At 46.0% G+C, this 72,089-nt stretch overlaps 2 protein-coding genes across 2 annotated transcripts in view; both read right to left on the bottom strand.

Moving 5' to 3' along the window:
- Nucleotides 1–28,549: 28,549 nt before the first annotated feature.
- POMGNT2 (protein O-linked mannose N-acetylglucosaminyltransferase 2 (beta 1,4-)) lies at nucleotides 28,550–47,791 on the bottom strand. The gene is made up of 2 exons (XM_081246478.1): nucleotides 47,426–47,791; nucleotides 28,550–30,832 (listed from the first exon to the last, which is right to left on the bottom strand). Exon 2 carries the CDS (start codon nucleotides 30,725–30,727, stop codon nucleotides 28,985–28,987), a length of 1,743 nt encoding a protein of 580 aa, XP_081102604.1. The 5' UTR covers nucleotides 30,728–30,832; nucleotides 47,426–47,791; the 3' UTR covers nucleotides 28,550–28,984.
- A 22,969-nt stretch (nucleotides 47,792–70,760) lies between these two features.
- Nucleotides 70,761–72,089, bottom strand: part of GASK1A (golgi associated kinase 1A) — a 20,908-nt gene continuing 19,579 nt past the window's right edge. Inside the window, exons 3-4 of the mRNA XM_081247717.1 lie at nucleotides 72,040–72,089; nucleotides 70,761–71,427 (exon numbers count right to left, since the gene is read on the bottom strand). The exon at nucleotides 72,040–72,089 is cut by the window's right edge and continues 54 nt beyond it. Of these exons, the coding sequence (XP_081103843.1) occupies nucleotides 71,217–71,427; nucleotides 72,040–72,089 (261 nt within the window). The 3' untranslated portion in view covers nucleotides 70,761–71,216. The remainder of the gene's footprint in view (nucleotides 71,428–72,039) is intronic.

The following is a 72,089-nucleotide window of genomic DNA, read 5'->3' as shown; positions in this document are numbered from 1 at the left end:
GGAGAAATAGCTAGATTTCTTTCTGATTACAAGTAAAATGCATGCTAAATGCAAAAAAAAAATTAGGAAATGCGTGAACATAAAGAATCTTTCAAACAGTACACCTACAGGATAAAGAGCTATTCAACCATAAAAAAGACTGAGGACTTTTGTGATATCTCAGTATGGACAAGATTCATAATTACATGAGAAAAATAAGGTGCTGGACGGAATGAGAGCATTGTCCACTTGTGTCAAGTTCTCCCAAAGGATGCTCAGCCAACAGGTGACACGAGTTGCTGTCTAGAAGGAGAACTGGGTGGCTTGGAGGAGATTTTTCACTAGATAGTCTTCTAGAGCTTTTGATTTTTATGCCATGTGATTGTATTACTTTTTCAAAGATTAAATAAAAATTTGAAAAAGAATAGTTTATTATGCAGTACTCAGTGAAAATCACTCCCTCAATATATATCCTTCCAAATCTTATTTTCTGTACACACACACACACACATTTTGTTTATTTCTACGATATTGAGATCATGCTACAATGAATTATAATCTACTTTACGCCTCATTTACTATAGTGTGGATAACTTTCCATATTAGTATATATCAATCACATTGTTAATTTAAGCAGCTGCAGAGTAATTCATTATATACTTTTACCATATTTTTTAACTAATTCCCTATAATCTTTAACAGTTTTATTGACATTCACATACCATAAAATTCCTCCACTTGAAGTGTACAGTTCAGTGGGTTTTAGTATATATTCACAGAATTGTGCAAGCATCGCCACAATCTAATTTCAGAACATTTTCATCACCCCAAAAAGAAAACACATGCCCATCCTTCCCCTTCTCCCGACCCTAGGCAACCACACTAATCTACTTTCTGGCTCTATAGATTTGCCTATTCTAGACATTTCTTATAAATGGAATCATTTGTGTCTGGCTTCTTTTACTTACTAAACTGTTTTCTAGGTGCACCCATGTTGTAATATGAATCAGTATTTTATTCTTTTTGTTGATGAATAATATTCCGTTGTATGGGTATTTCACATTTTGTCCATTCATCAGTTGATGGAAATTTGGGTTTTTTCTCCTTTTTGGCTCTTATAAATAATGCTGCTATGAACATTCATGTGCAAGTTTTTTTTAAAAATAAATTTATTTATTTTATTTTATTTTTGGCTGCATTGGGTCTTCGTTGCTGCATGAGGGCTTTCTCTAGTTGTGGCGAGCAGGGGCTATTCTTCATCACGATGCGTGGGCTTCTCATTGCGGTGGCTTCTCTTGCTGCGGAGCACGGGCTCTATGTGTGTGGGCTTCAGTAGTTGTGGTACACGGGCTCAGTAGTTGTGTCTCACGGGCTCTAGACCACAGGCTCAGTAGTTGTGGCTCACGGGCTTAGTTGCTCCGCAGCATGTGGGATCTTCCTGGACCAGGGCTCGAACCTGTGTCTCCTGCATTGGCAGGCGGATTCTTAACCACTGCACCACCAGGGAAGCCCTCATGTGCAAGTTTTTTTGAACACGTTTTCAATTCTCCTAGAAGTGGAATGATTGGCCACATGATACAGCACATTTAACTTTTTGAGGAACTGCCAAACTGCTGTCCAAAAGGGCCCCTCCATTTTACACTCTCACCTGCAAGGTAAGAGGGTTTCAATTTCTCCATGTCTCCACCAACTCTTGCTATTTTCTGTGGCTTTGGTTATAGCCATCCTAAGGGATATGAAGTGGTATGTTGTTATGATTGACATTTCTCTAACGACTAAGACACCGAGCATCTTTTCATGTGCTTGATGGCCATTTGTATATCTTCTTTGGAGAAATGTCTATTCAGACATTTTAAAACTGGATTGTCTTTTTATGGCTGAGTTGTAAGAGTTCTTATATACTCAGGATACAAGTCCCTTATCAGATATATGATTGGAAAATATTTTCTCCCATTCTGTGGGTTGTCTTTTCCTTTTTTAGTGGTATCATTTGTAACAACAACAATAAAATGTTTTTATTTTAATGAGTCTAATGAATTGTGCTTTTTGTGTCATGTCTAAGAAACCACTGTTTGGTTAAATGTTTGGTATAATTCACCAGTGAATCCATATGGGCCTGGGTTTTTCTTTGAGGGAAGTTTTAACATTACTAATTCAATCTCTCTACTTATTGTAAGTCTGTTCACAATGTTTATTTCTTCTTGGGTTCGTCTTTATAGTTTGTGTCTTTCTAAGAATTTATTCATTTCATCTTTGTTATCTAATTTGATGGCATACAGTTATTCACAGCAGTCCCTTAAAAACCCTTTTGTTTTTGTAAAGTCAGTAGTGAAGCCCCACTTTCATTCCTGATTTCTGCTCTTCCTTTGTTCATGTTATAGCCCGTGTCCATTCCTCTCTCCTCTCCCCCTACCCCCAGTGTAGAGCCTGGACTCTGGAAGTTTCCACCTATTAATTGCCTTGTAAACCAATATGGTTAAGTGCCAATGGAAAACTGTCTTAGACCAACTCAGAAATGCAAAACCAAAACATCTTGGTGCAACCAAAATATTGCAGCTTCACCATCAGGGGTATCTCTGCTTTGTATGGTTGCTTGCACAGACCCAGTTTCCTGGGGTGGCATGGGTGACACTCTCATCCCAACAGGAATCAGTTTTTCTGTTTCCAAATGCACTTTAGAACCACTAATTCGGGACTTCCTTGGTGGTCCAGTGGGTAAGACTCCACGCTCCCAATGCAGGGGGCCCAGGTTCAATCCCTGGTTGGGGAACTAGATTTCATATGCATGCTGCAACTGAGTTCGCAAGCCACAACTAAGAAGTCCACATGCAGCAACTAAAAAAGATCCCACGTGCCACGATGAAGATCCCACGTGCTGCAACTAAGACCCGGTGCAGCCAAAATACATAAATAAATAAATATTTTTTAAAAGAAAGAAAGAAAGGATTCTCAACATCTCTAATCATGAGGAAAATACAAATCAAAACCACAATGAGATATCACCTCACACCCATTAGGATGGCCACTATCAAAAAAACAGAAAATAGGAATTCCAAAGCAGCCACACTATAAAAAAAAAGAAGAAAAGAACCACTAATTAGGGACTTCCCTGGTGGCACAGTGGTTAAGAATCTGCCTGCCAATGCAGGGAACACGGGTTCGATCTCTGGTCCAGGAAGATCCCACATGCTGTGGAGCAACTAAGCCCGTGTGCCACAACTACTGAGCCTGCGCTCTAGGGCCCGTGAGCCACAACTACTGAGCCTGCGTGCCACAACTACTGAAGCCCGTGCACCTAGAGCCCGTGCTCTGCAACAAGAGAAGCCACCCCAATGAGAAGCCCGTGCACCACAATGAAGAGTAGCCCCTGCTGGCCGCAACTAGAGAAAGCCCGCGCGCAGTAACGAAGACCCAATGAAGCCAATAATAAATAAATAAAATAAATTTATAAAAGAACCACTAATTATGTCCATCCTGCCCCAAGCTATTTGTTAACTTTTTCCTTCTCTAGACTGAGAGATTGGGGGGAGGCAGGGATAACTTGGATTGCCTAAGGGGCATAAGACAGCCTGCCGCAGCCTTGCCCCAACCCTGGATGCAACCCTCCATAGCTTTCTGGGGGCTGTCTCGCCTTGAGTCATTGCAGAGACAAAGTGCAGGAGGACACTGCCTTACCTGCTCAGTGTGAGGCTCCATCACAAGGTCCCATCACTCAGGCTGTCATCCTGGCTCTGCCCCTGGAGGAAGGGAGGACACCCTACAGCAGCCACCTTGCCTCTTGCAGAATCAGCTTGGTCAACAGGAAGATGAGGGCTAGGACCAGCTGGCCTGAAGTCCAGCCCAGCCACTTATGATCAGATTACCAGTGAACAATCTGAGCCTGGGGAAACTCACCTTCCCCCAGGCAGCATTCCCTGGTTTGGTCTTGAGAGTCAAGCTGCCTGGGCTGGAATCCCACCTTCATCTCCTACAGGCTTGCATGTGGCCTTGGGCGAATTATTCAATCTCTGTTTCCTCATTTTCTTCATCTGTAGAATGGAGGCAATACTAGTATGTAGCTCAGGTAGTTGCTGGAGTGGTTGTGAATGAGATGAAATATATAACATATATACATCTTTCCAACTGTGCCTGGTAGACAGTAAGCCCTCAAAATATGTTAGCATTAAAAACAAGTCTGTGGCTTCCCTGGTGGCGCAGTGGTTGAGAGTCCGCCTGCCGATGCAGGGGACACGGGTTCATGCCCCGGTCCAGGAAGATCCCACATGCCGCGGAGCGGCTAGGCCCGTGAGCCATGGCCGCTGAGCCTGCGCGTCCGGAGCCTGTGCTCCGCAACGGGAGAGACCACAACAGTGAGAGGCCCGCGTACCACAAAAAAACAAAAAACAAGTCTTCCCTAAACAGAGACACAGATGTAGAGAACAAACGTATGGACACCAATGGGGGAAAGTGGCAAGGGTGGGGTGAGGGGGTGGTGGGATGAACTGGGAGATTGGGACTAACATGTATAAAATGGATAACTAATAAGAACCTGCTGTATAAAAAAATAAAAATAAAATTTAAAAATTATAATAAACAAAACAAAAAAATAAGTCTGCCCTTTTCGAGTTTAGCCAGTGCTCCTAGGCCTGCCCTCTGTAGCCATCAGCTGTCCCAGCAGCAGGAAATCTGCTGGGCTGCCATACATGCCAAGCACTGTGGCAGGTTGCCCATTACCCAGGGTAGGATGAGGAGATGGGCTGGTGGAATCCCAAAGCGCTGCCCCTGAACGGTGTCAAGGTAGGGGAATTCAGACCTGATCGGAGTCAGGAAGACTGGCCTCGAGGCCCCACTCTGCGACCTGCTCTCCTTGAGACCTCCGTGAAGGCAAGTTCCCCAACCTCTGAATGTCGATCTGTTCATCTTTCAAATGGAAGTAACAGTACCTACCACTGTGTTGGGGGAAGATTCAACTGCTGATACCTAAGACCTGATAAACACACCGACTGGCACATACTAAGGACTCATTTCAGGTCATAAAAAGTTACCCTCCTGCTCTTACCTTTCCTCTTGTATTGTAAACAGCTCCCCTCCGCCCGCACCGGCCTGTTTCAAATAAAGAGCACACCGAAGTTTCTGTAAATTCGGTCCTGTTTGAAACCAAGCAGAGGTGACTTTGATGTGATGTGACAAAGGTTCAGACTGGGTTCTGTTTTACCCAAACTGCCTCCTCTCTGGCTGATATCGTGATCTTTATTCCCCTCACACCCCGGAGCTCGGGCTGCGAGTTAAAATCAGAACGAGCCTAAGGTTTCCGGTCAACTCAGCCTGCGATTCTTCCACTTGTGATGCTGTCAGGGGCCTGTGCGTCATGAGCTGGGGGACCAAGCCTCCTGTACGGTTGTGGTTGTGCTGATGCCCCTCTCTCCCCTCGGTGGCCCTGGGACCAGGGATGAGGGAGAGGGAGGAAGTGAGCCAGTGCTCAGAGGAGAGCCACCTACAGCCACACAGACAGGACCCCACAAGGACCACCACTTTTCCTCCACAAAGAACCGGGCATCTTCCTCAGTGTAACCGTTTCCGGAATGCAAAGCAGCCTCTGGAGAAGGCCAGGGGCTGTGCCTCTGTCAATTCTCCAAGCTGGTGCCGAGCATCTGGCAGGAGATGCAGCGAGCACAGCTGGCAGCCCCAAGGGGCACAGGGGCATTCTGTGCCATTTTTACAGAGTGACGTTTCCAACTTGACTGCAAGTAGAATCTTTAATAACATATACATTTTCAGGGACTGAAGCCTTGCTCTTGCCAAATCCTAGCATAAAGCATATTTTTACAGCTGGGATGATAAATCCCTGAAAGACGGCACTTACCATGGAAACGCTGACACAGCCTTTCGTCCCCTTCACAGTGATTAAAATCCTCATTTCAATTTGTTTTTCTTTATTTTGAGCTGGAGTCATTTGCAACCCCCAGAAACATATCTCCCTGCGGTAGAAAACTAAATGCTGCCCTCTGTCAGAAATAAGATGGAACTGTTCTTCGTTCACTGGAGTGCAGCAAATCTTGGCTTGGAGAATTAGGGCAACCCGGAAAAACAGGTCTTCTTACGAATAATCTTACCAGCAAAGACATTCCTGCAGGACTTAACCTTGTTTCCTAGGGAAAGTGAGGCAGGGAAGGAAAGGCAGCTGATAAAGGGTTTGTTATCAAACCAGAGGCCACTATGGGCAACTGGAGTTTCAGCCCACTGGGGAATTCTGGGAGCCAGTGTGGACTTTGCACCTCAGTCATCCTGCCGGCGATGCACACGAGCTTCTCATTGGTTGCAGGCTGCTGTCCATCAACTCTTAGGCACGTCTGGCCTCTCCAGGCAGAGATACAGATCTCGGTAGTTGGAGGGCCAGCCCTTGCCATGGTGAGGCTCCACTGGATACGGGCAGCCACTCTTCTTTTTGCTGCACCCACTTCCCATTGCTCCTTTTATTCTCCTTTGGACTGTTTCGTTTGCAGGGATATTTTATGCCCTTGGAACTCAGGGGCGTTTGTCTTCTGTTTATTCATGGCCTACAGTCTCTGCTGAGCCAAACGGCTCAGGGATCCTACCAACCAGATGCCTCCGAATGTCTTTCTCCTCTCCAGATCTCTTAATTGATAATAAAATCCATAATGGAGTTGGCCACCCTTCTTAATCCGCCGGTGAGACTGCAGCAGCGTCGCTGCTGTGAGAGCTGACACGGCCTCAAATCTCCCGAAATTCAGCCGTGCAGATCTCGCGAGAACGTGGCCTAACGGGACTGGGGCGTTACCCCGATTCTGCGCGCAGCCCGGGCTTTGGAAAAGGGTTTTCCAAAACGCGTCACAAGGACAATCAGTGGGCACAGATAGTCCTTACAAGAGGGGTTCAGAGGTCGGATACTGTCCGTAATACTGCTGGGTACAGCCCCCTGTTAAGGGTCAGACTACCCTCCAGCGTCTTAAAGGTTCTGAGAAGTACTGCAGGGAAGAAATCCAGTTAGCTTTAACTCAGTGTTTCCCAACTTATTTCATCACTAGACCTCTTCGTGATGGAGCATCCATTACCATCCTCTAGCACACTAGGTGTGCTACACGTAAAATGCCTTTATTTGTCCTTTCCCCCCCTTAATGAATTTTTAAAATATTTTTATTATACAAGCATTACATGTTCATTGCAGAAAAACTGGAAAAATGCAAATAAGCAAAAAGGAGAGAAGCAGGCACTGAGGCGTGATTACTGTGGTGGACATTTGGGTTCTCGTCCAGCAGCGTTCCTTTGTGGGAGAGGCATTTTGTAGCAAGAGTCAATCTGTGTTTCCTGGACTATGTTCAGTTTTATGACCCCTGATTCTAAGTAGCAGGTTTTATTTAAAAAAAAAACCAAAACACATATTTCAGCCAACAATGGCCAAAGAATCTTTTTGAACTAGTTCCAAAACCGCCAGTGGAGGAAAATTCCTTTACCATATGTTGCACCTTTCATGGGGAATGGCAGGCCAAGAAAATCGACAAATTGGCAGAAAGAAAAAAAAAAGGTATACAGTGATTTCTCAGCTATGTAAAAATATTTATGATAATAAACACCGGAATAAAATACACCCCAGAATTAGGAAGTTTATTTCTAGAATGTGGGCTCCACGGTGACTTTTACTTTCTTTGCTGTTGTAAAAGCAAAACTTTATAAGTATTTTTCAAAGTACCCCCCTGCACACACAAGGCCACTTTCAGGGAGGATTAAAGCAGAGCAGGGGATGCTGAGTCTGGTGGGGGACCCTCACCTGGGAGAGGCAATTCCTTGGGGTAGGGGCCCCTGGCGTCTCTCCCACCCGAGAATCAGCAGGCTTGCTCCGGGTGGCATCATGTCCTTTTTGAGTCATGTTTGAGGTTCATGGGTGGTGCAGGATAAAGCCAGAGATCTAGCTGGTTGCACTGACCCTCAGAGCAGCCCTAGGAGAGAAGTGCCTTTATTACCCCCTTTTCACAAATGCTCCCTGAACATGTGAGCTCATGTCTACCCTAGAACTTTGCACTGGCTGTTCCCTCAGCCTGGGATACTCATCTTTCAGGTCTGAGCTCAAAGAGGGTCTATAAGGAACCCAAAAGCGCACAGTACAGGGCTTGAGCCAACGTCTGCCTGACTACCAATCTCACAAGCCTGAGCTGAGCTCCAGAAGGGTTTTCAGATGGTTACAGTTCAGAAGAGAAAATCCCTGCCCTAAGTTTGACATAGGAGGCCAGGCGCTATCCGAAGCCATGGGAGGACATCTAGTATCTAACTCCAGATCTCCTTTTTAAAAGAATGGCTTGTCTGAAAGGCTGAGGACAAATCTGATTCCATCTTTTGGCGGTTGGAGGGCCATTCTGGGGGTACGAGTGCCGTGTGCACAGTCAGAAGCCACAGCCCCCTGGCTTACTGCCCATCTCCTTTGCCCTCTGAGAGCAAGAGCCAGACGGTCCTCTGGGCTCTGCAGCCACACTGCATATGGCATACGGCATATGCTGCCAGCCCAGAGGAAGCCCGCCAGGTAGAGCCGGCCATCCACCGGCGACAGCTACCTACCACCCAACGCTCGCTGAGTGCCAACCAGGTGCCACGTTGGGTCCACGGCTGATGCTGAAGCATAGTATCCCCCTGCCTCGGGAGAGGGGACTAGAGAACACGTGCTCGGGGAGGAAGTGCCTTCATCTGTCTCATGCTCTTTTGTCACCCCCCTCACGAGGCCCTCCCTGACCCCTGCCACTCTCAAAACCCTGGTCCCTGTTTCTTTTCTTCCTAGCATTTATCACGCCTCCTTCAGAGGCAGACATGTGAATCGTCTTGTTCCTCGTGATTCCCCAGCAAACAGAACACCACCTGACACAGACCAATGCTCTATAAAGACCCGTTGGTCGCATTTCTACCTGCCATTTCAGTAGGATGGGTGCGTATCGGAGCATTAGGAGTCCAGGTAGGTGCTCTGTGGGCACCATCACTCTGCCCCCCTCCGACATCACCCACGCTCTGCTTATGGACCAGTTCCTGGATTCCTGCTTTGTCTCAGCCTGGGAGACACACCTGACTATAGTAAGTCCTTTATGGGGTCAACAATGTATAATATATTCACAGTTTTAAAGCTCCTCCTGTAGGCGTTTACTACCCATCTTGGGTAGGTAATACCCAAGGCCCCCAAATCAGCATTTAAACACAGAAAGCTCTTCTTTTCCTCCCCTTTTCCTCCTGCCACCTTGGGGCTGCTGTTACCCACAATTGATAATCGTTTCAGAAGGAAGGCATAGTCTTACCTGGCCTGATGCAGCTCCAGCACTTTGGCACTTTTGAGGGAAGGTGGCCAGAAATAGAGTTGCATTTCACCCTCAGCATCCCATAGACTATGAAGATTTCATCTTACCTCCAAGACAAACCAGGCACTGCCTGAGGGTCAGAGACTTGGCTGTGTGGCTGGATTTCAAAGGAGAAAGGCTGTGTCCATGACTGAGAGTGGAGGAGACCTGTGGCCACTCAGAAGGGGAGAAGGACTTTCCGATCTCACCCTTCAGGACGTTGGCTTGGCTTCCTAAAAGGTGTGGAACTGAGCAGTGACACATCCTTCAGAAGTTTCTGTCCCATTCCTTCTCCCTGCGTCTCTTGACTCTAGAAGTATCTGAAGTTGGAGTCTTGCCCTGAGAGGTAAGGAAACAAGTCTCTATTTGTCCTTTAAATCTTCTTCTGGGGCTCAGATTCTTTACAATGCAACGAGCTTGGGGTGATAAGCTAGCCAAAATCACAAGGCTAATTGTGAACAAGTTTCCATAATATCTGTAGTTAAACTCTAAGGGTGCCTTCTTAGGGGCAGCCCGTTTCCCAGGTTTGCAGGTGATGATGGGCCATGGAGATCATCTGTGACTGTAGATGAGGAAGCTCAAGTCCACTAATGTGGCCTAAGACCCAGGATATGTCATATGCCCCCGGTGGGCCTCAGTTTCTTTATCTGTGAAATGTGGTGGCTGAACAAAATTACCCCTTCAGGCTCTGACACCCTCCCATTGGATGCCTGCCTCAGCCAACAGCTTATTCATCCTCTGAAGAATAGGCCTAGGGTGGCAGTGGTTGTAGTTCCACGGGCCGCCAGGAGAGGGCAGCAGGCAGTAAACGGCAGGTGTTCCCAGAATTTGGGTAAGGAGCACCCCAGACACAGAGAAGGATTTCCAGAGGAAAAAGGAGAGCTGTGAACACCACAACTGATTGCTTCTTGTCACAATGTGAGCTGGTGCATCTCCCACTGCTGCGTCCTCTGATACCTGATGGTCCCCTATCCTTGGAGATTCCAAGGTCCTTGCCTCCTGTAGAGTCACCTGGATCCCACGCCTCTTGCCTGTGTCAGCCTCTGAAGGCCGTGGGCCCCCTAACTGTCATCCCGCCTGCTCTGGTGCCTGCACTGGTGTTTATCCTCACACCCACGTCCTCCATCCCATCACCTCATACTCCGTTTCAGCTTTGCCCCCGCTACCCCAGGGAACAGGAACACGAATGAATACACCCCCCTAACTGAGAGTGACCAGTTGCAGTCACAGCTTCCAAGGAGGGCAGCTCAGGACTGGTGCTCAGCTGTTGACCGAGGGTCTCATTTCTGGAAGCTGGAAGGGACTTCATAGATAAACCCACAGAGCTCTGTGCTCCTCCCACACCTTGTGCTCTGGGGTTTCAGCAAACAGACCCTGGGGGTCCGTTTTATAAACGTTAAAATCTTTTCTCACACTGTGAGAAAGATTTTACTTTTTTTTTTGAATTTTCACATTGATTATTTATTTGTGTAATGGCTTTACATGTGGATATTAACCGTGTAAACAATACCACATATAACCATCAAGTACCGCGATTAGTTTACAGGACTAGAATGACAGATTCAGATGGTTTAATTACATTTAAAAAGTTTTCTGAAAAACTTTGCCAATAAAAAAAGTCCCATTAATAAGGTGGAAATGATTTTTTTAAATGATTTTTTGGTTATCTGCACATGAAGCAAAGTATACTCCACATAATTCTTTAGGCACAGTCTGGTAAAATAGCTGCCAGAAATAACAGAAAGAGTTGTCATTTATCTCTTGTGAGCACAATTTCCGAAAGCTGTATGAGGGCGTCTCTTTCTGGGGATGGTCGAAGTTCCTCACTTCCTAACTGAGCCGGGCTCTCCCTCACCTCCAGGTCTCCACACATGCTGCCCCTTCTCCCCGGAGGCCCCCTGCCCTCTGTCCCCTTGCCAGCTCCTTCTCGTGCTTTGGGGCTCAGCTTCCTAGGCCTACCCTCTTGGGGTGTTCTCCCATTCCTTCCTTGTTCGCCCAAGCCTGTGTTCAGATCCCGATTCGGTTAAAATAGCAGACACCCATGCTGACTGGCAGAAGCAAATGGAAAATTGTTGCAGGGACGTAAGAGGTCTCTGAGTGCAGACAGGACGCTGGAGAATCAGCTGTGGGAAAAGGGCTGCGGAAACAACCCGAGCATCCAGGCGAGATGTTGTCCCCAGAACAGGTGGGCTCCATCCATTGTCCCATGTCACACCTCCAAGCTGCAGAGGCCTGGGAAAAGTACAACTGGCATGTGACTGGCCCCGCGATAAGAGTGAACTGGGCCCCTGGGTTACAGCCCCTCTAAGACTGTACACCCCCAATACTGTCATGACAAAGGGAGGCAACTCCAGGGTGCTGATTGGAAGGAGGAATGCAGAGGCAGGAAGGCACACAATCTGCCACATGTCCTGCCTGTGTGTTCCTGTGGATCTGTGCCCACCCTGGTTGCAGCACTCACCGCACTGTGCTGTGGTGCACTGTGTACTGGCTCTCTCCTCCACTGGACTGTGAGTGCCCTGAGGACTCGGAGGCTGTCCTGCCCAACTTTTCAGCTTCAGTACCTGTGACTATGCCTGGCACATGGTTCATGCTCAGTAGGTCCTGCAATGAGTGGAGGAGCGGGCAGGCGTTGCCTTTAGAACGCGTGGTCTGCAGAATCCCACCACCTCCTTGCCACTCTCCGAGGGTTATAGGCCCCTTCTCAGACTCAGCACAGCTCCTGGGATTCTCCTGTACTTCTGGGCCCAGTGACACATCCTGCTTTTTCAATCTTTGGTAGCAGCCATCATTCCATTCCTTGGGGATGTATGAAGTCTCCTTCTGCATCAATGATCAGCTCAGCCTCTTCTCATCACTTCTATAGCCAAGTTGACATGAGAAGTAAAACAACAAACAGGGGGCCGTTACCGAGCTTAGGCAGGCATGGTTACTGAACCATCTATCTTTTATCCCTGTTTCCAAGGGCTGCCATAAAAAGGTACCACAAACCGTGTGGCTTAAAACAACAGAAATTTATTCTTTCAAAGTTCTGGAAGCTAGAATTCCAAAATCAAGGTATCAGTTCATTCCTTCTGAAGGGTCTGAGAGCAAGTCCATGCCTCCCTCCTGGTTTCTGGTGGTTACTGGCAATCCTAGGCATTCCTTGGCTTGTAGACGCATTACTCCAGTCTCTGCCTCCATCTTCACTTGGACTTCTCCCCTCTGTGTCTGTGTCTCTGTACCCAAATCCCTCTTTCTGTTCTCTTATAATACTAGTCTTTGGCCTAATTTTGTGGGTTGTGGTTCCAATGACCATTTAATATTTAGACACATTGTGGTACAATTTGGCCAGCTTGGTATATCCAAGTGCCATTGGGGGATTCCATTGATACTGTCTGAGGGGTCAAAGGAGTTTTCCCAGCCTCAGCCACCTGCTGCCTCTAGTTAGGGGAAGGGTGTCTCTGGCCTGCAGGGACAAAGATTGCTTTCTGGAACATATGTCTGGTTGTTCCACTTTTAGTAAGTGGATTCAGGTGTTATCAACCAATCTACATCTTATAAAGTTCCTTGCCAGCATTTCACCCAGTGGTTTCAGCATCCATTAATGATTGGTACCTAAGTACATCACTTTAAAAGGTTTACTAAATGTATCCTTCCATCTGCATCCATTAGCTGGAATTCTCTACAAAGAACTTTCATCAACTATTCGGTTACCCTGAACAACAGTTCATTCAGGAGAGACAGGACAAATGCTTTGATTCCTTCCCTTTCTTTGTTGGGATCCCTAGCAACATTCAAAGATTGACGAGTAAAATTTTCTTCTTGTAAGTATCATTATAAATTGATGGATTTTAATTCAGTCAACTGTAATTTCAGTCTATTGCATTAATTTCTTATGTAAAATTGTTCCATTTTTAGCCAGTGGGAGACCCTCAAGTTGACCCCTGGGTGCCTTTGTTATGATTCCATTAATATTTGACAGCTTCTTCCTTTTCCAGCATAACCATGTGTCCCGGCATCATCTGGCGCATTTTCTGCCTCTCGTGTGGAATCAACCATTTCTCAAGGAAATGGTTTGAGTGGGAAATGGCATTTGGAGACTACAATTCAGGCGTGAAGACCATTTATTGCTACTAGATCTCTTCAGCAAATAAAGCTAGGAAACACATACTTCTTTTTAGAAAGAAACAAAAGAAATGCTGTAATGAGTTACTGATATTTCCTATTTAAATTTAATATCACAGTGTCTTTCCATTATTTCTTTGATTGTATCTCTTTCTACTTATGTCCCACCCCCAGCTTTTTATGCCTCCTGATTTTGGTTGTATAGACCCAAGACCCAAACTCAAGTGGGTTCGGATCTATCCTGTACTCCCCTCATCTTACCTTTCCATCTGGGCACCTTCCAGTTCTGAAATGTAATGAGAAGTCTGATATTTCCCCCATTAAAGCTTAGGTAGAGGAAATAAGATGGATTTGAGGGGATGTAGTGAAAATCTTCCTACCAAGGACCAGCTCAAGGTCACTGAACCACTGGATTCCCTAACACCAACCATTCCCTGCAAACACTCCCAGCCTTCCCAGGAAATAGCTCCTGGCAGAAACGCTTCCCCAGGGAAATCACAAGCAAAAGTAATTAAATGAGAATGGTAGTTAAGAGCGTATCACGGGAGATCCCATTTCCGATAGTCCCCTGAGACAAAGCTGAGCGTTCTTCCATTCTTTCAAAAAAATCTGATCCAGGTTAAATTATGTTCCATGGCAACTTATGTCAATGGTGTTGTCATGGTTACAGGTGAACCTGCAAGTGAGCTGTGACAGCCTGGGCTCTGAGCTCTTAGAGCTGCATGTCTTAAAGAGACATCCGTTTGTTTTCTTGTCTAGGCTAGAAAGGTAATGAGAATGAGTACCATTTCTCAGCAAGGCGTAGCCTGTGGACCAATGCAGGCCAGGGAAAGGTGGAGCCAAGGGCTCTTCATAATAAACATTCTCCTCCAGCAGCCAGGGTGGTGTCCCAGGACATCATACAAATTCCCCACACCTTCATGTGCCCACACACGGGGAATGGGAGAATCACTGTGTGAGCAACTCTCCAGTGGAGAAAACACGAGCCCCTCCCAGGAATTCTCCTTAGATGAAAGCTAAGCAACAATATCTCCCTTCATCTTTGACAGCACTGTCCAATAGAAATAGAATGCAAGCCACCAATGTGGGCTACACATGTCATTTTACATTTTCTAGTAGCCACATTTTAAAAAAGTTAAAAGAAACAGGTAAACTTAATTTTTTTTTTTTTCTTTTTTTTTTTTTGCAGTATGCGGGCCTCTCACTGTTGTGGCCTCTCCCGTTGCGGAGCACAGGCTCCAGACACGCAGGCTCAGCGGCCATGGCTCACAGGCCCAGCCGCTCCGAGGCATGTGGGATCTTCCCGGACCGGGGCACGAACCCGTGTCCCCTGCATCGGCAGGCGGACTCTCAACCACTGCGCCACCAGGGAAGCCCGGTAAACTTAATTTTAATAATTTATATTTAACCCGAATATCCAAAATACCATTTCAACATGTAACTAATACAGAAATTAATGAGACATTTTATATTCTTTTTTTCATACTAAATCCTTGAATTCTGGTGTGTACTTTACCCTTAAAGTACTTCTCAATTCATATGCTAAATTCTCATCGGAAATACTTGATCTAGATTGTGATTTCGTAAAATTTACAGTTGAAATGGTCAAGTCACATACTCAAGTTAATCCAAGCATACTTTTAAAGTTTTTAAACAACAAACTGAGTATGTTTTACTACAATGAGGCACCACCTCACTGAGGTACCACGGTGAGAATGGCCATCATTAAAAAATCTACATATAACAAATGATAGAGAGGGTGTGGAGAAAAGGGAACCCTCCTACACTGTTGGTGGGAATGTAAATTGGTGCAGCCACTATGGAAAACAGTATGGAGGTTCCTCAAAAAACTAAAAATAGAGTTGCCATATGATCCAGCAATCCCAATCCTGGGCATATATCCAGATAAAACTATAATGCAAAAGGATACAGGGCTTCCCTGGTGGCGCAGTGGTTGGGAGTCCGCCTGCCGGTGCAGGGGACATGGGTTCGTGCCCCGGTCCAGGAGGATCCCACATGCCGCGGAGCGGCTGGGCCCGTGAGCCATGGCCGCTGAGCCTGCACGTCCGGAGCCTGTGCTCCGCAACGGGAGAGGCCACAACAGTGAGAGGCCCGCGTACCGCAAAAAAAAAAAAAAAAAAAAAGGATACATGCACCCTTATGTTCACAGCAGCACTATTCACAATAGCCAAGACATGGAAACAACCTAAATGCCCATCGACAGATGAATGGATAAAGAAGATGTGGTACATATATACAATGGAATATTACTCAGCCATAAAGAAGAATGAAATAATGCCATTTGCAGCAACATGGATGCGACTAGAGATAATCATACTAAGTGAAGTAAGTCAGAAAGAGAAAGACAAATACCATGATATCACTTATATGTGGAAAGCTAAAACATGACACAAATGAACTTATGTACAAAACAGAAAGAGACTCACAGACATGGACAACAGACTTGTGGTTGCCAAGGGGGAAGCAAGGTGGGGAAGGGATGGATTGGGAGTTTGGGATTAGCAGAGGCAAACTATTACATATAGAAGGGATAAACAACAAGGTCCTACTGTATAGCACAGGGAATTATATTCAATATCCTAGGATAAACCATAATGGAAAAGAATGTGAAATAGAATATATATATATATATATATAGAACTGAATCACTCTGCAGTACAGCAGAAATTAACACAACATTGTAAACCAACTATACTTCAATAAAATAAATTTTACAAAAACAACTTGAGTATGTTTTAAATCTTAAGTTTAAATGAACTAAAATTAAAGAAAATTTAAAATCTCGCTCCTCAGTCTCACCAGCCACATTGCAAGTGCTCAGTAGCCACATGTGGCTGGTCATTACCACATGGGACAGCAGGGATCTAAGACTGCTACTCAGTATGGTCCTCAGCAGCATCAGTATCATGTGGGAGGTTATTAGAAATCTAGGTGTTTGGGATCTGCCACAGATGCACTGATTCAGAATCTGCACTTTCACAAAATCCCCAGATGATCCTCAAGCACATTAGTTTGAGAAGCTCTGCTAAAGGGATAAAATCAAAACTCTGAATTTGGTTTTCAAGACCTTTGGTTTTCAAGACCCCTGCCTCCTTTTCCACTGTCATCTCCCCATCCCTCAAACCCTACCCCCCTCAAGCCTTCAGGTGAAACAGCAGGCCCTGGTCCAACACCTTGATTACAGTCTTATGAGACACCCTGAGTCAGAAGCACCCAGCTAAACTGTAGACAGGTTCCTGACCCATAGAAGCAGTGAGACAATGAATGTTTGTTGTTTTAGGCTGCTAAATTTGGGGGTAATTTGACATGCAGATATCAAATACAACTGGTGATATGAGGACCCCTGCCTACTTCTCCAGACTCATTACTCCCCGCTTTTATCCTGTGCTCCAGCCTTAACAATTTCTCCCATTTCCTAACAACTTCTTTGCTCTGACTCATTGGCAGGTTTTTGCATTCTCTGTTCCTTCTTCCCGATACACTCTGCTTCACCACCAACTCTCTTCACCTGTCCAATTCCTACTCATTATTCAACTCTCAGCTTAAACATCACTTCCTGTAGGAGTCCCTCTGGGAGCACGTCCCTGAGCTCCGGGTCTGGGTTAGTGCCATCATGATGCCCATCACATCCTGTGTTGTATTTGCTTATTAGCGTCTGTCAACAGACCCCAGTAGACAGTGATCTCCACCACGGCAGGGACCACGTCTGTCTTGCTCACCACTGTACTGTGTGCCCTGAAGCAGGGACAGGGTCTGGCAAATAGTAAACAGCCAATAAATATTTGTTGAGCATTGTTGAGAACTAGGAAAAGAGACTGTAAAAAACTAAGAAGGACTGGATGACAGAGGACGGGCTGGAGTCATTGGCCCCAGAATAGTAATAAAACCAACGACCAAGGAGACAGAAGCTCAAAATATTTCTGAGGGTAGAGCTCATGAGATAGGAGTTCATGGGGTGTAGTTGTTAGTAAGGCAGTTGAAACTGTCCTCTGAGGTTCAGATGGAAAAGGGAGTTTCTTTCCGTGAATCCCCAGAAGTGAGAGAGGATTTAGCTTAGGCCTGGTGTGGAAGCAAAATGCACTAGGAAGAAAAGGCAGAGAAGCAAGGCCTGGGTGTTTAGTGTGATCAGAACGGGGGAAGAAGGTTGTAGGGCAGAACCTGTGGGCTGCTGTCCTTTGTTCTGAACACTTGCTTTCTGGGGTATGATTGCTTCTCCTAAGCCTGGAACACTGGAGCCTCCTCCTGAATCTCTCCAGAGATTCTGAGCCAGGTGGAATGAAGACAGGGAGAGTGGAAGATATCTGGGGAGATCAAAAAGTAGAAAGAGAAAATGAGAGAGATCAGTACAGATGCTGCTGAAGACGTGGATCCATTGAGACTGCTGGGAGCAGGGGGAGCCGGGGATGTACTTCTGTTTTCACAGAATTTTCAAATAATTAAAAAACACAAACAACAACCAATCACTACTGAAGATCAAAATGCTGAAGGAGAGCAAGATATTTGTGTACCCTGATTTGTAAATGCTGTGTGCACATTGATGAGCACAAACAATCCTGTAGAGGCAATAAGCACCAGCTGGCTGGAGCTGGCATAACTCATTGTCCTTGACACTGAGCCATAACAAAATGTGTCCAGATTTTCTTCAATTTATATTTCCTACCTTGATGAAAATGGTGTGATTTTTATATTGTTGCAGACCAAATCACAGAGTAACTTACCACTCATTATTTGCATGGTTGATTTCATACCACTTTTACCCCAACTTCATGCAATTAGAGCAAATTAGAGTGGTGTTTGTCTTCTAGGAAGTTGTCCCCACCCTAGATACCTCCTTCTTTCTCCCCGATACTACATATAGTCCCACATATTTAAGTCAAAGGAAAATCTATCTGCCTGGAAGGAAGTGGAAGATAGGGAGCCAGGAGGAAATTGACGAAGAGACATGAGGACAAGAAGCCACTTTGTAATTGCTGCATTATTCTCTTGGTTGTAAAGAGAAATCATCCCGTTTAAAATTGCCTGTGCTGCTCTGCGGAGGACAGGTTAAAGGAAAGAAGTCACAGAAAAGGCCAAGAACCTCAGGGAAAAGCTTCTGGACAAGCCATCCCTCTCCCCGTCACCCATCTGTCCCTGGGGGTACCAGCTGAAAGTTACCGCAGAGAAACCAGAGTGGAAATCCCAGCAGGGGCCAGTCCAACTCTCTTTCGTTTGCCCACATCAGTGGGTCCCACCCCTGGCAGCACATTAGAAACACCTGGAAACCTTGGGGGGAGAGAAATGATCCCAGACCAGAACAGTCGAATCAGAATGTTTGAGGGAGGGTAGGGCCCGGATATGGGTATTTTAAAATGTGCAACTGCTGTGCTGGACCAGTGGTTCTCAAACTTAAATGTGCATCAGAATCACCCAACAGGCTCGTTAAAAAAAATTAAAAAAATAGATCGCTGTTTACCAGAGCTTCTGATTCAGTAGCTCTGGGATGGGGCCCAAGTGGTGCTGCTGCTGCTGCTGTTTGAGGACAACTCATTGAAAACCATTCTCAGAAAGATACTTCCAGCATCCAAGACCTTTTCCCTCTGGCCTCGCCTTGCCCCTCACCTCCCACTCTGTTTCTGTGGTTACAAGGTCCTGATCACTGGCTTCTCCATGGATCTGACTGTAATTTGACTTCCCCAGTTTCATCTTCAGCACAACCTCCTTCTTTACTTTCCATTAGCCCTAACCTCACTGGACACCAGACCAGCCCAGGGTTACTATTCCATCATCAGCCCACATGACTGGAGTTTCTACTGTGGTTGCACAGATTCCTGCAATGGAAAGGAGGTTTCAGATGGGAGTGGCCTTTAATTGGGTGTTCACATCCCTATCTTGTCACAATGTTACAACATTCTCATATCTTTCTGGTTACACTATTCCCAGAAGGCAAAAGCATTTGGAAAATGTGCAAACCATTCCTGGGTTCTTAACATGTGTCATTTGCCCTAGCTTTAGGACCCAAGTCCAGTTCTGTCTATCATGGACCTCAATTTTCTGACCCATAAAATAGGGGATTGGACAAAAAGCATTGCTAAATTCCCTTTAAGCTCCATAAAATAATTTCTCTATGATCTGAAAGAGTGAGCAATTAGCTCACATTACTGGTATAATTAGACTCACCCTAATGTAATAAAATCTATTAATCTTGAACAAGTAAAAACATGCACCCATGGCAACAAAGAAAATCATGGGCTTATTAAAACTAGAAAACTATAATTTAAAAGTGTCTGCATTCATCTCGAAGGCACTTAAAGGAAAGTGGTTTTGGCCAAGGCAGAAGAGTCAGCAACCTCATTGCAATCTACTTGCGATTCCCCTGCGAATTGCTGTCATTTCCCAAATACTCTTCTTACCAAGACACTCAGGACCTATTGGCAAGTGAAAAAAGGCAGGTTCCAAAACAATACACACAGTGTGACCTCACTTTGCATACTGATGTACCCATGCAGGGAAAACAGTCTGGAAGGTGATACAGCAAAAGGCTAACTGTGGTGCTCTCCCGACGGTGAAATTAAGGGTAATTTTAAATTGTTTTAGCTTATACTGGCTTTTACTTTTGCCCACAGTGAACATATCATTACTGCTTCAATAAAGGAAACACAAAAGGTTTTTCAAAAAACCTATTATTTCCAAACTTGTACATCCTGAGTAGTATAAGCCTTGTGGAAAGGAGACTGTGTCCCAGGGGTCATTTTATCAGCAGAGCTCCAGGGGTCCTCGGCAAGAGCAGGTTGTGTTCCAGGACAGTGGGGAGGGCTGTGTGTGAGCCAGTATTGCCTGCCCAACCCGCACCCATGGCGTCTGTCTACAATGCCTGCCCCATACACCCCCAAAAAACAAGGGATGATTCCCCCATGTTTTTAGGCTTCTGTATATGTAGAAACTTTGATTAGATGAGGGAGCTTTTCCTGCCTTTAATTATTATGGCATCCATAAATCTTTTAAAACACTGTTTTCCATAACTAAAACAAGATGCATTATGAGTTAAGTGTAGAGACTTTGAAGAATATAAAAAAGAAAGTGGTATAACTTTTTGCAGTGGTATGTTTTTTTCACTCTTTGTACTTTCTTGTAAGCAGCATGTAATTAAATTTTATTTTCCTTAATCCAGTCTGATCATCTTTGTCTTTTAATGAAGACATTCATACATATATATATATATATATATACACACACACATATGTAATTTTAAATTAACATTTAACTCAAACTTTTAATTAAATTTTTTTAATTTTTATTTTTAAATGTTTAAAGATGACTTTTGACTTCCACTATTTATTTTGAGAAGTCAGCTGTCATTCTTAATATTACTTTTTTAAAGGGAATGTGGTTTTTTTCCTTTGTCAGCTTTTAAGGTTTTCTCTTTATTTATTTATTTATTTATTTTCAAAAGGAGTTGATTTCTTTTACTTATTTATTTTTGGCTGCACTGGGTCTTAGTTGCTGTGCACGGGCTTTCTCTAGCTGTGGCAAGCGGGGGCTACTCTTTGTTGCGGTGCACAGGCTTCTCATTGCGGTGGCTTCACTTGTTGTGGAGCACGGGCTCTAGGTGCACGGGCTTCAGTAATTGTGGCACATGGGCTCAGCAGTTGCGGCTTGCAGGCTCTAGAATGCAAGCTCAGTAGTTGTGGCGCATGGGCTTAGTTGCTCCACGGCATGTGGGATCTTCCCAGACCAGGGCTCGAACCCGTGTCCGCTGCATTGGCAGGCGGATTCTTAACCACTGCACCACCAGGGAGGCCCTCTCTTTATTTTTGTTTTACGGCAGTTTTACTATGATTTACCTATGCATGGTTTTCTTTGTAGTTACCTTACTTAGATTTCATAGAGCTTCTTGATGCTTCTCATCTAGTTTGATGTCTTTTATCAGTATTTTTGGTTAAATACTTAGTTATTTTCTCTTCAAATATTGTTTCGGTGCCATTCTGTCTCTCCCTTCCAGAGTTCCAATTACATATATGTTAAACCTTTTGCTATATCCCATATGTCTCTTAAATTTCTTCTGCATTTTTTTTTCCTTTTTTCATGTTTCATCTGGGTATTCTCTACTGGCTTACTATTTATTATTTCTCTCTTCAGATATCTCTAATCTGCTATTAAACCTACCCTTTAATTTTCCTTTATTATGTTTTTTAATCCTAGAATCTCCATTTGACTCTTTAAAAAAATACATTTCCTTGATAAAACTTCGCTTTGTCATCTATTTTCTTAAACATAGTATTCACAGGAATTTTAAAGACCATGTTTGATAACACTAATATCTGAATCACCTCTGGACCTATTTTTTTAAATTTATTTTATTGAAGTAGAGTTGATTTACAATGTTGTGTTAATTTCTGCTGTACAACAAAGTGATTCAGTTATACATATATATATATTTTTTCATATTCTTTTCCATTATGGTTCATTACAGTATACTGAATATAGTTCCCTGTGCTATACAGTAGGACCTTGTTGTTTATCCCTTCTATATATAATAGTTTGCAGCTGCTAATCCCAAACTCCTAATCCATCCCTTCCCCACTCCTCCTCCCCCTTGGCAACCACAAGTCTGTTCTCTATGTCTGTGAGTCTCTTTCTGTTTTGTACATAAGTTCATTTGTGTCATATTTTAGATTCCACATATAAGTGATATCACATGGTATTTGTCTTTCTCTTTCTGACTTACTTCACTTAGTATGATAATCTCTAGTTGCAACCATATTGCTGCAAATGGCATGATTTCGTTCTTTTTATGGCTGAGTTGTATTCCATTGTATGCATGTACCACATCTTTATCCATTCATCTGTTGATGGACCTATAGGTTGTTTCCATGTCTTGGCTATTGTAAATAGTGCTGCTATGAACATAGGGGTGCATGTATCTTTTTGAATTATAGTTTTGTCTGTATATATGACCAGGAGTGGGATTTCTGGATCATATGGCAACTCTATTTTTAGTTTTTTGAGGAATCTCCACACCATTTTCCACATGGCTGCACCAATTTACATTCCCACCAACAGTGCAGGAAGGTTTAGGGAAACCTATTTTTTAAACTGCATTTCACTTAATCACTAATGAAGTTATGTTTCCAATTATTTACTAGTCATTTGTATTTTACTTTCTGTGAGTGGTCTTTTTCTTTTGAGATATTTGTTCTTTCCTTGTTAATTTGTTAGAGATCCTTGAATCTAATTAGGGTAATCAGTCTTTTCCTTGTTAGCTATGTTGTAAATGTTTTCTTCCAGCCTGTCATTTGTCTCTTGACTTTGGTTATGGAGTTTTTTGCCAAGTGGTGAATTTTAATTTCCATGCAGTCAAATCTGTTTATCTTTCCCTTTAAATCTTCTGAGTTTCATGCCTTCTTAGAAAGGCCGTCACTATTTCAAGATTATTGAAATAATCTGTTTTTTTCTAGTATTTATACAGCATTTCTTTTACATTTACTCTAAATCTATATACAATTTATATTTGAGAATTTGGTGAGGTTAGGGATCTAACTTAAGTTTTATTCTTCCCCTTCAAAAACAGTCAGTTGTTCCAACACCATTAGTCAACAGTCTATTCTTTCTCAACGGATCTGAAAGTATATTCTTGCAATATACTAAATTTCCACATGTACTGAGGTCCATTTGCAAACTCTCTTCTGTTCTACTGATTTTTTCTTTCAGTTCTGGAATCAATATAACACTGTTTTAATTAAAGTTATGTTATTATTTTGCTATTTGGTAGGGCAAATTCTCATCTTTTTCTTCTACTTTAATTCCCTTCTTTGCTATTTTTGTGCATTTTTCTTTAACATGATAGCGTCAATCTATGAAGCATTGCCACCCCCCTCCCATTGTCCTCAAAACCCCATTGGTGTTTTGACTGGGATTGTAATGACTTTATAGATTAATTAGTAGGCTCTTGACTCATTTGCAATATTGAGTGCTCTCATTCAGGGATATGGTTTATCAAGCCATTTGTTTTTTTATAACTTATAGTAAAATATGAAAGTTTTCTTCAACAAACTCATTTGATAAGATACTTTATAATTTTTACTGCTATTGAGAATGAGTTCTTTTTCTTCATTAGATTTTTTTCTAGATAGATTTTTAGATGCCTATCAGAGTTTTTAAGTAAAAATAATATTTTCAAATAATGATAATTTTACATTTTTGTTGCACCATGTGCATATGTATGTGTGCATGTTATATTATCTTTGATTATTTTTGTCATCTTACTACTTTGGTTGGGATCTTTGGAGGAAAGATGAATAATAGCAACAACAGCAAGCATCCTCATCTTATTCCTGACTTTAATTAGAGAACACCTCTGGAGTTTCACCACTATTATTAGGGTTAAAGAAATAGTTTCTGATAAATGTCTTTCATTAAGTCAAGTTAATTTCTTTTTATTATTAGCTTACTGAAAGAATTTTTCAAAAATCAAAAGTAGGGATTGAATTTTATTAAATGCCTTAATGTCTATAGAACATATAGTTTTTCTCATTTATTTTCTAATGCTGAATCATCTTTACATTTCGAGAATAAAACTATCTGGCTGAGGTATATTAGGAACAATAGGGTTTAATTTGCTAATATTTTATTTAGAATCTTTGCATATATATTGATATATGGTCTAAGGTCTTCCTTCTTTGTGTGCTCCACGGCTGCCTTACAATTAAAGTTAAGCAGGCCTCATGAAATAAATTTTTTTCATCTTTTTATTATTTATTTATCTTTTAATTTAATTTATTTTATTTTTGGCTGTGTTGGGTCTTCGTTTCTATGCAAGGGCTTTCTCTAGTTGCGGTGAGTGGGGGCCACTCTTCATTGCGGTGCGCGGGCCTCTCACTATCGCGGCCTCTCTTGTTGCGGAGCACAGGCTCCAGACGCACAGGCTCAGTAGTGTGGCTCACGGGCCTAGTTGCTCCGTGACATGTGGGACCTTCCCAGACCAGGGCTCGAACCCATGTCCCCTGCATTGGCAGGCAGATTCTCAACCGCTGCACCACCAAGGAAGCCCTTTTTCATCTTTTTAATGCTCTGGAACAACTGACATAGGAATCATGTACTTCTCAAAGGTTTGATAGCACTCTCCCATAAAACCATCTGGGCCCTGTGCCTTTCTCTAGATCTTTTATGACCTTTCTAAGGTGCTTCCAACCTAGTGTGGGAGAGAGGCAGTTGGGGGCCTATAATCAACTTGCATGCCTGGCATATTCAGCAGGCATGGGAATGCATATGTGTCCTGGGCAAGATTCAGGCCTTTGGAAGAGGGAGTATGGCTTCAGATGATTCAGGTATTTCTCTTAAGATCACCAATACATTCGTCTTCCTTTGACTTCTTGAATTTTCTCCTGTTTTTCTCGGTTCTTTCCAAGGATACTCTTATCAAGTAATGCTGCCCCTCCTGGACTCAACCATTTTTCACTTTAACAGCCCTTGCTCTGCCTTCTGGCTAAAGTGTCCCTTCCCTCCCTCCCGCCTGATGGACCTACACTCAGCCAGAGGTGGGACTGAGACAACTGTCACCCTAGAAAATGTTGAGAGAGGAATGTGGAGAAACACATTTCACTGCCAAAGCAGAGTTAGGGCTCCCATGTCAGGATGAGACTCATTCTACCTTTGTGACTCAACCTGCCCCTTTCAAGAAACAGAGCTAATACTGTCTCACTGCTGAGAGACTGAATATACAAACGGACAATGGCCAGACATCTATGACAACAGAACTCTGACCCACAACCTCTGCAGCCATCAGCTCAGGAAGTCAAACCACAACATCTGTAGCAATCAGCCCAGAATGGTCAGGACTTGACCATAACTGCCAGCTTCACTATTTTTTGTCCCCACTTTCAACTCAAGACCAACCAGAGAAAGTCAAATATGCGCCCCTAACCAAGCACATAGGATGTCCCTCTTCAAGTTAGCCAACCTGCAGCTCCCCCTGCCCACGGCCTCCAATCAGGGCATCCCTAAAGCCCTCCCTTTTTTCCACTAAAAAGTTTTCCCACTCCTCAGTCTGCCTTGGAGTCTCTGCCGAAAGCAAGTGATGGTACTAACTCCCTTGCTAGAGCAGGCTCTGAATAAATAGCCTCTATTTGGGTGATCTCATCTGGGTGGTCTTTATTTTCATACTGCTTGCATATGAGGCTTAAACAAAGTTTGAGGGTAATCTAGGTGAAGGCAGCTGGCCAGCGACCTACAGAGAGGCAACTGAGCCACACCTCAGAGCAGCTTCCCTTTACATTGAAATAGGTCTGGGTGGCTGCCTGGGAAAGGAGGGGAAATCTGCCCAGCGTGTGGGTGGGTGGGTTGGCTGGTGTGCATGTGTGTGAAAAGTTTCTCTGGACACCAAGCCAGAATCTTTCTCTCCGTGAGCAAGGCCCCGAGTTTCCAGCAAGCACTTTTGCGTCCTGATGTGGACAGGTCTGTTCAGCTCAGGAACGGGGGGACACACGGCAGGCACTGTGTGGCCCCTCCCAGCCTGCCCAGCACACATCCACTGCCCATGGCACCATGGGACAGGGTCCAGCTCTCCCTCTTAGCCCACCCACTGGAGACACCACCTCGGGCACTCCCTTCAACACTGGCCCTTTTCCCTAGGGGTGCATGTGTGGAGGGGGGCTCCAAGCCCAGCTCTGCCCAAGTTCACAGAACTCCAGGGTCAAACGGCAGCCCCCACCTCGGCTACTCTCAGATGAGAATGGCTCCAGCTTGGGGGTAGAGGCCTCTCAAAGTGCTGGTCTTCAGCAGGTGTCTCTTGAGTCCCTACCTTCTGCCTCTGAAAGTCTTTTGTTTTTTTCTTATGTATCCTCAAAATTTTTTTTTAATATTTTTGATTTTCAGAGGACTGGACTTGAATGCAGGAGTTTTGGGTTCAGATCTGGGCTTGGCCACAAATGCTTCCGAGCACTGGCTATAATAACCACGGACATTTACTGAGCGATGACTACATGCCAGGCACTGTGATCCTGTTTACATGGATCAAGGCATTTGACCTCACCACCATCGATGGGTAGGTGTGATGATTGCTATACCTATTTCTCAGATGAGGCACAGAGGGGTTAAGTGACTTGCCCAAGGTCACCCAGCTGGTAGGTGGAAGGGCCAGAATTCAAGCCCAGGCAGGAACTGTGCTAGCAAGCCTTAAACCCAGGACCACCACTCAAAGGCGCTCCCACTGCCCTCCCCCCAACTCTGACAGCTCCTCTTCCTCTAATCCCCTTGGGTTCAGAGCTGATGGCGAGGCAGGGCCAGTTCCCTGGAGTGTGAGCAGCAAACTGTGACTCTGGCCAAGCACATTCACATGTGTTTGACTCCCTCCCCACTGCTCTTTGCTTTTTAAAATCTGCTCAGTCTGTGAACTGTGTCCCTTCTGCAAACTTGAAACTTCATGCACTTTTTGCCCTTTTCAAAAAACACTTTCCGCCTCAGTGCGTGCTGGGGCTGCTTGCCCCGTGCCTCCCCAGCCGTTCCCTCTGGAATGAGAACGATGTGCCAACGGAAGCAAATAGCAGGGGATGGTGAATCAGAATGTTCCCATCAACCTTAGAGAGGCTGCCCGGCCAGGAGCCGCGATGCATCTGCAGTGTGGGAGTCGCAGGGGTCTGCTCAGCTGCAGGTGAATGAATCAGCCTTAAGAAAGACAGGCTGAGGGGCTCCGTCGAGGCCATCACTGGCCGAACCACGGGCCTGACCCTGTTCCTCGGCACTTCACCCCCAAAGGGCTAGTCCAAGGAAAATGATGGCATTTCCAAGCAGGAGAGGAGGATGATTCATAACCCTCTAGGTGCAATTCCAACAACCCCCAAAGCTCTGAAAATCAAAAGCTTTTTCATATGTTTGGTGCCAAAGCTCATGTCCCACTCAGCATGAATATGCATACAGTTCACTGTGGACATCCCAGTGTGTTTGGTTATTGGGTGTAATCTCAGACCCTGCTGAGAATATTGCATAATACACGGTATAGGCACCAGATTACCTTCTGAAAATTTCAGAATCTGGAACCACATCTGCCCTCCAGGGTTTAGGTATGGATTCCGGACCCGTAAAGACTAATATATCACACGTCCGGCGGTGCTAAAGGTTTACACAGATGACTTCCTGAATGCCTTACAACAATCCCAGGTGTATCATCCTCACCCTACAGATGAATAACTCTCAGCCAGTGACCAAGATATTCATCTAATGCACAGCTTTGCCTCAGGGACTCCCGATCAGCCTGACACAACTCATATAAACAAACTACAGCCCGAGCTCCCACCTCCCCAAGGCCCCCTTTTCTTCTCTCTGCAGGAGTCAGACCAGCATCACCATCTGCCTGTGAAGAAAAGGCTAAAACTCTTTCTTTCTCCTTCTCTGAGGATGAATTTGATCGTGAGTTAATTTTCTAGCTCTGTTGCCATGGAAGCCGGATAAAGGTTCAATGTCGGGTGTGGTATTCAAATATGCCTCTGATCTGGACTGGAAGGAGCCTGAATTAACTAAACTATCTGGTAGGACACCGGAGCCGAGGCCTCCCTGAGTGCGACAACTCCTATAACCAGGCAGGTTCCTCACGGGACCCTGGGAACTTACTTGACTATGGGCTGTTTAGAAGATAATGGTTCCTATGGGGCTTCTAAGCCAAAGTGGCCCCCACAACTACCAGTGGGGGTGCCATCTCCTTACCCTTGAGCAATCACTCGGGGAAGAGGGTAATAGAATGGCCCCTGGACTGGTGTGAGGACTCCTCCTGTGGAAGAAGTCACTTGATGCAGCCGTGCTGGCTTTCTGAGCGTCTTGTGTTACGTCCTTCTAAGTGAATCCGACGCCGGGTGTGTGTACTATAGTCTTATGTGTCTGAATGTCTAGTGAAGCCTAAGCAGACTCTGGCAGACACCGATCTTCCTCCCCACAGCCCTCTCCCACCTACTTCCAGGCTTTCATCCCATTCAGATGGAAATGGGATACTCATTCCTCATCAGGATGAAATCCAGCCAGCCTGCCTTGCTTCCCAGGCCTCGATGCCTTCCCCTTTGCCACATCTCCTTGGCTGACAATCCGGATGAAAGGGTGTCTAGGTATTGACTACGAGCCCCCCTTCTCACCGTCCAATAAAAGACTTGACCGAGATGTTTATAATCATTTAATCAATGTTCCAAACACACACTTCATGGGGCTACAGGTGAATTTCATGATGACGGAAGCTGATGTACCACCCACCCAAAGGACCACAATTACTAGCAGTTACCAGAAACCCGACACCAACCAGAAAGATACCGTAGCAAACAGCATGATCACTTAGCCAAAGAGGTTCTCTGGGATTCTTACTCTCCTCTTCCTCCCCCCTCAAGGACCTTCTCCAGGGTATGGATGCTCAGGATGAGAGAAACGGGTGGGGAGGTCCCATCACACCCGTGCAAAGAGGCGCGCTGAGAACCCCATACCTCCAATGCAACAAGGTGACCCGAGGCACAGGCTTGCTCAATAAATAAATAATTCCCAGAAGCCACCCCTGGGAGCTGGCGGGCCCAGGGACACCAAGCCTGAGCAGCCACCCTCCCGAGGCCTGGCCGGACCACTCGCTACGTGTTGCACACCAGCACGTCTGCAAAGGGTCCCTGGAGGGTCTTGTTGAAGATGCAGCGGACCCACACCAGGTAGGTTGTGAAGGGCTTGATGTTCTCGGTGAAGGTGTGGTTCTGCAGGGCCAGGATATAAGGCACGTAGGTGTTCTCCCCCTGCTCCTGGAGCCACACCTCGTACTTCACCTCCCTCACCTTCAGGTACTTGAGGTTCCACGGGATCTGCCAGGAGACGGTGAGGCGGGCCTCAGAGGCGCCCTGCACCGACGCCTGGCACCGCGCCTCCCGCACCTTGCCGGGGTACAAACTGACCGTCCACTTCTGCTTCCTCGGCCCCGGCCGGCCCTTCACCACGCGCCGTATGGTTTGGATGAGCGACGGGATGTCCACCTTGGTGTCCTGGTAGATTCGGAAGAGCCACTCCGGGTTCCGGCAACAGAGGTGCCGCGGGACCTCCCGGCTTTGCAGGATCCGGGCCTGCTCGGCCCGGTCTAGGTGGGTGATACCCCCCTGGTCCCAGGGCCGCTCTGGGTGCGTGACTGTGTTCTCTGGCAACGTGTTCCGCCAGGCTACGTACTGGAGGTCCATGCCGGGCAGCGTGGCCAGTGTCTTATAGGGGGTGTAGTGGTCAGGGTTGATGGCGTAGGGAAAGAGCTCCACCACGGCTGCCCCGCGGGGCAGGAAGAGGGCAGTGACCAGCTGGGCCCCGTGCATGCTGACTAGCATGGAGGCGTTGCTGACCAGCCGCACCACGTCTGCAAAGGCGTAGTCCTCCAGGGACACCGTCACGGTCTTCATCTGAAACTCCTGGGCCAGTGCCAACAGCAGCTCGGCCTCATTCAGGATGAGTCTATTCTGGGTGCGGGTGAAGACCAGGAGGTACTCCTCGCCCAGGGGGCTGCCTGCGTGGCTCACGTTCAGCTGCTCCGTCAGGAACCTGGCAAACTGCCGGATCTCGTTGCCCGAGACGAGGATGTTGGCCTTCGGGCCCTGGGGCTGGACGAAGCCATACTGGTACCAGGTGGTGATCTTGGAGAGGCCCACGAAGGCATGGGAGAAGCACAGCAGCCGGCCCAGGGCCTTCAGCTGCGCCCGCAGGAGGGGCTGCTTGGGGCTGAGCAGCTTGTAGAGGTCAAAGTGGGCGCCCTCGCCCCAGCCCTCCATGAAGAAGAGCCGGGCCTCGCGGGCCAGGCCGGGGAACTGCCGCAGGGTGTAGAAGAGGGGCAGCAGGTCATCGTGGAAGACGTGCATGAGGTTGTCAGGGTTGAAGCGGTTGGCGATGAGGGCCACGTCAGGCACGAACACAGGCTTGGGCATGAAGCGCAGGGCGGCGGCCGGCAGCTCCACGAAGTTGAAGTACTGGGTGTTGTGGTCCTCCACGGTGGACAGGTCGAGCAGGGCCGGCTGGAAGCGCCGGGAGCCCAGGCTGGGCAGCATCACGGAGGCGTTGCCGTGGAAGAAGATGAACTCCTCGGCCTCGCTGGAGTAGCAGAGCCACTTGAAGCGGCAGAGGCGGTCGGTGTGCGTGCGGCCGGTGCACACCATGTGCGTGCCACCCTCCGTCAGGATCTGCAGGGCCTTTGCATAGTCGATCCGCATCGCGGGGGCGGGCTCCGGGTCTCGGCTGCCGAGGGCCAGCTCCTCCTCCAGGGAGGCCGCATGCTCGCGCAGCCTCACGTGCTTCCACAGCACGGCTGCCAGCACCGACACCAGGAGGGCGTTGAGCACCGCCGAGAGGTGCATCCTAGCGCCGCAGCGAGGCCCTAGTGAGACGACGGCCCCTGGGAAGCACCTCGGGCCTGGCGGGCTTTACCCATCCCTGCAGGCACCCGGAGGACCAGCAGAGGCCTGCGGGAGGAGAGAAGGAAAAGGAAAAGGTGTCTGCACGGTGTGTCTGGAGTCAGCCCGAACGCCTGCTCTGCGCCAGGCATTGCGCTGGGCTCTGCTACGGCACTGGATCCTTGCGTCGCTCTGCACATTTGAAGATACGGTAGGCTAGACCGTTGTTCAAAAATATTCACTCCCCTCCCTCCCCTGCTGCTTCCATGGGGCAATATACATCCCTGCACCTGGACTTTGGGCTTGGCCACATAACTTGCTTTGGCCAATGAGATGTTAGCAGACAGAACACATCAGAGGCTTGAAAAGTGCTTGTGTGACTACCTTTGCCCTCTTTATACTTAGGATGTTGCCATGAGAAGAATGTGTTCAGCCTAACTTCCTGGTCCCAGGAGAAGAGATCTGTGTGTGGAGCACAGCTGCTCCAGCCATGCTCAGTCTGGCTCAGCTGGCCCCCAGATTTGTAATTGAGTCCAGCCAAGATCATCAGAACCACCGGTCAAACCCAGCCAAGACCAGGCAACACAGAGACATGTGAGCTGAATAAGTGCTTCTTATTGTAGGTCACTGAAATTCTGGGGCTGTTTGTTATGAAGCACTGCTGCGGCAAAAGATAACCAGCAAAGGTATCTGTGACAAGAGGCCTCAGGGAAAGTCCCCATTAAGGGCCCGACATTCCTGGTACTGCAAGGTAAGGACTTCACCTCACCATGGGCACATACGGGACAGAAGGCCTGTGAGCCCATTTCCCAGGCTGTACACCAGGACCCCGCGTGCCCCTTCTCAGGACACGTGGCACACATGCATGGGGGAGACAGGGAACATCTGCTCTTGCTTAAAGCTCCTGTTTGGAAATCACGCCTGCTGGTTTTTAGATCTCCATGAAAAGATGGGTAGAAACTTGTCCCCTCAGTGTTCCACAGTGTGTCTGAATATCACCACTGACAATGGTTTTGTATATTGAGGCAAAACCTCCAAAGGGTTAAACTTCCTGTCCCACATACACACACCTACAGGGAGCCCTGGCTGAGCTGTGGGCATTTGCTCCCATTTTTTCCGTACCACCAGGAAGGGTATCATACCTGCTCTGAGGCCCAGGACTGCTCAAACGATCGAAGAATCTCACCCTCAGCCCTCACAGGAACAGCATGGGTAACACCTGACACCAGCCATGGGGTGAGAGCATAGGGCAGGGGCAGCTGCCTTCTCAGCTGGCTTTTGACTGAGCCTTCAGTCAGCCCTGTTCATGTCTAGGGCAGGGTCTCTATAAGCCCAGAAACCCTGTAGCTGAGAAATCTGTTTAGGCATCAGTCAGCGTTTCTCAGTCTTTTCAAACCCATGCACCCACTAATAATACAGAGAAACTCTTTCATGCCTCAAACTGACCTGTAAAGTCCAGCATCCCCTTCCCCCAAGAATCTCTCACACACAAGACTCTCTTCTGCCATATCTGCTCCCCAAGACAACAGGATTTCATCAACTTCTACTTTCTGAAGTTCGTATTTTATATCTATATCTGTAATATGTAAAATAATATTGCTGCATATTCTTTTCCAAATATATGTGTCCCCATCTGAAATTCTCCACCCAGCCTCACCAGCTAAGAACTACTTTGCTATAAGGTTGAACCACGTTAAATTGCTGATGGTTGACAATTTCTGACCAGTGTCCTACGGTCCTGCCACGGGAACCAACTATCCTTACCACCTCTGTGGTACAGACAGTACCAAGGCGGCTCAAGAGAGAAAACCTGGTGTACCCAAATAGGGGAGAAGAGACAGATCTCCCTTACAGAATTCCAGTTAATAAATGTAGAAGCAATGATGGAAAAAGAAAATCACCATTTGGCAAACATCACAGCAATAACTGTTTCAGGCAAGATCCACTGATGGATGCTAAAATTAGTGGGTGAAAGTATGATGAGAAACAGGAAATTTGCATAGTCTCCAAGTATCTCCCTATGAGATACATATTAATGACAAAGGTAAAAATAGAAATTTTACAGCAGAGAAGCTTGGCAGACATCCCCTGAACCAAATAATCAACATTACCATCACCAATAATAATATACTGACATCGTGTACCCCTTGATATGATGTGCTGAGAAGGGTACCTCATTGCTGGAGCCTTCTTGCCCAAACTACATAACCGTGATCTATATTTCTAAATGGGGAAAACTTGGTTCTAGTTCCAGTTCTAACTCTGAATATGGTCTATACATTAGTTAAGAAAGAAAACATTAAACCCAAATTGAAGGATATTCTACAAAATACCTGACCAGGACTCTTCAAGAGTTAAAGTCATAAAAGCCAAGGGAAGACTGAGGAGGTCCCAGATTGGACGAGAGTAAGGAGACAAGACAACGAAATGCAATGTGGACTCCTGGGCCAGAAAAAGGACATTAGTAGGACAATGGCAGAATCTGAATAAGGTTCATGGTACAGTATCAAGCCTGTGTTAATTTCCTGGTTTTGATACTTATACTGTGGTCGTGTAAGATGTTAACATTAGGGGAAGCTGAGTGAAGCGTTTTTTGTAACTTTGATGTAAGTCTCAAATTATTTCAAAATAAAAAGTTATTAAAAAAATTAGATAACTTAAGAAACAAGAGGACATAAGTATTTATAGGTAAAATAACACATATGTGGTTTGTTCTGAAATACTCCAGCAACAAAGGCATGGAGAGAGATGGAATAAGACAGTAGGATATTGGTAGTTGAAGATGATGATGGGGTCTTTTTTTGATCCCTTTTGAGTTTGTTTGACATTTTGCATATGAAAAAGTTAAAAAGGAAACAAAGGATCAAATAGATCACTATTACAAAATGACAGAATACTGGATAGTGGATGAGTAATAAATTAATGCTCAGAAAAAATAATAAAATAAAATAAAGCTTTCCCTGGAGAGATGGGAGGCACATGGGTGCGGCATGAGCTGATGCATGTTTTGCTCTGACCGTAGACAAGAACGGCTTCCCACAGCAGCTAAAGCTAAAACACACACCCGGGGAACATCAGAAAGCAAGACCCCCAGGAAATGAGGAAAGACCCACCTCCAACCTGAGCAGGCATCTGGGCCCCCAGGTACTCACTGCCTCTCTAGTGAGCATTCTGCTACCTGCCCCTCGCCCAGGTGTCCTTGTGGTGAAAGGCAGGCTTGGCAGCAGGTGGGGAGGTGGAGCAGGGGCCACAGGCAGGCAGGAGGGCCGGGGGGATGTGTGTGCAGCAGCCAATCCCAGTTAAGTCACTGAGCTTGGGGGCCTTGGGGCAAAGCTTATGGGAACCAGGGAACACCTCGCACAGGGCCAAAAGGCAACTAGGCAGAGACCAGCCTTAGGGCCTGAGGAATGGGAAGGACGGCTTCTAATCAGATGGTAAGTCCTCCACCCACCCCCAGGCCCTGCCGGAATGGTGCTGACAGAAGGCAGGACAAATACAGACTCGCCCACGTGGACCTCCCATGGACGCTTCAGGCTTTCCAGTTACCCTTCCAAGAGGGAAAATGGGAGAAAAGGTTTGCTGGGGATGGACAGAAGATTTCCCTAGAAATAAAGCATGGTGGTTAAAGCATGGGGCCCTGAGGTCAGATTGCCTGGGTTTCTAACTTTACCACTTGCGGGCCAAGCGGGCTGCGCCAACATCTGATGGCAACGGTCACGTAAATCCCCCATCCTCCCCACCTGAGACGGCCCAGAGGCGTGTTCTACACTGGCTCCCAGAACTCCTAACAGATTAAGTGGATTACACAGTCGCCCGCAGTGGGAACTGGCCTTCTCCCCCACCCTGTCTCATTTCCCCACTACCCTGTTCATGTGTATTGCGATCAAGTGCAAATAATCTACTTGCACTTGAATCCTTGTCTCAGAATCTGCTTCTGGGGGAATGTTAATTAACACAGATATTACTGTATTTTGCCCCCGTGGAGACAGATGGAAAGCTGCCCTTGTACTCTCCCCTGCTGTGAAATAGCCAAAGTGTGGTAGTGAGAAAGCCAACAAGAACTCAGGCAGTCACTGCTTATTATAAAGTCCTTCCAGCCTGTTCCCCACGGTCCCCCCTCTGTGTCTGTCCACCACCCCCCCACCCCCAATTGCACCGTAGTAGCCTGCAGATGCCAGAAGAACAGAAGGATCAGGCAAAATCCTCAGAAGTGTTTTCAAAAGATAACAGATGGAGACAAAGAGTACATTAATCAGACCCCTGGCTCTAAAGAAGCCAAGATTCTCCTAAGTCCTGTCTGCTGGCCGAGGAGATACAACTTCTCTGGACCAGGTACCAGGCTGCTGGAAGAGGAGGGCAGTGTCCCTGCTACCTTCCCCAGTGGAGTCTCCTTACGGAGGCAGATTAAGAGCAACACTGGCCATGGGCAAGGAGGCAAATAAAAGGGGCCAACTCAATGGCCTTGGAGACACCTTCCCTGCTTGTGGTGCCGAGGGCTGACTACAGAACTGTGTTCTTTGGAAATAAACTTGTTACATGGAAAAGACAGCCCCTCTTGGACTTCTAAGGTGCTGCATCAATAGCTTGGATGGTGTTGTCTTCAGCACACCTACTCCCTGGCCTGGGGGTCCCAGGAGGGGAGGAGCCTGTCACTTATTATGAGCAGACCACTCATGTCTCAAGTTACCTGTCAAGCCACTCTGTCCCAAAGCCTGGTCTGGATCAGCGGACCCTCTCCCAGGAGAGGTAAGCGGCAGGGAGACCAGGGGAGGACGGCCATGCTAAGACAGAACAAGGCCTCAAGGCTTACGAAGGGCACGTGCCCAGAGCACCTGTCTTCCAGCAAGGAGGCAAGCTCTGAACAGACCTCCAACCCCTCCTGAGGCCTGGTTCTGTGGCGCACAGTGGAAAGCTGTGCCCTTGAGTCGTCCATGACATAGGTCCTGAGATTCCCTCCTTCAGTCTCTTGACAACAGGCTCGGTTAGAGGTGGACAGGCAGGGCACTGACCTTACGTAACTCCCACTATGGCACAGCCAGCAGCCAAGCAGGATGGACGCCAGCCACGGCGCTCCTCCCCCCCAGGGGGCAGCACTGGCAGGGTGCGGGGCGGGGCAGCCTGAACTTCCTGTTGACTCACCCAAAGGAAGATATGTCCATATCTCTATCCATTTCTATCTATATCTATTCATGAACCTGAGTCCAAAGACTTAGGAGAACATGGGGAAAACGGGAGTGAGGTTCTGCATCAGCCTAAGTTAGAGTAGAGTAAGAGCAAGAGATACAAACATTAAAAAAGAAAAAAAAGACACCCCCGTCCTCAAGGTTCTTCCTGTGGCAGAGGAGACAAGAGGCTGCTGTGAACACCTGACATGGCGCAGCTGTCACAGAGGCAGGGAACACGTTCTCGGGAGCGCTAATGGAGGAAGCATCTTCACTGCTGGGGGTGAGGCCAGGCCCCCACTGCTAGACGCACTCCTCCTGCCCCACGGATGTCAGAGAGGCCCTCAGTACAGGCGACAAGCTTTCCTTGTCCAGTGAGACCAGCCTAACCCCCCTCCTGATCACTTCCTGGGTCATCCTGATGAGACACTCATTTGGCCTTTGCTTAAAAATCTGTTTCCCACTGGTCTCACCCAGAAGGCTCCCTAGAGGAAGAGCATCATCAGGTGGATGAGAGAAGAGTCTGCTTAGGAAGCTGGGAACCCTGGCAGCTTTCCCACACCACGGAAGTGCATTCAGTCTGGGCGAGCGCAGGGGTGAGGACACACACAAGACGGCAGAGGAGATTTCAAGCCTCCTTCCTAACGGTGGTGGTCAAGAATTCTTCCCAGGCTCTTGTTCACGCTCACCTTCCTTCAGACTACATGTGAGCTGGCTTTATGATCTTGGCATGTCTGTCCCTCCACCACCCTAAGTCTCAATGGCCTCATCTGTACAATGGGAAGAATAACCTCCTCGGGGTGTTGTAAGAATAAGTGAGCTAAAGCATGTAGAGTATCTAAACAGGCCTCAAAGCACATCAGCTGTCATAATTATATTTCCATTAGGGCTCCTAAAATTAACAGTGAACGAAAATAGGTACCAAACTGTATAGCCTTAGACCAATTCCCAAAAGGGCTGAAGCCCCGACTGCTTTGGGGAGCACCCTCATAATCTCCCAGCTTTGCTCCGTCTTCCTAATGACTTGTTTCCTTTCTCTGTGAAGATGGCCCCATAAATTTAGAAGACGCTTCTGCCTGGTCTGAGCAGCCAGTTTTCAGTACAAAATTAACATGCAGAACCCCTGCCACCCTCAACATTTTATGCTGGCAGGGTACTTAGAAATTATTTATGCATTTCCTCATTTAATCGGAAAACCAACATCTAAGCGGCTAGCAAAGCACCTGTAACATTTTCCCCATCGCACAGATCAGGACACAGAGGTGAGGAGAAGCTAAGTAATGTGTCCCAAGGCCCTTGGCTTGCATGGGACGGCGTCGGTATTTGAACACAGAGCGTGTAAGCACTGTCTACGCTAACAGCCCAGGCACCCCTGGGACCTCATCTTCTCTGCATTCGGGGCATGGAGGTCCTGGGGACTAAAATGTCACCACGTTTGTCATTCTCTGCTTCCTCTACCTCGGGCTCCACATTTAGGACCCAATGGATATGGGGCACAGAGAGCTTACTGGCTCAGCCAGGACAAAGAATGACAGAGCAAGAAGGTTTTTCAAGGGTGTATATATATATATATATATATATATATATATATTTTTTTTTTTTTTTTGCAGTACGCGGGCCTCTCTCTGTTGTGGCCTCTCCCGTTGCAGAGCACAGGCTCCGGATGTGCAGGCTCAGCAGCCATGGCTCACGGGCCCAGCCGCTCCGCGGCGTGTGGGATCTTCCCGGACTGGGCCATGTACCCGTGTCCCCTGCATCGGCAGGCGGACTCTCAACCACTGCGCCACCAGGGAAGCCCTCAATGGTATCTTTTCAGTGTTATTTTCATCAGAAATGTACTCTACTTAAGTTTGGTAGATATAAGATGTTTATCTAGCTATTGTTTCTTTAATTTTGCTGACAAGTCAATAAATAGAAGAATGGGTTCAAGCTAAAAAAAAAACAAGAATATTTTTCAAAAGAAAGGGGAAAAAAGAAATAAGGCATTAAAAACGTGCTTAAAACAGCCCTCTAGAAACCGACGCAGATAGAGGTCACTGCGAATTCACCCTCCAAACACTGCTTTACTCAGCTCCTAGACCAGACACCTACTACCAGAACCCCACAGACGGCAAATCCCCCTTTCCAGGACCCCCTGTATTCCAGGAAGCACCGGAGGAAGGTGCTGTGATGCTGCCACACCTGCAGGCACAGGAAGAGCCGGGCAGTAGGAGGAGCCACCACTGTGGAGGCTCCCATCCCAGGCTGCTCATCCAGCACTGGGTGCAGGCTCCCCTCCTGGGGCGCCCTGCCCGGCTCCAGACACAGGCACAGAAAAGCCATTCACAAGGGCCCTGGCATCTGAGAAGGAGAAAAGCCCCAGGAATTCTAGGCCTAGAGTGGGGGGTACAGACTCACATGCTTACTAAGGCCAAGAGCCAATGGGGAAAGTGAAGCCAGGAGCGAGCAGTGTGACCCGGAGACCAAATGCCAAGGTTAAAGTTCAGGCTGATGAGGGCCTGGCAGGAAAGTGACCCGGTGGTACCTACTAGTATTAGTCTGCTCCGGCTGCCATAACCAAGTACTACAGACTGGGTGACTTAAGCAAGAGAAATTTATTTTCTCACAGTAGTGGAGGCTAGAAGTCCCACATCAAAGTGTCGATAGGTTTGGTTTCTCCTGAGGCCTCTCTCCATGGCTTGCAGACGGCCACCTTCTCACCGTGTGCTCACATGACCTCTTTGTGTGTGCTGGAGGGAAAGAGATCTCTAGTCTCTCTGCTTCTTGTTATTAGGACACCAGTCCTATTGGATTAGGGCCCCACCCTTATGACCTCACTTAACTTTAATTACCTTCTTAAAGGTCCTTTCTCTAAATATAGTCACATTGGGTCTTAGGACTTCCACCATGAATTCGCTAGGGACACAGTTCAGTCTGTAACACTACCCTTCTGGTTTTTCCAGAGAAACCAGAAATCCATTTAAAATGTGAAATGTCCTATCTGTCATTTCTGGCAACTATTCAACTTGAGTGAAGATGACAGGTAGGCCCAAGGGCTGGGGCTGCTGGCCTTATTGTTGCTGGTACAATGGGACCAAGGATGTAAGCTCTGGTCTAAAGTGAAGCCCCCTCCTGCTGGCCTCGCCAGCTGCAGTGGGTTCCCAACTACCAGGACCAGCCGCTGTTCACCGGCCACTTCCCCAGGAGCAGGGCTGTGGGGATGGGGGGAGCTGGGACTGCCAGCACCTGCCAGACCCAGGCTCAGAAGACCAGCAGTGCCCACGGCAAGATGTGGGGTGGCAATAGTGCCTGCAGAAGGTTTTATATTAATAGTATAACAATCTTACTTTTAAGGGTTGTTCATACTCCCGACTGAAAATCATAGAATTCTTATTTTGTCATTTATTGAAAAAAAATGCTTTTATCCCAAATGCAGCCTGAATTACTAGTGCTGAATTATGGAAGCTTTCTGTCCTGCACTGATGTGTCTCACACGTTGTGAGTTAGGAAAAGCAAACAAGTTCTAATAACTCAAACACCCTCAGAATGATCTCTCCCCCTGTGCCCTCCCCCTCCTATTTATTGTTACCAGAAGCAGTGTGTAGAACTGGCACTCCTAACATCATGCTTCTATGGGCTCCAAAGTTAGATCTCCATCCAATGCTATTGACAAACCTGAAGAAACACTGACAAGACATCAGGTTTTCTACCAAAAGCATTTACCCTTTGGCAAAATGTTGGCAGCTTCTGAGTACTCCTTGTAAAACCTAACATTTAATTGACCAGGCATATTTAACATTCAGTTCAGAGTTCACATGCTTAGACTAAAAAGTTAATTTAACATGGATAATAACTCCTTGCTTTAGTATAACAGGCAAAGCAAGGCAAAGCTGCAGACATTAATCCTGGGTCAAGCTAAAGATAGTGACTCTGCTTCCTTATCAATTAAAGAGGATGGAACTCCTTGGGCGTGGGGGCCAGAGGAGCAAGAGTTCCAGTCCGTGTGACTCTGGTACGATACGCAGTGGCCGGCTTCGCTGAGGACAGCCAGGGCTCACGGCGCTCAGCACAGGCAGGACAGCTGAACAGACGGAGGTGAGCCCAGCCTACCACCGACGCGGAAACCCTCACTTGCACAGCCTGCTGTGTCACCGCCTGGCTTTTGCTTGGCACCCATGGGTCACTTGCAAGTTAGAGCGGCCTGTGTTGGCCCTTTCTGGCAAAACAGAAAAGCAATACTACACACCAATGTGGTCACAAACAGGGATGCAACAGAGAACAGAATCGTGTGAATCTCTGCTGTGATGCTCCCCCAGGTGACACAGAACACGCCTGCATCAGGTTTTCTACTGAAACTGCAAATGCAAATAAAAACAATTCTTACAGGAAATGCACAGTCCCCAATGTGTACACAGATCCATTTGGGCCCTCAGGTCCAATGTAAGAAGACTGAATTCGTCAAGGGGGTCAGAAGGCCACTCACTACAAGAGGCACAAAACATTCACAAAGAACGAAGAAGTGTGCCCGACAGGAAATGGCACTGGTGGGGCCTGAGGCTACTCAGGGTGAGGGAGTTCTGAGAAAGGTTTTGGAGGTGTTTTGGTGGTCTGGGGGCTAAGACGAGTATCCCTGTTAGGTGTCCACACATCCCTGCTGACAGTGACTGCTACAAACCTCCAGCCACAGCAGACATCACTATGCCCAATTCTCACATTTGCCCACCAAGAAAGTCATGAGGCCACCAAGGCAGAGGCTCCTCTCCCATCCCAGGGCAGTGATGGCCAGGCCCGAAGTCATGCACAGCTGAAAGGGCACTCTCTTTATAAGACAGTGGGGCGCTCAGGCTGCAGGGCAAGTGTGGCCAGTGCCCGGAGAAGGCAGGGCGTGAAGCTGCCAGGAGACCTGTGTTTCACCAGTGGAGCCCCTTGGGCTCAGGTGACCACTGGTGAAACCCTCTGCGGGGGGAAGCCATGCGGTGTCCAGGTCACAGCAGTCCCTGCCAAAAACCCAGGGAGTCTGGAGCCCAGCATTAGTGAGTGGAGGGAGGTGACAGGCCTCGGCTTGGGTTTTCCTTTGGCCTCATCACCAAGGTGTCACCCTCAACTCCTCCCTTTCATCACCACCATCACCACCACCAACTCCACCACCTCCTTCATCATCATATCAGAGCCAACATCCACTGGCCAGTCACTAGGTGCCAGGTTCTCCAATTTACATGATGATCATCATGTTATAGATGGTAGAACCAAAGAGCAAAGAGGTTAGAAACCTGCCCAAGGTCACCCAGGAAGCAGCACTGAGACTCTAACGCAGTCAGGGTGGCTACAGGGTCTGTCATCTCTGTTATCTGTTTTCCTTTTATCTGGAAAGAATCCCAGACTTAAAGTTGTAGGTATAATACAAAGAGCTCTCCTACATCCTCACCCAGATCCAACAACTGCTAATTTGACACATTAGTTTTACCATTCTCTCTTTCTCTTTTTCTGAACTGTTTAAAAATAAGCCGGAGGGACTTCCCTGGTAGCGCAGTGGTTGAGAATCCGCCTGCCAATGCAGGGGACACGGGTTCGAGCCCTGGTCCGAGAAGATCCCACATGCCGCGGAGCAACTAAGCCCGTGCGCCACAACTACTGAGCCTGTGCTCTAGAGCCCGTGAGCCACAACTACTGAAGCCCACGTGCCTAGAGCCCGTGCTCCCAGCAAGAGGAGCCACCACAATGAGAAGCCTGCGCACCGCAACGAAGAGTAACCCCCGCTCGCCACAACTAGAGAAAAACCCGTGCGCAGCAACAAAGACCCAACGCAGCCAAAAAATTTTAAAAATGACCTGAAGATGTCTTGCCCCTTTAACCCCTAACACTTCAGCATCTATTTCCTAAGAATGAGAACATTCTCTCATATGACGCAAAATCAGGAAATTAATATTGATATGATACTGTTATGAATCCGTGGTCTCTATTCTGTGGTGCAGAATCCAAACCAGGATGAAGTCTGGCAGCCAGGTGGCATGTCTCTCTAGTCTCCCCTATTTTGGGCAGCTTCTGAGTCTTTCCTTCCCTTTTATGACCTTGACAATTTTTAATAGAGTCAGATATTTTCTAGTATGTCCCTCAGTTTGGGCTTGTCTGGTGTTTCCTCATGATTAGACTGAGGATATGACCTCTGTCAGGAATCAGAGTCTACGTGCTTAATTGTTAATATGAGACTATTCCATGTGAGTCCTTCTGGGAAACGTCCAGTGGGGCAGCCAGGATCAGGAAGGATCCAGAAACCCCGTCCTGTGTAGGATGCTCAAAGGAGTAGGGCCCCTTCCTTGTGGAAGAGAAGCCCCTGGACCCTGGGCATTCTTCAAGCACCTGAGGGGCTGTGCAGCAAGGGTGAGGCTGCTCCAGAGTGGGGGCCGCACCCCTCTCTAACAGAGTGGACACATGTGCATGACGGTGACATGTGCAACCCAGGCCCCAGGCTGAAGGGCGGACTTCAGGTACCTGTAATTCCCAGCAGCTGGCTGCCACTCTGCACCTAGCACGTTGGTGTGGGCCACTCCGGGGCACTAAAGTAAGGCCTGCAGGGGCAGTCACAGGGAGGGGACTCCAGCGTGGGAGGCAGGAAGAGGCTTCTCTAAGGGTTAGAGGTGTTCTAACATTGAGGGATCGGCTACTTTGTAAGGCAGTGAGCCTCTCCCTTGCTGGGCAGTGGTCCAGTAAACCAAGGTCAACCTGTGAGGTTGGCGGGGGCTGGACATGGGGTCCCCCAAAGCAGTATCAGCATCACATGGGATACGAGAAATGCAGAATCTGGGGCCCCCTCCAGACCTGCTAAACCAGAATCTCTGAAGGGTGATTCAGGAACCTGTGTTTTTTTTTAAAAAAGCTTCCAGGTGATTCTAGTGTGCACTCAATTTTAAGAAGGACCCCTCTGAGATTTTTCTAACACTCCACAATTCTGCAATTCCCTGCTTCTAAATACCCAGCAGGGCATTTCTGTCCAACCCAGGGTAAACAACCAAGAACAACCCTCCCCTTCAATAAAGGCTAGTAAATCCTGTTCCCAGCTTCTGCTAAGACAATGCATAAGCCTATGTTTTGGGGCACACGAAGAAGGCTGCCATACTCTAAGTCCCTTTTGAGAAAAGGTTCCCCAATTGACACCTTCCCACACAAGCTGCATCACTTATAATGCTGAAGTGGCAAAAAACCAGCCCAGGTCTCTAGGCCACAGCTAAATGGATGCGAGTGGAGCCTGGGTCTAAAGCAGCCACTGGTGGGAGACCCTGAAGAGGTCAGATCCAGTGGTGGTGCTTGTATCAGATGTGCACACCCACAGGCCCGCAGACAGAAGGTAGGTCTCCTGAGAAGTGAACTCCTGAGCAGAGCAAGGCCGGACTGCTTCTCTGGCTCCTCACAGCAGCCACTGTACATCCCTCTGGGAAGCCCTGGGACCCAGTATAATGGTGGTAACCCCTGAAGCTCCCCAGGATGTGCCATGATTCCTGTCACAAACCCCCCACTACTGAAGGACCCTGTGATGTGTCTCGTCACTGGGTGTGTCTAAAACAACCGGACCCAAGGGTCTGTACTGGGGACAACAGTAATAGTGACAGCACAGCAGACCAGGTCCCCAACCCCTCCCTGAAGCCTGGCCCAGGGCTGAGTACCCACTGCCCAGCCAGGAAGGGGCCCTCTGTTAAGCTTTTAAAAGTGGAGAAAGGAAACAACTCTTAGCATTAAGACTGTACTGATGGTCATCATCACTGGCAGAGTGAAAGGTGTGATTCCCTGATACACCCTGGGCCCTGAGTATGTACCCAGGGGAGCCAGACAACATGGAAGGATCGATAGCTCTTCTGAACACGTCCGGAAAAGAGGATGCTGGCCTCTGGGCAGGGGGTGGATGTTAATGCTACCACCATCTTACTTTACCAAGCACCTACTATGTGCCATGCACTGTTCTAAGCCCTTTCTCTGACCCTTTTCACTTAAGCCTCACAAAAGCCCTCCAATGCAGGTACTCGTATTATCTCCATTTTCTTTTAATATGAAAAACTAAAGCTTCGTGGGGTTAAGTACTTTCCTCTAGGTCCTGCAGCTCAAGCAGGAGCACCAGCATTCAAACCTGTGTCTGACTCCAGGGTCCACAGTGCTTCAGACTCAGAGGTACAATTGGTGATGGAGAAGCAGGGTAGACCTCAGAGCAATGAGCTTTTATCACTCAAGGGCAGAGCAGGTGTGGATGCTCTGGAAATGCAGACCCACAGGTCCTCAACTGTAACTTAGCAACCAAGGCTTCTCTTGTGTAACTACTCCCCACCCGGCCAGGCAGAGAGATTCCCGGCGGTGGCAGGTGGCTCAGGGAGCTGTGGCCATTCTCTCACCCCAAGGAAGGTCTGGAGAGCACAGTAGGGTGATAATTATCCCACCTGCCCCGGTGCTGTGCTGACAGGGTTAATCCACCAATTTAGAATTACCACCACCGCTTTTTATAGCTAAAAGAGCCCTTAGAAATTATTTGCTCCAACTCTTTATTTTATAAAAGGTCTTGAGAGGCAGTGGGAACTCTCACAGGCAGCTGAGATGAAAAGAGGAGGGTGCTGGCTGTCCTCACACCCACAGCTCGCAGGCGGACCCCCTCCCCGAAGCAGACATCGGGCTCAGAAGAAGTACATGGCTCCAGGACTCTTCCCAGCCCCTAGACAAGATCATTTCTTCTCAAAACCAGGCTTCTGGGTCTCACCCAGATTACACCCTTTCCCAGCCCTGTGGTCCAGTGATGAGAGTCTCTGGGGGCCACAGGGCTCATTTTGGCTGCCTCTTCCTAAGGCTTCACCCTCCAGCCTCGGCTAACCTTAGACCTGGAGAGGAAGCACACTCAGCCAGGCTGCAGGATCCTGCCTCTTCTCCAAGCGGTCCAAGACCCCCTGCTGTAACACTGGAGGCTGCCCCAGGTCACAGGTGGACTTTGAGAACCGTGAAGACCCCAGGCAGCAGAGGAAGGGAATTAAATGGCATCAGTTCTGCAGCTGAGATTCCAGGATATGAGCTCTGGTCCTGACACTTAGCAGCTGCGTAACTGTAGACCGATTCTTCTTTTTACTTTTTTGACACATAAAAAGGTGTACATGATTAATGTATATGACACGATAAGTGTGGAGATAAGTATATACCCATGAAACCATCACCATAATTTATGCCATAACCTATCCATCACCTCAGAAAGTTTCCTCTGCCCTCTTATTTATTATTTTTTTGTGATAAGAACACTTAACATAAGCTCTACCCTCACAGCAAAATTTGAAGTATATAATACAGTATTGTTAACATAGGCTCTATGCTGTACAGTAGATCTCTAGGGCTTGGTCATCTTGTCTATCTGAAACTTTACACTCTTTGACTAATACCTTCCCATTCCCCTCCCCCCAATTTGTGGCAACCACCATTCCACACTCTGCTTCCATGAGTCTGACTATTTTAAATTTATCCTTTAAGTGATATCATGTAGTATTTGCCCTGTGTCTGCCTGGGCCAATTCTTAACCCCTGCAAACCTCCATTTCCTGGTCTGAAAAAAGACACAATTATACCTACTTCACGGGGTGGTCTTGTGAATTCAAAGAGACAACTCAGGCAAAGCACAGTGCCTGACAATTATTTTTATAGAATTATTATTAATCATAATAATGCTATAACTCCCATTCACTGGCCCTTACTCTAGGCCAGGAAAAATGCTAAGTGCTTGACATGAATTATCTCATTTGTTCCCTCTTACAAATCTAAAACAGGTGTTACCAATTTCATTCCACGTTTGAGGAAGTATGCTCAGAATCGTTAAGTGAATTGTCCCATGATGCACAGCTATTAAGTGGTGAGGCTGGGATCTGAACCCAAGTTTGACTTCAAAGCCTACGATGACATTTGTGGTCTCTGCCTTTCGTGCTCATGATCTTACCCAATTAAAAAACCTATCAGGTGATAAGCAGGTCCTGGGGGAGAGTATCCACTGACAACCGAGAGTAACGAGGACCCTTGGGGATTGGCGCATTTGGTAATTTAATTTTCTGGTTAGCTCAATATTCACTAGAAGCCTGTGTTTATTGCTAAATATTTTCTAAAGCAAGGCTCAGAGGCAAGAACTTGCCAACCAGAAAGTCAGTCTGAAAGACACTCTGACACCTGCCACATCAAGACCACCAGAATGCTCACATGCCACAGTGTGGGGGGCCACACTCACCGTCACCAGCACCCCATCCTCCCCTTTGCTGAGGATCTCCACTCTGCTGCTCCTCGCCACCAACCCCACCCCACCCAGGGGCCCAAGACTCAGGAACTGATGTGCTGTCCATCCCCAGGGAAGAGGGGACCTGTGCTCTTTCCTGGCTCTGCCACCCAGTGGGACTCATTTCTCATATTTGTACTGTAAAAGGATGAGCTGAAGATCTCCAAGATCCATGAGAGTCAGAGGGAGCAGCTAGTTCCAGTGAGACGGACCTGGGTTCCAATCTCACCTCTAACATCTTCTGTTGTTAGCAACCCTAAGTGCTGACATTTGCTGCACATTCACTGTACACCAGACACTGGGCTTCGGATTTGTGCAGCATGATTTCATTTAATCCTCACAGTAACCCTGTGATGAAGGTACTTTTATCTCCATAAAAGAAACAGAGGCTCAGAGAGGATAAGTGACTTGCTCAGGGGCACACAGTTAGTAAATGAGGGCCAGGATTTGAAGGCCCAGCACATGTAACAGTAAACATTTGGTGAATGAACCCTGTTCTGTCTGTGCTCTTAGCCACCAAGTCCTATCAAGTTCACCCCATAACCGATTCCATTCCCTTCTCCCTTCCCCCCAAAGTAGGTTCTGAGGCTTGGTTGTCATAAAGTAAGCCAACCCTAGCCGCCCACCACCAGGTGCAGGACTCTGGCCTGAAGACCCTAGACCTTAGCAGAGGATTCCCATCAGTGACCGCGAGACGGGTTCCTACACACATGATAGGGCCGGGAGTCCATCGGGTCCCTCCTTCAGAGGCTACCCCAGCACTGTCAAGCAGGCCGTGGCAGGCTCTCATCACTAGACACACAGTAGGCACCTTATGGAGCCCCAAGGAGCCCAGGGATCCGTTGTGGTTTGCCCAGGTACTGCCTCCAAAGGGAACTCAGGAGGCCCCGGCCCCCTCGGTGCACCTTGCCTGGCTCCCCGCCACCCGCGCCTCATGCGCACCATCTCTCCAGCAAAAGGGCGTGGGCACCCGCTGCCAGTGCCAGTCCTGAGCTAAGGGCTTCAGCTGACACGCCAGGGCCCGCAGCACCTGGAACCCGAGGGTCCACCTCCCCTCACCCTCGCCTACCTCCCGCACCTCCTTCAGCCCCATCACACGTCACTCCTCCGATCTGCAAATTCCCCTCGGCTCCTCTCCACCCCAGCGCTCCGGTCGTTCCCACCCGAGGAACGTCAGGGGGCCGCTCCCTCAACTCCAAACCCAGCCGGGTGGCGGAACCCTCGTCCGCCGCGAGGGCGCGCATCTCACCTGCACCCCGCAGCCGGGCTCCGCGAGGCTGAAGCTTCCAGGCCGGCCCTCCGAGGAGCTGGCTTTGGCCGAACCCGCCCCCGCCGCCCGCTCTGAGCCGTGGAGGTCCAGGCAGGGGGTGCAGGCTCCGCCGCGCCGTCTGGTCAGCCGCCGCGGGGCTCGCAGGTGGCCTCCGTGCGCCTGCCCAGCTGGCGAGTCCGCGCGTCACCTGTGCACGTGCGCAGGCTCTTGAGTTCAGCCTCCTGAGCCCGAGGCCAGACCCACCTCCTTGGCTCGCGGAATTCTGGGAATTGCAGTTTGCGTCCGGTGACAGACCGCTCCTTCAATCCGCAGAATCCTGGGAGTTGTAGTTTGCTCGTCGAGAGGCGGTTTTGCTTGATGTAAAGTTTATACAATTATGGGAGGCCTGATAATAAACTTAAATGCAAGTTAAACTAACAAGCAGATGTCACTTATCAAATCAAAGTAATTAATACTTTCACATGCTTTTAAAAAATATATAATACTACGGGGGACTTATGTGCAAAAGCACCATTCCTCTGCTCCAATCCCCCAGCCCCACTCTATCCCACCAGGACCGACCTGCTCCTTAAGGCAACATTCCCAAGTCTTATGGCTGCTGTTCATTTTGGCATTTACTGCCGACTGTCGGTATATATATATATATATATCGACATATATATTGATATATATATCTCCTTACTTCTTCATTTATGAATTTTAGACCTCTTGACTTTTTGCTAGTATAGATGAAAATTTTATTCATTTAGATGTGTACCAACTATGACTACCTGCACCTCCACTGATCTATGAGATAACACTTCTGTCTCTCGAATTGGGAAAACCCTGTATTTCATTTATAATTATTTTAAATGATAAGGCCCAAGTGGTGAGGCAGTAAAAGTTCGTAAATTTATGCAGGGCAATTTGACAATATGGTCAAAAGCCTTTAAAAACATACAGACCTCTAACCAAGAAATTCTAATAAGTGTGGATGAGTGCAAAGGCTGAACAGTGTTGTTTATAATGATAATAAGTTATAAGGCTGGAGTGACTATATTAATTTCAAAGTAGAATCAAGAGCAAGGAAAATCATCAGGGATAAGAAGGGATATTATGTAATGACAAAAGGGTCAATTCACCAACAAGACATAATAATCCTAAATGTGAATGTACCTGACAATAGAGCCTCAAAATAAATGAATCAAATATTGATGGAACTAAAAGTAGAAATAGACAAACCTGTAATTACAGTTGGAGATTTCAACATCCTCTCTCAACAACTGATAGAACAACTAAGCAAATAGTCAGCAAGGATACAGAAAAGCTCAACAACACCAAAAACCAACAGGATCTAATTGACATTACATAACACTCCATTAAACAACAAAAGAATACACATTTTTTCAAACACCCACTGTATATATATTAAAATAAACTCTATCCTGGACCATAAATATAAAAATTAGAAAAAGACATTAATAGACATTTTACTGAATGTATATATATATAGATATAGATATATATGGCAAATAAATACATGAAAAATGAAAAGATGCTCAACATCACTAGCCCTTAGGGAAATGCAAATTAATACCATGATGAGAACAGCTAAATTAAAAAATAATGTCAATATCAAATGCTGGTGAGTATGCAGAGAACTCTATCTCTCATACATGGCTGGTGGAAATAGTTTGGTAGTTTCTTAAAAAAAATAAACATGCACTTACCATATGACTCACCAATCACACTCCTGGGCATTTATCCCGGAGAAATGAAAACTCACACAAAAACTTATACCAGTTGTTCACAGCTGCCTTATTTGTAATACCCCAAAACTGGAAACAAACAAAATGTTCCTCAACAGATGAATGGTTAAACAAACCATAGCGGATCCATACCATAGAATACTATTCAGTACTACAAAGGAATGGACAATTGATACAGGCAACAACTTGGATAGATATCAAAGGCATTATGTTGAGTGAAAAGATGTCAATCGCAAAAGGTTACATATATATGATTCCATTTATATGACATTCTTGAAATGACAAAACTGTAGAGATGGAGAACAGATTAGTGGTTGTCAGGAGTTAGGGTGGGGTAGAGGGGGAAGTGGTGAGTGTGACTATATAAGGGTAGCAGGAGGGAGATCTTTCAGGTACTTGATTGTGGTGGTGGTTACACAAATCTACACATGTGATAAAATGACACAGAACCAAACACAACTTTATACCAACGTCAAACACCTGGTTTGGATACTGTACTATAATTATGTAAAATGTAACCATTGGGGGAAACTGGATAAAAGGTTCCATGGAACCTCTCTCTACTATCTTTGCAACTTCTTATGAATCTATAATTATTTCAAAATTAAAAGTTTTTAAAAAGAAACAAAAAAACAAACAAACCATGGACATTTCTTAGGTCCTTAGCCATACAGGATTGATTAAATAACATCATGGACCATCTGAGAAATCCTTAAAAGAATGTTGCAAAATAATATTCACTTAACACTTGGAAGTTATTTCATATTATATCATATTTAATTTTGAAAAAGCACCAAAACATTCAAAGTGACCCCTTTTTAAAAAGAGTATATTTGTGCAAAAGAGTCCAGAAGGATGTCAGCACATGCCCTGTGTAGTGAGATTATAGGTGATTTTTATTTTCATCTTGTTCATTACCTATATATATTTCTCCCCCACCCCCGCAATGAACATGTATTTTAAATTTAGGATTTAAATTTAAGTCGTATTTCATTTTAAAAAAAGCTCCTAGGTTGAGTTCACCGTTCTCTACAACAGCGGTCCCCAACCTTTTTGGCACCAGGGACCGGTTTCGCGGAAGACACTTTTTCCACGGAGGGGGCGGGGGGCGGAGGTGGGGATGCTTTGCTCCCTTGCCCGCTGCTCACATCCTGCTGTGTGGCCCAGGTCTTGACAGGCCGAGGACCCGTCCTGGTCCGAGGCCCAGGGCTTGGGGAACCCTGCTCTACAAGAAAGTCAGCAGTGGTCAGCCGATGGAAAGAGACACAAAGCAGCCCAAGAAAGCAGCCCATTACTAAAGGTGGGAAGGGATTGAGTTCTGGACAAAGCAGAGTCTTCTGGTTAAGATCGCAAAGGACATAGCCTGTGGGTCCTCTAGGACCCAGTTTGCAGACAAGGATGATGTTTCATTTTATGAGCCAATCATGTTTTAAAAACTATTCTGGTTATGGAGCATTAGGTAGTGCTTTACTTGCTGGTAGGAAGCTTTGACAGACTGGGAAAAAACAAGTACTTTCCTTTGTAGTAAATACCCAAGGTGGGCTGAGTAGCTGTCTTTTTGAAGCCTTAACCAATACTTTCAATAAATCAAGTATTTATGCAGCACCAAGCTGGGTTTGGCATTCCTCATGACTGAGTCCTCTCCCTTCCTCTGGGGTCATATTCCCTTTCTATTTCTATATGTGGATGACTCCCAAATCCACACCTCTAGTCCTGAGTTCCAGATCCACACTTCTGATCAAGTTGCTTGGGGCATATTTCTACCTGGCTTACCTGACAGCATCTTAAAGTCTATGTGATGAACATGATGATGATGGTAATGATTTTAAATAGATCTGCAAATTATTTTACTCTCCTTCTTTCAAAAGGTGAAGTTGAATTATTTTTCCCTTGAATAACTTAGTGATTCACTTAGTGGCATAATATAATGACTCACTGCTAATAAATAAAATATGTCAGAAGCGATACGATGTGATTTCTGAAACTAGGTCTTAAAAAAGACATAGCATCTACACCTCTGTTTCTGTCTCTGTCTCTCTGGTAGCCTTTGGAACATAGCTGCCATGTCATGAGGAAGTTCAGGCCACATGGAAAGGACATGGGCACATTTGTTTGCTAGGGCTGCCACAGACTGGGTGGCTTAAACAAAAGACATTTATTTTCTCACATTCCTGGAGGATGGAAGTCCAACACCAAGGTGATGGCAGGTTTGGTTTCTCTCCTGAGGCCTCTCTCCTTGGCTTGCCGATGGCCCCCCTCTCTCTGTGTTCTCCCATGGCCTTTACTCTGTGCACAAGCGTCCTTGGTGTCTCTTCCTCTCCTTATTAGGACACAAGTCCATCAGATTGGATTAGGGCCCACTCTAAATGGCCTCTTTTGAGCTTAATTACCTCTTCAAGTCTCTATCTCTAAATACAGTCACATTCTGAGGTACTGGAGGTTAGGACTACAACATATGAATTTTGGGGGGGACACAATTCATTCCATAACAATGGGTGTACCAGGCAACGACCCCAGGTAGGCCTTCAGCTGACAACCAGTAGCAATTGTCATACATGTGAGTGAATGAACCCTAAGGTGATTCCACCCTCCAGCCTTCAAGCTACCTCAGCTGATACCCCAGACATCACAGAACAGAGATAAGCTGTTCCTGCTGTCTTGTTTAAATTTTTTTTTTTTTTTTTTTGCATTACGCGGGCCTCTCACTGTTGTGGTCTCTCCCATTGTGGAGCACAGGCTCCGGACGCACAGGCTCAGCGGCCATGGCTCACGGGCCCAGCCGCTCTGCGGCATGTGGGACCTTCCCGGACCGGGGCACGAACCCATGTCCCCTGCATCGGCAGGAGGACTCTCAACCACTGCGCCACCAGGGAAGCCCTTGTTTAAATTTTTGACCCACGGAAATTACAATAAGTAATATATGATTTTGGTGATTTTCAAGCCGCTATGTTTTGGAGTATGGTTATGAAACATTAGATAAATAATATCCTTGTATTACACTTGTCTAACACTGCATAACAAATCCCAAAATGTACTGGCTTAAAGCAACAATAATCGTTTATTATATCTCACAGTTTCTTCGGGGCCAGAATCTGGAAATGACTTGGCTCACTGGTTCTGGTTCAGGGTCTCTCATAAAGTTGCAATCACATGTTGGCTGAGACTGCAGTCAACTGAAAGCTGACAGAGACGGGAGGATCTGCTCCCAAGGGGGCTGGTTCATGTGGCTGGAAAGCTTGCTCTTCTCCATGTGGACCTGTCTATAGGGCCTCTTGAGTGTCCCCGTGGCCAGGCAGTTTGCTTCCCCAGAGCAAGTGATTTAAGAGACCAAGGCAGAAGCTGACAAGAGACCAAGGCAGAAGAATACCTTTTGTGACCTAGCCTCAGAGGCCTCATACCATGTCCCGTCTGTGTATTCTATTGGTCACATAGGTTGACACTGATTCATGTGGAAAGGGACTATGCAAGGGTATGAATACCAAGCGACAAGGATCTTTGAAGACCCTCTTGGAGGCTGGCTACCATAATGATAATCAGAGATATCATCTGTTCAGCACTTATTATGTGCTTGGCTTTAGATGCAAATGATCTCATTTAATCCTCACAACAACCTCATGCAGTAGATTATATACTTTTTTACATATTTATTGGATTATAATTGCTTTACAATGTTGTGTTAGTCACCTATATGCATACATATATCCCCATATCCCCTCCCTCTTGTGTCTCCCTCCCACCCTCCCCATCCCACCCCTCTAGGTCGTCACAAAGCACCGAGCTGATCTCCCTGTGCTATGCAGCAGCTTCCCACTAGCTATCTATTTTACATTTGGTAGTGTATATATGTCCATGTCACTCTCTCACGTCGTCCCAGCTTCCCCTCCCCCCGTGTCCTCAAGTCCGTTCTCTACGTCTGCGTCCTTATTCCTGCCCTACCACTATGTTCATCAGTACCGGTATTTTTAAAATTTTATTTATTTATTTATTTATTTATTTGGGGGGTGGTGCTGCATTGGGTCTTCATTGCTACGCACAGGCTTTCTCTAGTTGCAGCGAGTGGGGCTACTCTGTTGCAGTGCACAGGCTTCTCACTGTGGTGGCTTCTCTTGTTGCTGAGCACGGGCTCTAGGTGCATGGGCTTCAGTAGTTGTGGCTCACAGGCTCTAGAGCACAGGCTCAGTAGTTGTGGCACATGGGCTTAGTTGCACTGTGGCATGTGGGATCTTCCCAGACCGAGGATTGAACCCGTGTCCCCTGCATTGGCAGGTGATTCCCAACCACTGTGCCACCAGGGAAATCCCAGTACCGTTTTTTTAGACTCCATATATATGAGTTAGCATTTGTTGTTCTCTTTCTGACTTACTTCACTCTGTATGACGGACTCTAGGTCCATCCACCTCATTACAAATAACTCAATTTCATTCCTTTTTATGGCTAAGTAATATTCCATTGTATATATATGTGCCACATCTTTATCCATTCATCTGTTGATGGACACCATGTCCTGGCTATTTTAAATAGTGCTGCAATGAACATTGTGGTACATGACTTTTTCTGAATTATGGTTTTCTCAGGCTATATGCTCAGTAGTGGGATTGCTGGGTCATATGGTAGTTCTATTTTTAGTTTTTGAAGGAACCTCCATACTGTTCTCCATAGAGGCTGTATCAATTTACATTCCCACTAACAGTGCAGGAGGGTTCCCTTTTCTCCACAACCTCTCCAGCATTTATTGTTTCTAGATTTTTTGATGATGGCCATTCTGACAGCCGTGAGGTGATACGTCATTGTGGTTTTGATTTGCATTTCTCTAATGACTAGTGATGTTGAGCATCTTTGCATGTGTTTGTTGGCCATCTGTATGCCTTCTTTGGAGAAATGTCTGTTTAGGTATTCTGCTCATTTTTGGATTGGGTTGTTTTTTTTTGTTTTTTTTTTTAAAGAAGATGTTGGGGGTAGGAGTTTATTAATTAATTTATTTATTTTTGCTGTGTTGCATCTTCATTTCTGTGCAAGGGCTTTCTCTAGTTGTGGCAAGCGGGGGCCACTCTTCATCGCAGTGCGTGGGCCTCTCACTATGGCAGCCTCTCCTGTTGCGGAGCACAGGCTCCAGACGCACAGGCTCAGCAGTTGTGGCTCACGGGCCCAGTCGCTCCACAGCATGTGGGATCCTCCCAGACCAGGGGTCGAACCCGTGTCCCCTGCATCAGCAGGCAGACTCCCAACCACTGCGCCACCAGGGAAGCCCTGGGTTGTTTTTTTGATATTGAGCTGCATGAGCTGCTTGTATATTTTGGAGATTAATCCTTTGTCAGTTGCTTCGTTTGCAAATATTTTCTCCCATTCTGAGGGTTGTCTTTTTGTCTGGTTTATGGTTTCCTAGATTATATTTGTCCCCAGTTTATAGATGAGAAAGGCTAAGAATCAATAAACATTTTGCCCAGGGGCAAGCAGCTAGCAAATGGAGGGGGATGGAACCCAGCTTAGCATGACTCCATCCCAGCCTCTCCACACTCTCCCGGGCCCTGAAACCTCCAAGTCACTTTCACCTTCTCTCTCCTCACCACCAAGTTGTGTAAATTCCTGCCATGTTTATCCTCCCCCTCATCCTCTTCCAACCTTGCCTCTACTGTCCTGATTCAGGGTGGTTCCCAAAAATATGACTAAAAAAATACATATTTGTTAAATTAAAGAAGAAACTCTAGCAACCTGTTATAGCTCTACTGTACTCAGTTTGAAACCCGTGCATCTACCGTATTAGGATCTTTAAAAGGAATCTGCAAGCTCAAAGCAAATGGCTAAACAGGAAGCCAAATAATCTCAATGGAATCTGTGCCCAGATCAGAAAACAAGGCCAGGGCAAGGCCCCGGAGAGCTGGATTAAGAGAAGAGGGAGAGAACAAGAGCCCTTCTACCCAGCCTTTAATCCCGGGCTGGTTTCTCTGGCTATGGAAGCGGAATGAGGTTTTCAATGGCTGTAAACATGTGCCTTTAGGACTTCCCTGGTGGCGCAGTGGTTAAGAATCCACCTGCAAATGCAGGGAGACACATGTTCTCGCCTTGGTCTGGGAGGATTCCACATGCCGCAAAGCAACTGGGCCTGTGCACCACAACTGCTGGGCCTGCACTCTGGGGCCTGCGAGCCATAACTACTGAAGACCACGCACCTAGAGCCTGTGCTCCACAAGAGAGGCCACCGCAATGAGAGGCCCGTGCACCACAATGAAGAGTGGCCCCTGCTCTCCACAACTAGAGAAAAAGCCCATACACAGCAACGAAGACCTAATGCAGCCAAAAATAAATAAACTTATATGTAAAAAAAAAAATTAACCATTCATTTAAAAAATGTTTTTAAAATTTTAATAATTACTTTTGAGGAAATATAATTTTTGTAAACCTCCCCTAGTGTATGTTTTTAGGTTATATTTGCCCAGCTCACTGATGGCATGTTAAGACATTTTGCTAGTATTTGGGCTCTCCAAGCCTGTTTGCCATGGGGACATTCCACTTCTCCTCCCACAGGGAGCGCTCCCCACAGATAAGCAGGAGGTATAATCACAGCTTTGGGGAGTCTCCCCCACTACACACTGACTTCTATAGATAATTAAGTGCTACCTAGGAAGAGGGATAATTATAAAAGACACATTAATTTCCTGAAACTGAAGCTCAAACGATTGCCTTTAATAAACTTTAAGTTTGGGAGGAAGATGTAAAATTTGTATAATTCAAAATCATCCCATTCTTTCATCTCCTCTCCCCCAACACTGCCTTTTTCCTTTTGCTCCTGCCAATGCCTGTTATTTTAATTGTCCTGCTCATGCTACCAGAAGAAGATTTTACTCTGAATGTGAGAGAGAAGACACATCCTTTAGTGGCAAATGCTCACAGTTACAAAGAAAAAACAGTGCCTTTGGTACACATACATGGGGAATACCTGAGAATCTGGCAAACTGGCTGCCCCACCTGCTACAGGACGGTCCTGGGTCACTTGTTTGTCTTCCTCTGTTGGCTCATTTATGCAAATAGCTGCAGTTACCCCCTGAACATGGCTGCTTCTGAAATCTCCAGCTCAGTGGTTTACTTCACTTTCTCCTACCCGATGTCCTGAATTTCTTGGAGGATAATTTTGCTGGAAACTTAGAGGTTAAAAACGGGGAACATTGGCTAAGTGAAATAAGTGAGACAGAGAAAGACAAATACTGTATGACCTCACTTATATGTGGAATCTAGGACGCAGCCCCCGAAAAAAAAAACAAGTTCATAGACACAGAGAACAGATTGGTGGTTGCCAGAGGCTAGGGCGTGGGAGGTGGGTGAAAGGGGTGTATAGAGTCAAAAGGTACAAACTTTCAGTTATAAAATAAATAAGTCATGAGGCTGTAATGTACAGCATGGTGATTAGTTAATAATACCGTATTGCATATTTGAAAGTTGCTAAGACAGATCTTAAAAGTTCTCATCATAAGAAAAAAAATTCTGAACTATGTATAGGCATATTAACTAGACTTATTGTAGTGGTCATTTCACAATATATACAAATATTGAATCATTATGTTGTACACATGAAAATAATACAGTGTTGTATGTCAGTTATACCTCAATAAAAAATTAATTAAATGCTAAAAAAATAGGGTATGTTGTAAGACCTAGTAGATGGTGAGGGTATGAGGGGAAAGGTGCTGTCACACACTACAGATGAGAATATAAATCAGTGTGAATAAGTCAGGGGCTGCTTTGGGCCGTTAGCAACAGAGGGCTGCCTGCAGTAGCTTAGAACAATTAAGACTTTGTTTGCTCAGGTCTGAGAAACAGCCCAGAGCTGTTTGAAAGCTCTAACAGGACTTTCAAGCACCCAGACTCATTTGGCCTCCCTGCTCCCCTCTCCTGAGTGTAACCTCAAGGTTACAAGAAGGCTGCTGTAGCTCCTGCCATCACAACAGAGACCATTTGGAAGAGGAAAAAGGACTGGAAGCAAAAAGAACTTTCCTGGAAGTCTCACTCAAAACTTCGGTTTCCGGGCTTCCCTGGTGGCGCAGTGGTTGAGAGTCCACCTGCCGATGCAGGGGACACGGGTTCGTGCCCTGGTCCAGGAATATCCCACATGCCGCGGAGCGGCTGGGCCCGTGAGCCATGGCCGCTGAGCCTGAGCGTCCGGAGCCTGTGCTCCACAACGGGAGAGGCCACAACAGTGAGAGGCCCGCGTACCGCAAAAAACAACAACAACAACAACAACAACAACAAAACTTCTGCTTCCATCTCACTGGCCACCCCATCTACAAGGGAGGCCCCCAAATGCAGCTTTTTGATTATTAAGGGAGTAAGGGAGAATGGATATTGGGTAGGCTGCCATTAGGTGCAGACTTTTTGGAGGACAATTCAGAAATAGCTATCAAAATTTAAAAATTTAAATACACTTACCTCTTGACTCAGAAATCCTCCTGCTAGGAATTTATACTGGAGATATGTTCTCATATATGTGCACGTGCTTACACACCACAGCTGTTTCTTACAGCAGGAAAGGATTCATGGACATGCATTTTCACTAAGTGCAATGTCTCAGTGAATGTCAGGCTCTGACCCATCCGATTAGCAACTTCTCTTCCTGAGGAGGAGGTCGGTAGAGACAGGGAACAGGAATGTGGCTGGGGGTTCCGTCTCAGCCAAAGTAGTAAAGTAGGGAGGGGAGCATAAATGTTTCTCTGCAGCCCTTAAGAGGACGCAGAATGGGATTTATTAAGGAATATTAGGTGGCCCAGAGATTCACTGGGATGGATGAGGAACAGACTCTAGACTGGTTTTCTAGGAACAATTCCCGCAATGTCTGAGAACAGAACTGCCCAGGGAGCAGCTGCCTCCCCACCTCTGGGATCATGATGCTCTGCCAGCGATGGAAGCTACCACTGACTCTGCCAGCTATAGAGAAACCACAGTCCTCTGCTACCATTTCCTCCGGCAGGGGTACCACCTCATGGCGTTCTCTTCCTTCTTCCACGTTTTATAGGGTGCATCTGCTTGGTGGAGGCTTGGTCCCAGGGATCCCTTGTTGCAAAGAGTCTGGGAGGTGGAGTTTGTATTTCTCCATCTCCAGTGTGGACAGCCTGGTGGAAGGGGGTTGGAGTGAGGGCAGAGGGATCCTGATGAGTGCAGACTTCTGTATCTGCTACCCTCACCAAGCACCTCATGTAGCTGCTTTTCAAAAGACAGTCCCTCTCATAAGAGGAATTCTCTTGCCAGATTTGAAGACATTTTTATCTTTTTAGATGGCAGCATGAAAATCAGATAGAATAAGGCTGTGAAGCTATTGGCCAATGTCTGTCATATGGTAAGTGTTCAGTACATGTTAACTATTAACCAGGAAGGAGGTACCTTTCCAGCTGGCCCTTCAAGGTTGGGGGGGGTGGGAGTTCCAACCCAAGGTGCTTAAGGAGAACAGGCAAAGAGAGCGGGGGGAGGATCCATTAATGAAAGTTTTCATCTTTAATGTTTTTCTTTCTGTGGTCCATCTCACTTCTCCCCGAGTGTCTTTTCATTCTGCAATGATCAACTTCACTTACCATCGACTCTACCTATTGAAACCTCTGAATGAGCCAGCCCTTCACAAGACTCCAGAGTTGTCGGTAGTCCCTGACTTAGTTTCTTCTGTGTATCTCCATCAGCCTTCACCATTTTTTGGTTGACTCTCCAGAGGCAGCATGACTAGAGAATGCACTATATCCACGTGAAACCTCAGAGAGACAGCAAGATGGATAATGTCTCTGCCTTGGATGATGCCCCAGATGAGCTCAGTTGCTTAGCTGCCCAAGGAGACTCTATTTTTTTTAAACTACCTAAACAATCCACTGTGCACCACACACAAATTCTAGCAAGAGAATGTCTGCTGATAGTTGGTTTGTGGAGGCCCAGCTATAGACGGTAGTTGGTTTGTGGAGGCCCAGCTATAGGCAAGTTGACTTTCACGCAGACGCGATGTGGAACAGCACTGCTCACTGCTGGGAGTCTCCCACTGAAGTTAAGAGGAGCTCTGGGTCTCTAATTCTACATGGGGAACACCATCCTTCAATAATTTCCTTCATTCAGCAAACACTCTGTGCAATATATCAGTGTTTGGGGGGGATCTTCAATGTGTATTTTCAGACTACATAACTCAGAGAAGGCATTTGAGCCAAATGTCTTACAGTTGTCTTACACTCATCAAAGACAAGGTTGAAGGCTTGCTGGCTTTGCTTCCTTTAATTTTGGAAAAACTCTTCTAGTCTGATTGAATCTACCTGATTCATAGCCAAGCTAGAAGGGGGCAATCATCTGAAAGACATTCTAAATCATTCTGGAGGAAAAAGAAACCCTCTGTTTGTCCTGCTGTCATTAGATTGCCGTCACAGGAGAAATCGCCAGCCCTCGGCCTGAGTTTGGGGGGATGAAGACCAGGCTCTTGAACTTGCTCTGTCCCATATTTTGTTCCTCTGTCAAGAACTTGATCCTGGCTTGTGAAACAGACATTCTGTAAAAGCAGAAGTAGTAATAAGGCTGATGTCACCAGTGTGGCTTAAAGAGCAAATGATCTCACTGGCATATGAAGATTCATCAATTCAGAAGAGGGAGATTATTCCTGAAGATGAGAGAGGAGAATTCTTAAAAGAAAACAAAGATAGCTTGTTGGAACAGAAAAGTCATTCCATTCCTGGGGCAGAGAAGGAAATCCAATACAGGCTGCTCATTTCCCACACCTGCCCTTGGAGTTTGCACACAGAGCTCGCTCCTTGTTCCTCCTCCAATGCCAGACTTCCAAAGCCCAGTGAACACACCAGATGCTGCATATACCATCTGGATCATCCCCACCTACAGGAATCTCTCACTCCTCTATGACTTTCATTTGTTGTATCATTCTCTTAAGTTGGGTTCCCCCAAAAGAAGAATTTGAGAGAAAGTAGTTTATTTGAGAGGCGGCACCAGGAAGCTCCAGCCAAGGGCTGGAGAAGTGATACAGGAAGGGAAAGAAGCTAATATAGGGGGAATTAATACCACCACTGTGGGAATCAGTGTCTCAGTCCCACTGGGGAGCTCTGGAGACTGCACAGACCCCGCCTCGCTGTCATCTTCCCTGAGTGGGGTAGGAATGGAGGCTTTTATCCTTCACCTCCTATCCATTTTGCAGGAGCTGTTTCTAGGAGTCTCAGAACTTCCTGCCCTGCACTCATGGAGAAAGACGTCAGATGGAGAATCCCAGGTGTGTTCCTTAAGAAACCATCATTATACAAGGGAGTGGGGAAGGTTGAGGGGATGTGGGTAGGCAATGACAGCATCTGCTGTACGTTCCCTCCTTTATTCACTAACTCATCACTCTGTGTGAAGCCCTGTGCCAGATCCTGTAGCTGCAATGAAGAACAACACAGACACTATCTGCAATCTCCTGGAGCTTAAAATCTAGCAAAGAAGTCCAATGTTGATTAAATAAGCATGCAAGTATATAATAAAATCAGTGAAAAAGTGAGGTAGAATAAAAGAACTGCGAGTTCAGGGAAAGGATGGCAGGAAAACATACTCTGCCTTGAGAAATCATGGAGGGCTTCTTTGAGGAAGATGTGAGAGTTATCTAACTAGAGGTGAGAGAGAGATGGGAAGAGCATTTCAGGCAGAAGAAATAGCATGTGCAAAGTCCCTGAGGCACCAGGAACCACAGTAGTGAGGCTAGAGGTCAAAGAGCAAGAGGACAATTTGGGGCTAAATAAGGCTAAAAAGGTAAGCATGAAATGTACTGTGCAGTGCTGTGTAAGGTGTGCTCGAGGTTTTGGTCTCTGTTCTACAGCAGTGGAAGGCATTGAAGATTGTTAAGCTAGGAAGTGATGTAATTAGATTTTTAAAAAAGAAAAGATAGTTGCTGGGCAGAGAATGGGTCAGAGTAGGAAAGAGTGGAAGAAGTCATGAAGTCAAGAGTTGATGGCAGGATTTCTGCTCCAGCCCAAATAGAGTAACAGGGACCAGATTTATCCTCTAGCCTGAAATAGTAACAAAATTGAACAAAGCATATGAAACAATGGTTTTTAAGACATCGAGCATGCTTAACGATGCACAGTGATCCCTGAGAGAGAATAAACAAATGAGGTAGAGTTTATAATTTCCCCAGCTTACTGCATGGAGAGTTTCTAGGCCAAAAGAAAAGGAAACCAGGCAGAGTCCTGAGTTGAGAAAAAGAGCTGGAAGTCTTGGGGAGCCAGAGCAGCCAGAGTTCAAAGGGCAGAGTACTGGAGAGAACTCAAACAGAGAGAGAGAGTTCTAGCCATAAAAAAGAATGAGATGATGCCATTTGCAATAACACAGATGGACCTAGAGATGATCATACTACGTGAAGTAAGTCAGACAGAGAAAGACAAATATTATATGCTAATACTTATATGTGGAATCTTAAAAAAATGATACAAATGAACTTATTTATAAAACAGAGGGCTTCCCTGGTGGTGCAGTGGTTGAGAGTCTGCCTGCCGATGCAGGGGACACGGATTCGTGCCCTGGTCTGGGAATATCCCACATGCCGCGGAGCGGCTGGGCCCGTGAGCCATGGCCGCTGAGCCTGACCCTGTGCTCCGCAACGAGAGAGGCCACAGCAGTGAGAGGCCCGCGTACCACACAAAAAAAAAAAAGAAAGAAAACAGAAATAGACTCACAGACATACAAAACAAACTTATAGTTACCAAAGGGGAAGTCGGGGGAAGGGATAAATTGGGAATTTGGGATTAACACTCTACTATATATAAAATAGATAAACAACAAGGACCTACTGTATAGCACAGGGAACTATATTCAATATCTTGTAATAACCTATAATGGAAAAAATCTAAAAAAGAAAAAAAATATATATGTCACTATGCTATATGCCTGAATCATTGTAAATCAACTATACTTCAATTTGAAAAATTATAAAATAAAGTAAAAAAGAGAGTTCTAGAGCTCTGGATAGGGTCTCCTTCAAATTTTTGGTTGAATATCAATCAGTGTATGTGTAGGAGGAAACTCCCAGAGGCCAAAGAAAGAATCACCTAAAAGGATTAGAGGAAATAGTTCCCAGAGCTCACACGGGGCTGGGAGATTGCAAACCTCCATCTGAATAATTAATAAGACAAGCAGAGAGAAAATCACTGAAAATGTAGAAGACTTGAATATGTAAGTAAAAATATAGAAGACAACCAACTTGACCTGATATTTAAAGAATACCCCAAATAGTAGAATATTCACTTTTTCAAATGAACATGGACCATTTACCAAGACAGACAACATTTTGGTGCATAAAATAAGTCTTAATAAACTTAAAATGGTTCAAGTTAAAAGTAGGTTCTCTCGGGCTTCCCTGGTGGCGCAGTGGTTGAGAGTCCGCCTGCCGATGCAGGGGACACAGGTTCGTGCCCCGGTCCGGGAGGATCCCACATGCCGCGGAGCGGCTGGGTCCGTGAGCCATGGCCGCTGAGCCTGCGCATCTGGAGCCTGTGCTCCACAATTGGAGAGGCCACAGCAGTGGGAGGCCCACGTACAGCAAAAAAAAAAAAGTAGGTTCTCTCACCAAAGTGGAATTAAATCTGAAATCAATGATGAAAACATACCTGGAAGATCCCCCAATTTTTGAAAACTAAATAACACAGTTATAAATAACTCATGGATCAAAAAGGAAATTAGGGCTTCCCTGGTGGCGCAGTGGTTGAGAGTCCGCCTGCAGATGCAGGGGATGTGGGTTCGTGTGCTGGTCCGGGGGGATCCCACATGCCGTGGAGCGGCTGGGCCCATGAGCCACGGCCGCTGGGCCTGCGCGTCCGGAGCCTGTGCTCCGCAACGGGAGAGGCCACAACAGTGGGAGGCCCGCGTATTGAAAAAAAAAAAAAAAGGAAATTAGAAAGTATGAATGAATGAAAACAAAAACCCAACATACTAAACTTGTGAGATGTCACTAACAGTACTTAAAGAGAAATGTATAGCACTAAAGGCCTAGGTTTAAAAAAAAAAGTTTTCAAATTGATGAATTCAGCTTCTACCTTGAGAAACTTAAAAAAAAAATTAAACCAAGAGTAAGCAGATGAAAAGGAAATGATAGATCAGAACAGCAGGAATAGAAAACAGAAAAACAATAGAGAAAAATCAATGAAACCCAAAGCTGATTCTTTGAGAATATCAAAATTTGTAAGCCTTTAGCAAGACTGAGCAGAATAAAAAGAAAAATTAAAAGATTACCAATACTATGATTGAGAGAGGTGACATCATACAGATTTCACTGATATTAAAAGGTTGATAAGGAAAAGTTATGAACAATTTAATGACAATAAGTTAAAAACCACAGAAACTTGAAAGATACAAAGTATCAAAATTCTAGAAAAAATAGATAACTTGATAACCCTATAAAGTATCCCTTAAAAGAAAAATATTAATAAATTGGACCTAATCAAAACACAAACTTTTGCTCTTCAAAAGATACTGGTAAGAAAATGAAAAAGGCAAGTCACAGACTGGGAGAAAATATTTGTAAACATATATTTGACAGAGGACTTGTATTTAGAATTTATAAAGAACTCTTAAAACTCAACAATAGAAAGACAAACATTTTTTATGAATTTATTTATTTACTTTTGGCTGCGTTGGGTCTTCATTGCTGCGTGCGGGCTTTCTCTAGTTTCAGTGAGCGGGGGCTACTCTTCGTTGTGGTGCACGGGCTTCTCACTGCAGTGGCTTCTCTTGCTGTGGAGCATGGGCTCTAGGTGCCCGGGCTTCAGTAGTTGTGGCATGTGGGCTTCAGTAGTTGTGGCTCGCTCTAGAGAGCGCAGGCTCAGTAGTTGTGGTGCACGGGCTTAGTTGCTCCGTGGCATGTGGGATCTTCCCGGACCAGGGCTTGAACCCATGTCCCCTGCATTGGCAGGCAGATTCTTAACCACTGTGCCACCAGGGAAGTCCCAAGACAAACATTTTTAAATGGGCAAAGATTTGAGCAGACACTTAACCAAAAAAGCTATGTCACTGGCAAATAAGCACATGAAAAGATGCTTGGCATCATTAGTTATTAGGGAAATGCAAATTAAGAACATAATGAGATACTATTACTCACATATTAGAATGACTAAAATTAAAAAATTATACTAAAAGCTGGTGAGTATGTGGGGCTATTGGAATTATCATATGCTACTTAAGGGGAATAAAATGGTACCACCACTTTGGAAAACAGTTTGGTAAATGCTTAAAAAGTTACACATACACCTACCACATAATTCAGCCTTTCACTCCTAGGTATTTAATTAAGATAAAAGAAAGCAAACATCCATACAAAGACATGTACACAAATGTTCACAGCAACTCTACTCATATAGCTAAAGTAGAACAACCCAAATATCCGTCAAGAAGTAAATAGATAACCTGTGGTCTATCTATGCAATGAAATACTACTGAACAACAAAAAGGAATGGACTAGCGATATCAATAACAACATAAATATGCTGAGTGAAAGAAGTCAGACATACTGTATGATTCCACTTAGATAAAGTTCTAGAAACCACTGATCTGCTTTCTGTCTATAGGGACAGAAAGCAGATCAGTGGTTCCCTAGGCAGGAAGGGCTGGAAGGGCAGGAAGAAATGATTACAAAGGGACATGAGGAAACTTTTGGGGGAGTGACTGTGTTGATTGTTTTGATTGTGGTGATAGTTTCATGAGTGGATACATATGCCGTAACTCATCGACTTGTATACTTTATATATGTGCCATTCATTCTACTTCAATTATATCTCAAAAAGACTATTTAAAAAATAAGGGTAGGGCCTCCCTGGTGGCACAGTGGTTGAGAGTCTGCCTGCCGATGCAGGGGACACGGGTTCATGCCCCGGTCCGGGAAGATCCCACATGCCGCGGAGCGGCTGGGCCCGTGAGCCATGGCCACTGAGCCTGTGCGTCCAGAGCCTGTGCTCCCCAACTGGAGAGGCCACAACAACGAGAGGCCCGCGTACCACAAAAAAAATAATTAAAAAATAAATAAATAAAAAATAAAAAATAAGGGTAGATGTGGCTTAGACCAAGTTGATGGAGACAGTGGAGATGAAGAAAAGTAAACAGATTTAACAGATATTTAGCAGGTAACTGGCAATAGTTGTGATGGATTGCATACGGGGAGGAAAGGAGAGGGAGGTACCAAGGCTGTCATCTGTATTAATGGCTTGAGCAATTGCTTGGATGTGTGGACAATCACTGAGATGGGGAAGGCTGGCAGAGGACTATGTAGGGAAAGATGATGAGGTCAGTTCTGGACATATTGAGTCTAAGGAACGATTGAGACATCTAAGAGATGTCAAGCAGGTAGTTGTAGATCACTATGTTGGAAGCTGAGAGGAAGTGGTCTTGAGACACGGCCTTGAAAGTCTTTGGCACTGATATAAAATTACCATATACTTTAATTTAATGTTTTGTATCTGTACACTTTGTATTCTCGTTTGGGTTGTAAGCTCTGTGGGTGCAAGATTTTTAACTTATGCCTCTACCTATGTCACACCACCCTTTTATACCCACTTTAGTAGAAGCAGCACAATGAGGTGGGTGATGCATGGAATTTAGAATGAGAGAGGCCTGGCTTCAACATCTGACTCACCACTTACTAACTGTGTGACCTTGGGCAAATTGCTTGCTCTCCATAAATGGTAATAATATTAATAGGATGTATTTCATAGGTTACTGAGACATCTTAATATGGTAATATAAGCTAGAAACCTGTTGAACCTATCTAAGTCCCAGTTTTTTCCTCTGTAAAATACATATAATGATACCGTCTTATCAGTTGGCTGTTGCTGCACCACAAGCCACCCCAAAATTCACAGGCTTACAGTAACAGTCATTTTTTATTACAACTCCTATGTGTGTATGTCAGGCAGCGGACTGCCCTGGTTGACCTCCGTCGGTTTGCTTATGAGTCTGTGAGTTGACTGCGGCAGCTTAGCTGGGGCAGTTCTCTTACATATGTCTCACCCTCCTCCTGGATCCAACGGACTTGGGCAAGCGTGTACCTTCTCAAGAATGTGGCAAAACAGCAAGAGCACAGGCCCAACCGTATACGCGTGCTTTTTCACACCTCTGCTTGTACCGTGTCTGCTAACAATTCTTTTGGCCGAAGAAAGTCACATTGCTGAACTCAGAATCAAGGGATAGAAATGTACACCACACTGCTTTGAAGTGAAAAGGCACATGGCAAAGAACACAGGTAGCGACAGGTCAAGAATTGGGGCAGCAATCCAATCTGCTCCCTCTACAAAACAAAATATTTTCTTGTAACATATATAACATGCCTATCTCATTATATGTTTTCAATAACTACATCTGCTCCCATCTTCAAGAAATGTTGGATTATCGACTCTGATTTTAAGGGTAAAAATAAATTGGTTCCAGGCATTTGAAGCTATCCTTGCTTATTATGAAGCTTGGCATATTATATAAGAAAGTAATAATTAACAGTTTGGGTTAGGCACCTTCACACACAGACAGTGGCAATGTAAATAGATACAATCTTTTTGGAAAGCAACTTGACAATATGTATCAAAAGCCTTAAAAATGTGTACCCTTTGACTCAGAAATTTTCATTATGGCAAGTCTACCCTAAGAAAATAGGAGATATATAGACAAATGTTTATGTGTAAGGATGTTCACTGAGGCAATATTTAGAGTAACAAAGAAAAGGAGGATAACGCCAGATTAATTTGTTGCAGGGGAAAAAAAAAAACCTCTCACTGAAAACAGCTAAGAAGGCTGGACTAAAACAAATCTGTTTGGGGACTGGAGAGTTACCAAGACAGTCACAGTTTGAGGATCTGAGATTAGAGATATATGGAAAAGTAATTAAGGTGAGTCTGACATTCTATGCTGTTTTCCCCTCAAAGCATATGTGGGCTCTTGGATGGTACAGCCAAAGAGACTAAGCAACAAAGAAACGCTCTTAAGTGATACAGAATCTGAGCAAAGATGTCAGCAGTCTGAGGAGGGGCTGAGGAGGCAAAAATTAGAGTTCCAAGCTTTTAAGAAAGCTATGGCTTGAGAGGCTAAGATCCTCTCAGTGGTACAGAAAAATGACGTGTTTACGATCTCAAGGCATTCACCAGTTCACAAACAGTGCAGGCTGAGAGAAACAAAGCAGAAAGTGGCAGCCAACAGAAGTTTTGTGGCCTCAGAAGGATGGGAGATAAAAATCGGTTTTGAAGTCCTGACAAGAAAGACTCCTGGGACTTCCCTGGCGGTCCAGTAGTTAGAACTCCATGCTTCCACTGCAGGGGGCACAGGTTCAATCCCTGATTGGGGAACTAAGATCCTGCAAGCCGCGTGGCCAAAAAAAAAAAAAAAGGAGAGAGAGAGAGAGACTCTGGTAAGCACCTCACGCTTTCAAATGGAACTCCTAAAGGCCTGCACCCTAGGAATAAAAGTGAACTAAAAGTAAACCAGGGCTTCCCTGGTGGCCCAGTGGTTAAGAATCTACCTGCCAATGCAGGGGACACATGTTCGATTCCTGGTGTGGGAATATCCCACATGCCGCGGAGCAGCGAAGCCTGTGCGCCACAACTACTGAGCCTGCGCTCTAGACCTCACGAGCCACAGCTACTGAGCCCACATGACACAACTACTAAAGCCCACGTGCCTAGAGCCTCTGCTCCGCAACAAGAGAAGCCAACGCAATGAAGAGTAGCCCCTGCTCGCGGCAACTAGAGAAAGCCCGCGTGCAGCAACAAAGACCCAACACAGCCAAAAATAAATAAATAAATAAATTATTTTTAAAGTTATTTTAAAAAAAAGTAAACCAAATCTTATAAAGACTGATAGCCAATCCGTTCTGTGATTGGATTAAAACGATCTATCCTAATTCTACCTGCCTGCCATAAGCTAAAGGCTCATTTAGAGCTTCTGCAATATTTTATACACAGTGTCTGACATTCAACCAAAATTCCCAGGATATCGAGAGACAGTGGAGGAAAAAAAAACAGACAATATAAATAGATCCAGAGGTAGGCAAAAATATACAATGGAAGAAAGGGAAAAAGAAAAAAACAGTCTCTTCAGCAAGTAGTGTTGGGAAAGTTGGACAGCTGCATGTAAATCAACGAAGTTAGAACATACCCTCACACCATACACAAAAATAAAGTCAAAATGGCTTAAATATAAGACATGACACCATAAAACTCCTAGAAGAGAACATAGGCAAAATATTCTCTAACATAAATTGTACCAATATTTTCTTAGGTCAATCTCCCAAGCCAATAGACATAAAAGCAAAACTAAACAAATGGAAACTAATCAAACTTACAAGCTTTTGTACAGCAAAGGAAATCATAAACAAAATAAAAAGACAACCTGTAGACTGGGAGAAAATATTTGCAAATGATGCGACAAACAAGGGGTTAATTTCCAAAATACACAAATAGCTCATACAACTCAACAACAACAACAACAAAAACAACCCAATCAAAAAATGAGCAGAAGACCTAAAAAGACACTTCTCCAAAGAAGACATACAGATGGCCAACAGGCACATGAAAAGATGCTCAACGTCATTAATTATTAGAGAAACGCAAATAAAAACTACAATGCGGTGCCACCTCACACTGGTCAGCATGGCCAGCCTTAAAAAGTCTACAATAACAAATGCTGGAGAGGGTGTGGAGAAAAGGGAACCCTCCTACACTGTTGGTGGGAATGTAAATTGGTGCAGCCACTATGGAGAATGGTACGGAGGTTCCTCAAAAAACTAAAAATAGAGTTGCCATATGATCCAGCAATCCTACTCCTGGGCATATATCCAGACAAAACTATACTTAAAAAAACACATGCACCGCTATGTTCATAGCAGCATGATTTACAGTAGCCAAGACATGGAAACAACCCAAGTGCCCATCAACAGGCAATTTGATTTAAGAAGATGTGGTGGTATACATGTGCAATGGAATATTACTCAGCCATAAAAAAGAATGAAGGGCTTCCCTGGTGGCGCAGTGGTTGAGAGTCCGCCTGCCAATGCAGGGGACACGGGTTCGTGCCCTGGTCCGGGAGGATCCCACATGCCACGGAGTGGCTGGACCCGTGAGCCATGGCCGCTGGGCCTGCGCGTCCGGAGCCTGTGCTCCACAATGGGAGAGGCCACAACAGTGAGAGGCCCACGTACCACAAAAAAAAAAAAAAAAAAAAAAAGAATGAAATATTGGGACTTCCCTGGTGGTCCAGTGGGTAAGACTCCATGCTCCCAATGCAGGGGGCCTGGGTTCAATCCCTGGTTGAGGAACTAGATCCCACATTCATGCCACAACTAAGAGTTTGCATGCTGCAACTAAGAAGTCCACATGCCACAACTAAGACCTGGTGCAGCCTAAATAAATAAATAAATAAATATTTTTTAAAAAAGAATGAAATATTGCCATTTGCAGCAACATGGATGGACCTAGAGAATATTATACTTAGTGAAGTAAGCCAGAGAAAGAAAGACAAATATTATATATCACTTATATGTGGAATCTAAGAAATAATACAAATGAATCTATATACAAGACAGAAACAGACTTGCAGACATAGTAAACAAACTTACGGTTACCAAAGGGGAACAGGGATGGGGAGGGATAAATTAGGAGTTTGGGAGTAACAGATACAAACTATTATACATAAAACTCATAAGCAACAAGGATTTACTGTATAACACAGGGAACAATATTCAATATCCTGTATAACCTATAATGGAAAATAATCTGAAACTATAGATATATAACTGAACTACTTTGCTGTATACCTGAAATTAACATGATATTGTAAATCAACTATACTTCAATAAAAAATGAAAATTAAAAATAGGTTTCCCTATCAGATGAATTAAAAACAAAAAGTTTGAGAATAGCAAGTGTTGATGAGGTGTAGGGAAAACAGTAAGTCCCCTACCCTCTGTGTAGGAGGGTAAATTGACACCACCATTTTGGAGGGAATTCGGCAGTTTCTCTGAAAATAAAGAATGCCCATATACTTTGATGCAGAAACCCACCCATAGAAACCTAGCTAGCAGAAATACTTGCACACCATGCAAAGATGTTCATGGAAGCATTGTCCAGAATGGGTGAAAAGTCTGAGCCATCTAAATGTTCATCATAATGAGAACAGCTAAATGAAATATGATACGTCCCTGCCTGGGAGTTCCATGCAGTCATGAATAAGAATTGGGTCAACCCAGATGGCGGATAGAGAACATAGTAAATATAGTAAAGTACAAATAGTGAGTTGACAAACAAAGATATCCTACTTTATTATATTTTCATTTGCATGCAGTGTGAGTGTGAATAAAATGCGTATCACATCTCTAGGGGGTTTCTGGAACTCTCACTTTTTACCTTACATGCTTCTATTATTTATGAATCTGTTTTTAGTGAGCATGTATTACTTTCATAATTCTTAAACGAAAAACATAAGTGAATAAGGATTGAACATCTAAAGCCTATAAAGACAAAATGCTTAGTGTTTCATTTCTTGGACCTGAGTTCACTTTCAGCCAGAGCAGTTCTGGGCCACAAGTACAACTCTGTGAAAATCCTTTATCAGGCTCATCTCATGTATGCATGCGGGCATACACACATACCACACGTGCACAACTACCACACACCTCTACACATGCACACACACACACACACACAGAGTTGTCCAGCTCCACATGTGCATGTGGAACGCACGACTTTACAGTACCTGGGGCAGTTCATAGAACATTCTTGTGTATTTACTGGTGCAAGGGAGTAAATAGCCAGAGCTGAGCAGGCAGAAAAGAATGTGAGGAGACTGAAAACCCAACACCCACCACCTCCTCCACCATCTCAAGCAGATGACACGTCCTGTGGAATCCACGGTGCCCTCCTGATTTCTGGCTTTTCTCTTTTGTCTTCAAGATGGGTAAACCCAAGAAAACGTGGCCATGAGGATGGGCACTTATCCACTCAGGTCATGTCGTAAGATGCCCCCCCTTCTTACCCCTGCAGTGAGGTGAGAGTCCCACCCAGACCGTGGGGGGCTTACGGGCCCTCGTCCCTGAAGAGTGTCAGGTTGTGCGTCTGGATGTGGTTCAGCAGGACCTGTCCTCGCCGCTCCAGGGTCTGGAGGACCCGCTGTAGGCCCTGTTGCCCGCCTTGGCTTTCCCAGAACACCGGGTCTGTCTGCAGCGACTTGAGCAGCATATTCTGTAGACACCCTGATGCGAGGACCTTCACGACAGACTCAGGAAACCTGAAGGAAGGTCCCCCAGTCCCGTAACAGAAAGGAAGAGCAAAAGCCATCTCAGAGAGTTTCCGTGAAAGGCCAGGCCAGTCGGCCAGAACTTGCACAGCTCGGGGCCCACAGAGCCCGCCCGCAAAGTCTCCGGGGCCACCTGCTGACTAGTTATCCAGGAACCCTTCCACCCGCCCTGCTGTGACAGCAGGCAGGGGATAGACCTTTCGATGGTTCCCACCCCCTTGAGGGGGTGAATCCACTCTGCTGGCCCGGGCGAAGTGAGGAGGAGCCCTAGGAAGGCCCAGCCGCTGCAGGTGTCAGCAGGGAAGGTGCCTCCCAGGCTAGCTCCCAGCCAGGGAAGGGCCAGCCTGCCCACTCCCCAGCAGGGCAGCCCATGTTGTGCAGGAGGCCCTCTGGATATTGGGGAGGGGGCAGCCCATCTTGGACTTGAAGGGCCTGCTGGCTGCATCCCCTCAGCTTTCCCAGGACTCCTCACCCCCTTCTGAGGCTCATCCAGCAGCTTTTGTCTGATGGACTGTGGACTTCTCTGGAGCCACAGTTCAAGGTCTACAGCAGGGCCATCAAGCCTCAGCCCCTGAACCTCCACCCAAGCGCTCTGACCCTCACCCGTCGATGCCCTCCAGCAGCCGGAAATTCAGCTTGTGTTCCGGGTGCTG

This window comes from Mesoplodon bidens (genome assembly GCF_964165515.1).
Source record: "Mesoplodon bidens genome assembly, chromosome: 10".
Classification (NCBI taxonomy): domain Eukaryota; kingdom Metazoa; phylum Chordata; class Mammalia; order Artiodactyla; family Ziphiidae; genus Mesoplodon; species Mesoplodon bidens.
The sequence above is the reverse complement of the archived record's forward strand: the minus strand, read 5'-3'. Positions and strand labels throughout refer to the sequence as shown.

What these genes read in the sequence shown, in the direction of transcription:
- POMGNT2 (XM_081246478.1), bottom strand. Translation starts at nt 30,727, where the DNA reads ATGCACCTCTCGGCGGTGCTCAACGCCCTCCTGGTGTCGGTGCTGGCA.